This window comes from Lagopus muta, chromosome 1 (genome assembly GCF_023343835.1).
Source record: "Lagopus muta isolate bLagMut1 chromosome 1, bLagMut1 primary, whole genome shotgun sequence".
NCBI classification, from domain to species: Eukaryota; Metazoa; Chordata; class Aves; order Galliformes; family Phasianidae; genus Lagopus; species Lagopus muta.
In genome coordinates, this window is record NC_064433.1 from 192560542 (window position 1) to 192630699 (window position 70158).

At 56.3% G+C, this 70158-nt stretch overlaps 3 protein-coding genes across 3 annotated transcripts in view; 1 reads left to right on the forward strand and 2 right to left on the reverse strand.

Annotated features, from left to right (window-relative positions):
• Positions 1-1541: 1541 nt before the first annotated feature.
• Positions 1542-33151, forward strand: ARRB1 (arrestin beta 1; the record flags this gene model as incomplete). The annotated part of the gene is made up of 16 exons (XM_048959356.1): positions 1542-1630; positions 18084-18114; positions 18199-18259; positions 19748-19792; positions 21976-22172; positions 24720-24779; positions 24925-24992; positions 26606-26741; positions 27216-27300; positions 27405-27477; positions 27583-27720; positions 27809-27892; positions 30334-30357; positions 30717-30787; positions 30924-30975; positions 32606-33151. Coding segments are annotated over 16 exons (1326 nt in total), but the record flags the coding sequence as incomplete, so codon positions are not given.
• A 6099-nt stretch (positions 33152-39250) lies between these two features.
• WDR73 (WD repeat domain 73) lies at positions 39251-54446 on the reverse strand. The gene is given in 9 exon segments (XM_048933625.1): positions 39251-39555; positions 39557-39582; positions 42256-42615; positions 44610-44774; positions 47193-47260; positions 51265-51353; positions 53406-53494; positions 54096-54163; positions 54238-54446. Coding segments are annotated over 9 exon segments (1155 nt in total). The 5' UTR covers positions 54339-54446; the 3' UTR covers positions 39251-39366.
• A 5507-nt stretch (positions 54447-59953) lies between these two features.
• LOC125702962 (disintegrin and metalloproteinase domain-containing protein 20-like) overlaps positions 59954-70158 on the reverse strand; it is a 21627-nt gene continuing 11422 nt past the window's right edge. Inside the window, exons 11-18 of the mRNA XM_048966909.1 lie at positions 70095-70158; positions 69704-69896; positions 66852-66957; positions 64947-65130; positions 63836-63913; positions 62575-62686; positions 61017-61119; positions 59954-60407 (exon numbers count right to left, since the gene is read on the reverse strand). The exon at positions 70095-70158 is cut by the window's right edge and continues 26 nt beyond it. Coding sequence (XP_048822866.1) covers positions 60128-60407; positions 61017-61119; positions 62575-62686; positions 63836-63913; positions 64947-65130; positions 66852-66957; positions 69704-69896; positions 70095-70158 — 1120 coding nt within the window. The 3' untranslated portion in view covers positions 59954-60127. The remainder of the gene's footprint in view (positions 60408-61016; positions 61120-62574; positions 62687-63835; positions 63914-64946; positions 65131-66851; positions 66958-69703; positions 69897-70094) is intronic.

Genomic DNA, 70158 nt, shown 5'->3' on the forward strand with positions numbered 1-70158 from the left:
GGTAACAAGGGGTCCCCAATGCTATGGGGTGGCACCAAGGGGTTCTCAATGTCATGAGGTGCAACCAAGGGGTCTCCAATGCCATGGGGTGGCAACAAGGGGTCCCCAACGTCATCGAGTGGCACCAAAGGGTCTCAAATGCCATGGGGTGGCACCAGGGGGTTTCAACGCCTTGGGGTGGCACCAAGGGGTCCCCAGTGCCATGAGGTGGCACCAGGGGGTTCTTGCAAACCCCTTGCAAACACAGACAGGGCGATGCATGAGCAGACACGCAAAGGAGCTGCATGCATATGCGCTGTGTGCAGACAGGCATGCAAAGGAGCTGCATGCACACACTCACTATATGCACACGCACACACAAAGGAGCTGCATGCACCCACACTGACCTGCAAAAGAGCTGCACGCATGCATTCACTACGTGCAAACACACATGCAAAGGAGCTGCATGTATTTGCACTCACAGCATGCACACAGACCTGCAAAAGAACCGCATGCACGTGCACACAATATGCACACAAGCATGCAAAAGAGCTGCATGCATGCACTCACTACATGCACACAGACATGCAAAGGAGCTGCATGCACGCACACTGACCTGCAAAACAGCTGCATGCACGCTCACTACATGCACACACATACGCAAAGGAGCTGCATGTATTTGCACTCACAGGCATACACACACACCTGCAAAAGAGCTGCATGCACTCACTACATGCGCACACACACAGGAGCTGCATGCACGCACACAGACCTGCAAAAGAGCTGCATGCATGCACTCACTAAATGCACACACACGTGCAAAGGAGCTGCATGCACGCACACTGACCTGCAAAAAAGCTGCATGCACTCACTACATGCACACACACACACAAGGGAGCTGCATGCACGCACACAGACCTGCAAAAGAGCTGCATGCACGCTCACTGACCTGCAAAAGAGCTGCATGCACACTCACTACATGCACACACACCCAGGAGCTGCACGCACGCACACTGACCTGCAAAAGAGCTGCATGCACACTCACTACATGCACACACACAGGAGCTGCATGCACGCTCACTGACCTGCAAAAGAGCTGCATGCACGCTCACTAAACGCGCGCGCACACACACACACACACACACACACACACACACACACACACACACACACACACACACACACACACACACACACACACACACACACACAAGCGCATGCGCACCGAGCGGAGCCGCGCGCATGCGCAGTGCCGCTCTTTCCCCCCTTTCCCGCTCTCTCCGCTAGGCGGCGTCGTTCCCGCCTTTTCCCGCCCCTCCCCCCCCCCCCCCCATTTTTTTCTCCTCACACAACCGCAGCGCCGCTGCTCGGGGCCGCCCCTCCACCCCCCCCCAACCCCCCTCCCCATAGGAGCGGCATCGGCGGCCGCAGGAGGAGGAGGAAGAGGAGGGGGGAGCTGGGCGCGTTTGTCTGTAGCGAGGGGTTGGGTGGGGATCGGCCAGAGCATTTTCTTTTCTTTTTTTCTTTTTTTTTTTTTGGGGGGGGGGGGGCGGGTGGGGGGGGGGTGGGGGGGGGGAGCGGGCGGCGACCCGGCCCGAATTTCACCTCAGCGCTGCTCGGATCTGCGGGGCCATGGAGACAAAGGCACGCGGTGAGCGGGGAGCGGGAAATGGGGGGGGGAGGGGGGGGGGGAATGTGGCCCTATGGGGGGTCCGTGAGGCCGTGTTAGGGGTTGCCACGGCCCCCTGTTGAGGTCTCTGTGGCCCTGTTAGGCGTTTCTATGGTCCTGTTTGGGGTCCCTGTGCTCCTTATGGGGTCCCTGTGTTCCTACTGGGGGGTTGCCATGTCCCTATGAGGGGCAGCCGCGTCCCCACTGGGGTCCCCGTGTCCCTATGTGGGTCCCCGTGTTCCTATTAGGGGTTGCCATGTCCCCTCTGGGGTCCCTGTGCTCCTATTGGGGTTCCCGTGTCCATATGGGGGGTCCCCGTGTTCCTATTGGGGGTTGCCATGTCCCCCATTGGCGTCCCTGTGCCCCTATGGAGGCTCCCATTGCCCCTATTAGGGCTTCCTGTGACCCTATATGGGTCCGCCTGTCCCTATGAGGGGTTGCCATGTCCCTGTGTGGGTTCCTGTGATCCTATAGGGGTCCTCGTGTCCCTATGGGGGGCTGCTGTGTCCCCACTGGGATCCCTGTGGCCCTATTAGGCGTTCCAATGGTCCTGTTTGGGGTCCCTGTGCTCCTTACGGGGTCCCTGTGTTCCTATTGGGGGGCTGCTATGTCTCTATGTGTGTCCCCGTGTCCCTATGAGGGGTTGCCATGTCCCTGTGTGGGTTCCTGTGTTCCTACTGGGGGGTTGCCATGTCCCTATGAGGGGCAGCCGCGTCCCCACTGGGGTCCCCGTGTCCCTGTGTGGGTCCCCGTGTTCCTATTGGGGGTTGCCATGTCCCCTGTTGGGGTCCCTGTGCCCCCATTAGGGCTTCCTGTGTTCCTATATGGGTCTCCATGTCCCTATGAGGGGTTGCCATGTCCCTGTGTGGGTCCCTGTGTTCCTCTTGGGGTCTCCATGTCCCTATGAGGGGCTGCCGTGTCCCCACTGGGATCCCTGTGGCCCTTTTTGGCGTTCCAATGGCCCTGTTTGGGGTCCCTGTGCTCCTTATGGGGTCCCTGTGCTCCTATTGGGGGTTGCCATGTCCCCTATTGGAGTCCCTGTGTCCCTATGTCAGTGCCTGTGCCCCTATTAGTGGTTCCTGTGTCCCTGTGTGGGTCCCCATGTCCCTATTAGGGGTTGCCATGTCCCTATGTTGGTCCCCGTGTTCCTATTGGGGTTGCCATGTCCCCCGTTGGCGTCCCTGTGCCCCTATGGAGGGTCCCAGTGCCCCTATTAGGGCTTCCTGTGATCCTATATGGGTCCCCGTGTCCCTATGAGGGGCTGCCGTGTCCCCACTGGGATCCCTGTGGCCCTATTAGGCGTTCCTGTGGTCCTGTTTGGGGTCCCTGTGCTCCTTATGAGGTCCCTGTGTCCCTATGAGGGGTTGCCATGTCCCTGTGTGGGTCCCTGTGTTCCTATGGAGGGTCCCAGTGCCCCTATTAGGGGTTCCTGTGACCCTATATGGGTCCCCGTGTCCCTATGAGGGGTTGCCATGTCCCTGTGTGGGTTCCTGTGATCCTATATGAGTCCCCGTGTCCCTATGGGGGGCTGCTGTGTCCCCACTGGGATCCCTGTGGCCCTGTTAGGCGTTCCTGTGGTCCTGTTTGGGGTCCCTGTGCTCCTTACGGGGTCCCTGTGTTCCTATTGGGGGGCTGCTATGTCTCTATGTGTGTCCCCGTGTCCCTATGAGGGGTTGCCATGTCCCTGTGTGGGTTCCTGTGTTCCTATTGGGGGGTTGCCATGTCCCTATGAGGGGCAGCCGCGTCCCCACTGGGGTCCCCGTGTCCCTGTGTGGGTCCCCGTGTTCCTATTGGGGGTTGCCATGTCCCCTGTTGGGGTCCCTGTGCCCCCATTAGGGCTTCCTGTGTTCCTATATGGGTCTCCATGTCCCTATGAGGGGTTGCCATGTCCCTGTGTGGGTCCCTGTGTTCCTCTTGGGGTCTCCATGTCCCTATGAGGGGCTGCTGTGTCCCCTCTGGGGTCCCTGTGCTCCTATTGGGATCCCCGTGTCCATATGGGGGGTCCCTGTGTTCCTGTTGGGGGTTGCCATGTCCCTGTGAGGGGCAGCTGTGTCCCCACAGGGGTCCCCGTGTTCCTATTGGGGTTGCTATGTCCCTATGTTGGTCCCTGTGTTCCTATTGGGGTTGCCATGTCCCCCGTTGGCGTCCCTATGCCCCTATGGAGGCTCCCATTGCCCCTATTAGGGGTTCCTGTGATCCTATATGGGTCCCTGTGTCCCTATGAGGAGTTTCCATGTCCCTGTGTGGGTCCCTTTGTTCCTATAGGGGTCTCCATGTCCCTATGAGGGGCTGCCGTGCACCCACTGGGATCTCTGTGGCCCTATTAGGCGTTCCTGTGGCCCTGTTTGGGGTCCCTGTGCTCCTTATGGGGTCCCTGTGCTCCTATTGGGGGTTGCCATGTCCCCTATTGGAGTCCCTGTGTCCCTATGTCGGTGCCTGTGCCCCTATTAGTGGTTCCTGTGTCCCTATGTGGGTCCCCGTGTCCCTATGAGGGGTTGCCATGTCCCTGTGTGGGTCCCTGTGTTCCTATTGGGATCTCCATGTCCCTATTAGGGGCTGCCATGTCCCCTCTGGGGTCCCTGTGCTCCTATTGGGGTTCCCGTGTCCATATGGGGGGTCCCTGTGTTCCTATTGGGGGTAGCCATGTCCCCTATGTCAGTCTCTTTGCCCCTATGTTGGTCCCTGTGCCCCTATTAGGGCTTCCTGTGATCCTATATGGGTCCCCGTGTCCCTATGAGGAGTTTCCATGTCCCTGTGTGGGTCCCTGTGTTCCTATAGGGGTCTCCATGTCCCCACTGGGATCCCTGTGGCCCTATTAGGCGTTCCTGTGGCCCTGTTTGGGGTCCCTGTGTTCCTTATGGGGTCCCTGTGTTCCTATTGGTGGGTTGCCATGTCCCTATGTGGGTCCCAGTGTCCCTATGGGGGCTCCCTGTTCCCCTATGTGGGTCCCTGTGTGGGTCCCTATGCCCCTACTGGGGGTTGCCATGTCCCCCTGTGCTCCTATTGGGGGTTGCCATGTCCCTATGAGCGGCATTCATGTCCCCACTGGGTCCCCCTGTCCCTATGTGTGTCCCTGTGTTCCTCTTGGGGGTTGCCATGTTCCCTATTGGGGTCCCTGTGCCCCTATGTCGGTCCCTGTGCCCCTATGTCGGTCCCTGTGTCCCTATGGAGGGTCCCAGTGCCCCTATTAGGGGTTCTTGTGTCCCTGTGTGGGTCCTAGTGTCCCTATGGGGGCTCCCCGTGTCCCTGTGTGGATCCCTGTGTGGGTCCCTATGCCCCTACTGGGGGCTGCCATGTCCCCTCTGGGGTCCCTGTGCTCCTATTGGGGTCCCCCTGTCCTTATGGGGTCCCTGTGTTCCTACTGGGGGTTGCCATGTCCCTTTGAGGGGCAGCCGTGTCCCCTCTGGGGTCTCCGTTTCCCTATGTGTGTCCCAGTGTTCCTATTACGGGTTGCCATGTCCCCCATTGGGGTCCCTGTGCCCCTATGTTGGTCCCTGTGTCCCTATGAATGGTCCCTGTGCCCCTATTAGGGTTTCCTGTGTCCCTATATGGGTCCCCGTGTCCCTATGAGGGGTTGCCATGTCCCTGTGTGGGTCCCTTTGTTCCTATTGGGGTCTCCATGTCCCTATGAGGGGCTGCCGTGTCCCCACTGGGATCCCTGTGGCCCTATTGGGGGTCCCCATGTCCTTATGGAGGGTCCCTGTGTCCCTATCGGGGTTCCTGTGTCCCTATGGGGAATCCTCTTGCCCCTATAAGGGGGCTCCCCGTGTCCGTGTGTGGGTCCCCCTGTCCCTATGAGGGGTTGCCATGTCCCTGTGTGGGTCCCTGCGTTCCTATTGGGGTCTCCATGTCCCTATGAGGGGCTGCCGTGTCCCCACTGGGATCCCTGTGCCCCTATTGGGGGTCCCTGTGTCCTTATGGGGGTCTGTGTCCCTGTAAGGGGTTGCCATGTCACTGTGTGGGTCCCTATGCCCCTATTGGGGGTCCCTGTGTCCTTATGGGGTTCCCCGTGGCCCTATTAGGGGTTCCTGTGTCCCTGTGTGGATCCCTATGCCCCAATTAGGGGTCCCCGTGTCCCTGTGAGGGGTTGCCATGTCCCCACTGGGGTCCCTGTGCCCCTATAAGAGGTGTCCATGGCCCTATGTTGGTCCCCGTGCCCGTTAGGGGTCCCCATGGCCCTATATGGGTCCCCATGCCCCTATTGGGGGTCCCCGTGTCTTTATGGAGGCCCCTGTGTCCCTATTAGGGGTCCCCATGTCCTATAGGGGGGGGGGGGTCTCTGTGGCCCTATTGGGGTCCCTGTGTCCTGATGGGGGTCCCTGTGGCCCTATGTGGGTCCCTGTGAGGAGCTACCATGTCCCTGTGTGGGTCCCTTTGCCCCTATTGGGGTTGCCATGACCCTTTTGGGGTCTTCAGGTCCCTGTTAGGGTCCCCGTGTCCCTATGAGGGGTTGCCATGTCCTTATGTGGGTCCCTGTGTTCCTATTGGGGGTCACCATGACCCTTTTGGGGTTCTCATACCCCTATTGAGTGTCCCTGTGTCCTTATGGGGGGTCCCCGTGCCCCTACTTGGGATTCCTGTGTCCCTGTGTTGGTCCCCATTTCTCTATGAGGGGCTGCTGTGTCCCTGCATTCCTACTGGGAGTTGCCATGGCCATTTTGGGGTCCCTGTGCCCCTGTTGGAGGTCCCTGTGTCCCTATTAGTCGTCCCCATGTCCCTGTGAGGGGTTGCCATGTCCCTATGTGGGTCCCTGTGTTACTATTGGGGTTGCCATGGCCCTTTTGGGGTCCTCATGTCCTTGTTGGGTGTCAGTGTGCCCCTATTGGAGCTCCCTGTGTCCCTATGAGGGGCTGCCATGTCCCCACTGGGGTCCCTGCATTCCTGCTGGGGGTTGCCATGGCCATTTTGGGGTCCCTGTGCCCCTGTTGGAGGTCCCTGTGTCCCTATTAGTCGTCCCCATGTCCCTGTGAGGGGTTGCCATGTCCCTATGTGGGTCCCTGTGTCCCTATTAGTCGTCCCCGTGTCCCTGTGAGGGGTTGCCATGTCCCTATGTGGGTCCCTGTGTTCCTATTGGGGGTTGCCATGGCCCTTTTGGGATCCTCGTGTCCTTGTTGGGGGTCAGCATGCCCCTGTTGGGGGTCCCTATGTCCCTATGAGGGGCTGCCATGTCCCCACTGGGGTCCCTGCATTCCTATTGGGGGTTGCCATGGCCATTTTGGGGTCCCTATGCCCCTGTTGGAGGTCCCTGTGTCCCTATTAGTCGTCCCCATGTCCCTGTGAGGGGTTGCCATGTCCCTATGTGGGTCCCTGCATCCCTATTGGGGGTTGCCATGGCCCTTTTGGGGTCCTCATGTCCTTGTTGGGGGTCAGCATGCCCCTGTTGGGGGTCCCTGTGTCCCTATGAGGGGTCGCCATGTCCCCAGTGGGGTCACTGTGTTCCCATTGGAACCCTGTGGCCCTCTTAGGGGTCTCTATGCTCTTATTGGGGGTTCTCATGTCCCTCTATGGGGTTGCTGTGTCCCCATTGCAGTCCCTGTGTATCTATTGGGGTCCTCATGTCCCCATTATGGGTTCCATGTCCCTATGGGTTCCCCATGTCCCTGTGAGGGGCTGCTGTGTTGCCACTGGGGTCCCCCATGTCTCTATAGGGGGTTGCCATGGCCCTTTTTGGGTCCTCCCATCCCTATCTGGGTCTTGGGGGGGTCCCAATGTCCATATAGGGGTCCCCGTGTCCCTATGGGGGATTGCCATGTCCCTATTAGGGTCCCTGTCTTCCTATTGGGGGTTGCCATGGCCCTTTTGGGGTCCTTATGTCCCTATGGGGGTCAGTAGGCCCCTATTAGGGATCCCCATGTCCCTATTTTGGTCCCTATGCTCCTATGGGGGTCTCCATGTCCCTATTTTGGTTCCTGTGCCCCTATGGGTTTCCTTGTGTCCCTATTAGGGGTTGCCATGTCCCCACTGGGGTCCCTGTGTTCCTGCTGGGTGTCCTCATGTCCCTTTGTGGGTCCCTGTGCTCCTGTTAAGGGTTCCTGCGTCCCTATGGGGTCCCCGTGGCCCTATGAGGGGTTGCCATGTCCCTATTAGGGGTCCTTGTAGCCCATGTGTCCCTATGAGGGGTTGCCATGTCCCTATTGGGGCCCCTATGTCCCTGTTAGGGGTTGCCATGTTCCTTTTGGGGTCCCCACGTCCCTGTTGTGATCCCCTATTAGGAATTCCTGGGTCCCTATGTGGGTGCCTTTGCCCCTATTAGGGGTTGTCATGTCCCCACTGGGGTCCTTGTTTTCCTCTTGGGGATCTTCATGTCCCTTTTGGGGTTCCTTTGCTCCTTCTAGGGCTCCTCATGTTCCTGTTAGGAGTCCCATGTCCCTATAAGGGGTTGCCATGTGTTCCTATTGGGGCTTGCCATGGTCCTTTTGGGATCCTTGTCCCACTGGGGCTCCCTGTGTCCCTATGAGGGGTTGCCATGTCCCCGTTGGGCTTCCTGTGTTCCTATTAGGGGCTGCATGTTCCCATTGGGGTCCCTATGTCCCTACTGCTGGCTGCTGTGTCCCTATAGGGAATTGCCATGGCCTTGGTGGGTGTCCCCGTGGCCTTATGGGGGTCGTTATGTCCCTATAGGGGGTCCCAATCTCCCTATTGGAGGTCATCATGTTCCTATTGGGGTCCCTGCATATGTATTGGGGTCTCCTGTGTCCCTATGGAGGGTTGTCATGACCCTGGTGGGCATCCCTGGGTCTTTATGGTGGACCCTATGCCCCTATTGGGGTCCCCTTGTCCCTGTTGAGGTCCCTGTATGCGTATTGGGGTCCCCATGTCCCTTTTGGAGGTCCCCACGTCCCTTTTGGGGGTTGCCATGTCCCTATTGGGGTCCCTGAATCCCCACATTGCTTTTAGGAGTCCCTGTGTCCCTTTTAGGGGTCCCTTTTAGGGGTCCCCATGTCCCTGTTGGGGTCCCTGTATAAGTCCTGGGGTCTCCTGCGTCCTTATTGAGATCTGTGTCCCTACTGGGCCCAGTTCAAGTTCCTGTGTCCCCACTAGGATCCCTGTGACCCTATTAGGGGTTGCCATATCCCCGTTGGGGTCCCTGTATGCAGACTGGGGTCCCCATATCCCCGTTGGGATCCCTGTGCCCCTATTAAGGATCACCATGTCCTTATTGGGATCTCTGTATGCTTATCGGGACCTCCTACGGCCCTTCTGGGGGTCCCCATATCCCCATTGGGGTCTCCGTGTCCCCATTCAAGTTCCCGTGTCCCTATTGGGGTCCCTGTGTCTTTACTGGGGTTTGCCATGTCCCTCTTGGGGTCTTTGTGTCCCTCTTGGAGCTTCCCATGTCCCTGTTCAGGTTCCCATGTCTTGGGGTCTCCTGTGTCCCTATTGGGGTCTCCTGTGTCCCTATTGGGGTCTCCTATGTCCCTATTGGGGTCTCCTGTGTCCCTATTGGGGCATGCCATGTCCCTGGTGGGCATCCCCTATGTCTGTTGAGTGTCCCTATGTCCCTGCTGGGGTCTTCGTGTCCTTATTGGGGTTTCCTACATCTCTGTTGGGGTCCCCATGTCCCTGTTGGGGCCTTCGTGTCCCTACTGGGATCTCCTATGTCTCTATTGGGGTCCCTGTGTCTCTATTGGGGTCTTCGTGTCCCTGTTGGAGGTCCCCCATGTCCCTCTTGGGGTCTCCCATGGTCCCATTGAGGGTCCTCATCCCCATTGGGGTCCCTGTGTCCCAATTCATTTTCCCCACGGGGGTCTTCTCGTCCCTATTGGGGTCTCCATGGCCCTATTGGGATTCTCACATCCCCAGTGGGTCCCTATTGGGGTCTTTGTCCTTATGGAAGGTCCCCCGTGTCCCCATTGGGGTCTCCTGTGTCCCAATTAGGGTCCCCATGTCCCTTCCCTGGGACAATGAGGGCAGGATTCGGGGGGGGGAAGGGGAAGGATTGGGATGGAGGTGTGGGGATGGGATGGGGTTGGGGTGGGGTGCTGTGGGGTGGGATGCAATGGGGTGGATTGCAGTGGGATGGGATTTGTTGGGGTGGGATGCAGTGGGGTGGGATTGCAGTGGGTTGGGATTTGTTGTGGGATCCAATGGGATGGATTGTAGTGGAGTGGGATGCAGTGGGGTGGGATTGCAGTGGGGTGGATTGCAATGGGATGGGACTTGTTATGGGATCCAATGGGATGGATTGTAGTGCGTTTGGATGCAGTGGGGTGGGATGCAGTGGGATGGGATGCAGTGGGGTGGGATTGCAGTGGGGTGGGATTGCAGTGGGGTGGATTGCAGTGGGGTGAGATTGCAGTGGGGTGAGATTGCAGTGGGGTGGGATACAGTGGAGTGGGATGCAGTGGGGTGGGATGCAGTGGGGTGGGATTGCAATGGGTTTGGATGCAGTGGGATGGGATTTGTTGGGGTGAGATGCAGTGGGGTGGATTGCAATGGGGTGGGATTGCAATGGGATGGGATGAAGTGGGGTGAATTGCAGTGAGGTGGGATTTGTTGGGATGGGATGCAATGGGGTGGGTTACAATGGGGTGGGATGCAATGGGATGGGATGCAGTGGGGTGGATTGCAGTGGGATGGAATCTGTTGGTGTAGGATGGGATGCAGTGGGGTGGATTGCAATGGGATGGGATTTGTTGTGGGATCCAATGGGATGGATTGCAGTGGGGTGGGATGCAGTGGGGTGGATTACAATGGGGTGGATTACAATGGGATGGAATGCAGTGGGGTGGATTGCAATGGGATGGGATTTGTTGTGGGATCCAATGGGATGGATTGTAGTGCGTTTGGATGCAGTGGGGTGGGATTGTAGTGAGGTGGGATGCAATGGGATTGGATGCAGTGAGGTGAATTGCAGTGAGGTGGGATTTGTTGGGATGGGATGCAGTGGGGTGGATTGCAGTTTGGTGGATTGCAGAGGGGTGAGATTACAATGGGATGGGATGCAGTGGGGTGGGATTGCAATGGGTTTGGATGCAGTGGGATGGGATTTGTTGGGGTGGGGTGCAATGGGGTGGATTGCAATGGGGTGGGATGCAGTGGGGTGGGATTTGTTGGGGTGAGATGCAGTGGGGTGGATTGCAGTGGGGTGGGACGTGTTGTGGGGTGAGATTGCAATGGGTTTGGACGCAGTGGGATGGGATGTAGTAGGGTGGGATGCAATGGGATGGGATGCAGTGGGGTGGGATCGAGCCTGTGGGTTTGGGGCAATGGGGTGAGCCCCCAGCCTGCTGCGGTCTTCCAAAATGCTTCGTGTGGTCCCCAAAACCACGGCAGAGAGGTGGGTTATAGGGGGAGCTGGGCTATAGGGCAGGGAGGTGGGTTATAGGAGGAGGTGGGTTATAGGGGGAGGGGGGTTATGGGGGGAGGTGGGCTATAGGGGGAAGTTGGGTTATAGGGGGAGGTGGGTTATGGGGGGAGGTGGGTTATAGGGGGGCAGTGGCCCTGGCCGCCACCCCGCAGGGAGACGTCGCCTTCCTGGACTTTGTTTGCAGAACAAACTGCAGAACTCCGGATCTCACAGCCCGGATCTGTCAGCAGCACCATAGCAAAGGGGAGGCGGCCAGGGGATGGGGGACATGGGGACACCGTGAGGACAGGGACAGGGGGTGGGGATATGGGGACAGGGGGATGTGGGGGTGGGGGACGTCGTGGGGGATGTGAGGATAGTGATGGGACATGGGGATACACTGGGGACATGGAGACACATTGGGGACAGGGACATGGGGATAGGGGGACAGGGGGACACATTGGGGACATGGGGACACATTGAGGACAGGGGGATATGGGGACAGGGACATGGGGGCACATTGGGGACAGGGACTTGGGGACAGGGGGACATGAGAATACATTGGGGACAGGGACATGGGGACACATTGGGGACAGGGACAGAGGGATAGGGGGACAGGGAGATGGGGAGAAGGGGACATGGGGGCAGGGACATGGGGACACATGGGGGACAGGGGGACATGGGGGCACAGTGGGGACATGGGGATATGGGGACACTGGGTACAGGAGGATATGGGGGCAGGGACATGGGGACAGGGGGACATGAGAATACATTGGGGATGGTGGGACACATTGGGGACAGGGGGACATGGGGACACATTGGGGACATGGAGATATGGGGACAGGGGGACATGGGGACACATTGGGGACAGGGACATTGGGGTGGATTGGGGACAGGGACATCGGGATGCGGAGAGTCATGGGGACACATTAAGGATGGGGGATAGGGATATAGGGCCACATCGGGGATGGGGACGGGGGGACAGGGAGATATGGGGACAGGGGGATATGGGGACACATTGGGACATGGGGACACATTGGGGACAGGGAGATAGGGGGACAGGGGGACATGGGGGCACAGTGGGGACAGGGAGATATGGGGACAGGGACGTGGGGAGAGGGGGACATGAGAATACATTGGGGATATGGGGGCACATTGAGGACAGAGGGACATGGGGACACACTGGGGACAGGGGGACATGGGGACACAGTGGGGACAGGGGGACACATTGGGGACAGGGACAGGGGTACAGGGAGATATGGGGACAGGGGGATATGGGGACAGGGACATGGGGGCACATTGGGGACAGGGACTTGGGGACAGGAGGACATGAGAATACATTGGGGACGGGGACATGGGGACACATTGGGAACAGGGAGATAGGGGGACAGGGGGACATGGGGGCACAGTGGGGACAGGGGGACACATTGGGGACATGGGGACATGGGGGCACATTGGGGATGGTGGGACACATTGGGGACAGGGGGACATGGGGGCACATTGGGGACATGGGGACACATTGGGGACAGGGACATTGGGGTGGATTGGGGACAGGGACATTGGGATGGGGAGAGTCATGGGGACACATTAGGGATGGGGGATAGAGATATAGGGCCACATCGGGGATGGGGACGGGGGGACAGGGAGATATGGGGACAGGGCCATGGGGACACATTGGGGACAGGAAGCTGGGGACAGGGGTAGGAATGTGGGGACAGGGACGTGGGGCAGAGACACAGGGACGTATTGAGGACTTGGGGGGGGGGCAGGGATACGGGGACGCAGCGGGGACGCGTTGGGGACAGGAGCTGTAAAGGCGATGGTGATGTTTTTAGGGCCGGACACTTTGCGGCCCCATAGGGGAAATGTGTGGGGCCGCGGCTGCTTCCTGCAGCTGTCAGCACCAGGAAGGGCGCGGGGGGGGGGGCGGGGAGGGTCGGAGCTTCCTCTGCTCTCAATGTGCGTTGAGAGGGGGGGGGGGGGAGAGGGGGGGGGTGTGGGGCGGCCCCATAAAGGACGTCCCCCGCTGCACTGGGGTCAGGGCTGTGGGGTGGCCCCGTGTGCCCCGGTTGTGTTGTACTGCACCCATAGTGTGAGGTCCTGAACCCATAGGGTGGTGCTGTGGGGTTCTGCACTCACAGTGTGGGGTTCTTGGGGTTCCTGCACCCACAGGGGTGAGGCTGAGGGGTTCCACCCATAGGATGGGGTTCTGCACCACGTGGGGCGGCCCCATAAAGGACGTGCCCCGCTGCAATGGGGTCAGGGCTGTGGGGTGGCCCCATGTGCCCCGGCTGTGCTGTGTGGGGTGGGGCTGTGGGGTTCTGCACTCATAGTGTGGGGTTTTTAAGGTTCCTGCACCCATAGGGTGGGGCTTTGGGGTTCTGTTCCCATAGTGTGGGGTTCTTGGGGTTCCTGCCCCCATAGCATGGGGTTCTGCACCCATAGATTGGGGCTGTGGGGTTCTGCACTCATAGTGTGGGGTTCTTGGGGTTCCTGCACCCATAGGGGTGGGGTTGAGGGGTTCCACCCATAGCATGGGGTCCTGCACCCATAGGTTGGAGCTGTGGGGTTCTGTACCCATAGGGTGGGGCTTTGGGGTTCTGTTCCCATAGTGTGGGGTTCTTGGGGTTCCTGCACCCATAGCATGGGGTTCTGCGCCCATAGGGGGGGGCTGTGGGGTTCTGCACTAATAGAGTGGGGCTGTGGGGTTCTGTACCCATAGCATGGAGTTCTTGGGGTTCATGCACCCATAGGGGTGGGGCTGTGGGGTTCCGCCCATAGTATGGGTTCCTGCACCCATAGGTTGGGGCTGTGGTGTTCTGTACCCATAGAGTGGGGTTCTTTGGGTTCCTGCACCCATAGGGTGGTGCTGTGGGGTTCTGCACTCAAAGTGTGGGGTTTTGGGGGTTCCTGCCCCCATAGCATGGGGTTCTGCACCCATAGGGTGGAGCTGTGGGGTACTGCTCTCATAGTATGGGATTCTTTGGGTTCCTGCACCCATAGCATGGGGGTCTGCACCCATAGGGTGGGGCTGTGGGGTTCTGCACTCACAGTGTGGGGTTCTTGGGGTTCCTGCCCCCATAGCATGGGGTTCTGTACCTATAGGGTGGGGCTGTGGGGTTCTGCACCCATACTGTGGGATTCTGTACCCATAGGATGGGGTTGTGGGGTTCCACCCGTAGTATGGGGTCCTGCACCCATAGGGTGGGGCCTGTGGGGCTCCTGCACCCATAGCTTGGGGTTCTGCATTCATAGTATGGGGTTCTGCACCAACAGAGTGGGGCTGTGGGGTTCTGCATCCATAGTATGGGGTTTTTTGGGGCTTCCTGCACCCATAGCATGGGGTTCTGTACCCATAGTGTGAGGTCCTGAACCCATAGGGTGGAGCTGTGGGGTTCTGAAGACATAGTGTGGGGTTCTTGGGGTTCCTGCACCCACAGGGGTGAGGCTGAGGGGTTCCACCCATAGGATGGGGTTCTGCACCCATAGGGTGAGGCTTTGGGGTTCTGTTCCCATAGTATGGGGTTCTTGGGGTTCCTGCCCCCATAGCATGGGGTTCTGTACCCATAGGTGGGGGGCTGTGGGGTTCTGCACCCATAGTGTGAGGTCCTGAACCCATAGGGTGGAGCTGTGGGGTTCTGCACTCACAGTGTGGGGTTCTTGGGGTTCCTGCACCCATAGGGTGGGGCTTTGCGGTTCTGCACCCATACTGTGGGGCTCTGTACCCATAGAGTGGGGTTCTGTACCCATAGCATGGGGTTCTTGGGGTTCCTGCACCCATGGGAGTGGGGTTGTGGGGTTCCACCCACAGTATGGGATCCTGCACCCATAGGGTGGGGCTGTGGGGTTCTGCTCTCATAGCATGGGGTTCTTGGGGTTCCTGCACCCATAGCATGAGGGTCTGTACCCATTGGGTGGTGCTGTGGGGTTCTGAAGACATAGTGTGGGGTTCTTGGGGTTCCTGCACCCATAAAATGGGGGGTCTGCACCCATAGAGTGGGGCTGTGGGGTTCTGCACCCATAGCATGGGGTTCTTGTTGTTCCTGCACCCATAGGGTGGGGCTTTGGGGTACTGCACCCATAGTGTGGGGTTCTTGGGGTTCCTTCACCCGTAGGATGGGGTTCTGCACCCATAGCATGGGGTTCTGTACCTATAGGGTGGGGCTGTGGGGTTCTGCACCCATACTGTGGGATTCTGTACCCATAGGGGGGGGGCTGTGGGGTTCTGTACCCATAGCATGGAGTTCTTGGGGTTCCTGAACCCATAGGGGAGGGGTTGAGGGGTTCTACCCATAGTGTGGGGTCCTGCACCCATAGGATGGGGCTGTGGGGTTCTGCACTCATAGTGTGGGGTTTTGGGGGTTCCTGCCCCCATAGCATGGGGTTCTGCACCCATAGGGTGGAGCTGTGGGGTTCTGCTCTCATAGTATGGGATTCTTTGGGTTCCTGCACCCATAGCATGGGGGTCTGCACCCATAGGGTGGCTCTGTGGGGTTCTGCTCTCATAGTGTGGGGTCCTTGGGGTTCCTGCACCCATAGCATAGGATTCTGTACTTATAGGGTAGGGCTGTGGGGTTCTGCACCCATACTGTAGGGTTCTGCACCCATAGGATGGGGCTGTGAGGTTCTGCGCCCACAGCATGGGGTTCTTGGGGTTCCTGCACCCATAGGGGTGGGGTTGTGGGGTTCCACCCATAGCATGGGGCTCTGCACCCATAGGGTGGCTCTGTGGGGTTCTGCACCCATAGGTTGGGGCTGTGGGGTTCCTGCCCCCCCTCCCAACCCAGCCCTATTCCTTGGCAGCCCCGCAGCGCTCTCTTCCTGCCCGGCCCCATTGCATCACACAGCTTCATTAGCGTTAGTTCATTAGTGTCGGTTGGTAACGAGCTCCACGGTCCCCCGTTGGTGTCAGCAGCACAGCACCATCGGTCCCACAGGAACTTCCAAACCCCACTGCTGTGGCACGGGGACATGGGGACGGGGGGTATGGGGACATGGGGACATGGGGACATGGGGATGGGGGGCAGGGGGATATGGGTGTACAGGGATATGGGGACATGGGGACATGGGGACATGGGGATGGGGGGGGTATAGGGATATGGGGATATGGGGATATGGGGATATGGGGATATGGGGACATGGGGATATAGGGATATGGGGATAGAGGGACATGGGGATAGAGGGACATGGGGATATGGGGGTATGGGGGTATAGGGATATAGGGATATGGGGACATGGGGATGTGGGGATGTGGGGATATGGGGATATGGGGATGTGGGGATGTGGGGATGGGGATATGGGAATATGGGGACATGGGGGTATAGGATATGGGGACATGGGGATATAGGGACATGGGGACATGAGATATAGGACTGTGGGGATATGGGGACATGGGGATATAGGGTTATAGGGACATGGGGATGCTGGTGTAAGGGGACATGGGGACACAGGGACATTGAGATATAGGGACATAGGTATGCAGGGACACAGGGACCCCATTCCCAAAGCACCCAGGGAGGTGTGGGTCCAGCAGAACCCCATATCCCCATATCCCCATGTCCCCATGTCCCCATGTCCCCATGTCCCCATATCCCCATACCCCCATGTCCCCATATCCCCATATCCCCATGTCCCCATATCCCCATATCCCCATATCCCCATATCCCCATATCCCCATGTCCCCATATCCCCATGTCCCCATGTCCCCATATCCCCATGTCCCCATGTCCCCATATCCCCATATCCCCATGTCCCCATATCCCCATGTCCCCATGTCCCTTGGAGGCAGAGGAGAGCCTGCAGGGTGCTGAGGGTGCTGGAAGCTTTGCACCATGCACAGCTCCTTGCACAGCACTTTGCACAGCTCCTTGCACAGCAGGGCCTTTGCACGGCACCTTGCACAGCTGCAAGCCTCTGCATGTCACTCAGCACCTTGCAGAGCACCTCACACATCTTGCACAGCAGAGCTTTTGCACGACAGCCCGCACTTTGCATGGCACCTTGCACAGCCCTCAGCACTTTGCAGAGCACCGTGCACAGCTCTGGCATCTCACACAATCTCTTGCACAGCGGAGCCTTTGCACAAGAGCTTGCACCTTGCACAGCACCTTGCACGGCGCCTTGCACAGCTTTGCACGGCTTTGCAGAACACCTTGCACAACCCTGACACCTCACCCGACATCTTGCACAGCCGGGCCTTCGTGTTGCATCTTGCACCTTGCACAGGACCTCGCATTGCTCCGTGCACAGCACCCAGCGCTTTGCAGAGCACCTTGCACAACCCTGGCACCTTGCACAACCTCTTGCATAGCGGGGCCTTTGCACAGTGCCAGCACCTTGCACAACCAGGCATTTGCATGGCACCTTGCACAACTCCTTGCACAGCCAGACCTTTGCACAGCGCCTTGCACAGCTGCTTGCACATCCAGGTCTTTGCACAGCACCAACTCTTTGCACAGCAGGGCATTTGCACAGCCTCTTGCACAGCCTGACCTTTGCACAGCCTCATGCACAGCCAGGCCTTTGCAGAGCCTGACCTTTGTGCAGCTCCTTGCACAGCCTGACCTTTGCACAGCCTCTTGCACAGCCAGGCCTTTGCACAGCACCAGCACCTTGCACAGCAGGGCCTTTGCACAGCACCAGCTTTTTGCACAGCAGGACCTTTCCACAGCCCCTTGTACAGCACCTTGCACAGCTCCTTGCACAGCCTCACCTTTGCACAGCACCTTGCACAGCAGGGCCTTTGCACAGCACCAGCTCCTTGCACAGATCCTTGCACAGCTCCTTGCACAGCCTGACCTTTGCACAGCTCCTTGCACAGCTCTTTGAACAGCTCCTTGCACAGCCAGGCCTTTGCACAGCACCAGCTCCTTGCACAGCTCCTTGCACAGCTCCCTGCACAGCTCCCTGCACAGCTCCTTGCACAGCTCCTTGCACAGCAGGGCCTTTGCACAGCACCAGCTCCCTGCACAGCTCCTTGCACAGCTCCCTGCACAGCTCCTTGCACAGCTCCCTGCACAGCTCCTTGCACAGCTCCTTGCACAGCAGGGCCTTTGCCTGGCACCGCTCAGCCCTGCAGGGAAGCTGAGGCACAGGCCGCCCCCTTGCACCCCATAACCTGCTGTCCCCTTTTGCTTTTCGTTGCAGGGTGTTCAAGAAAGCGAGTCCCAACGGGAAGGTGAGCGGTGGGGAGGGCCGGGGGGGGGCTCTGCTGGGTTGGGGACACACACGGTGTCCCATTGACCCCACGCTGTCCCCGTAGCTCACGGTGTACCTGGGCAAGAGGGACTTTGTGGACCACATCGACGTGGTGGATCCCGTGGGTGAGTGGGGACAGAGGGGACACTGAGGGGGATGGGCGTCGTTTTGGGTGGCTGTACCCTTTGCGGGGGGGGGGGAAAGGTGGCCCAGCACAGTGCTGTGTCCCCAACCCCATGTGGTGTCCCCAACCCTCGTGTCCTGTCCCCAATCCCAGTGCTGTGTCCCCAACCCCATACTGTGTCCCCAACCCTCATGTCCTCTCCCCAACCCTATGCTGTGCCCCAACCCTCATGTCATGTCCCCAGTCCCAGTGCTGTGTCCCCAACCCCATACTGTGTCCCCAACCCCATGCTGTGTCCCCAACCCTGTATTGTGTCCCCAACCCTCATGTCCCGTCCCCAACCCCACACTGTGTCCCCAACCCCATGTTGTGTCCCCAACCCTCATGTCCTGTCCCCAATCCCAGTGCTGTGTCCCCAACCCCATATTGTGTCCCCAACCCTCATGTCCTGTCCCCAATCCCAGTGCCATGTCCCCAACCCCATACTGTGTCCCCAACCCTTATGTCCTGTCCCCAACCCTATGCTGTGCCCCAACCCTCATGTCATGTCCCCAGTCCCAGTGCTGTGTCCCCAACCCCATATTGTGTCCCCAACCCTCGTGTCCTGTCCCCAACCCCAGTGTTACATCCCCAACCCGATGTCCTGTCCCCAGTCCCTGTACCATGTCCCCAACCTTCATGCCCTGTCCCCAACCCCATATTGCGTCCCCAACTCCTGTGCTGTGTCCCCAGCCCCTGTGCCATGTCCCCAACCTATGCCTTGTCCCCAACCCTGTGTTGTGTTCCCAACCTTGGTGCCATGTCCCCAGCCCTCATGTCTTGTCCCCAACCCCAGTGTCACGTGCCCAGCTCCTGTGCTGTGTCCCCAACCCCGTATTGTGTCCCCAGCCCTGTGTTGTGTCTCCAACCTCTGTGCTATGTCCCCAAACCCAGTGGCATGTCCCCAACCTCTGGGCTGTGTCCCCAACCCTCATATCCTGTCCCCAACCCTTTGCCACGTCCCCAGTCCCTGTGCTGTGTCCCCAACCTTGGAGCCCTGTCCCCAACTCCTGTGCTTTGTCCCCAGCCCCATATTGTGTCCCCAACTCCAGTGCCACGTCCCCAGCCCCATGCTGTGTCCTCAACCCCCATGCAATGTCCCCAGCCCCTGTGGCTTGTCCCCAACCTCTGTACCATGCCCCCAGCCCTCATGTCGTGTCCCCAACTCCTGTGCTGCGTCCCCAACCCCAGTGCCACATCCCCCAACCCCCACATTGTGTCCCCAACTCTGGTGCCACGTTCCCAACACCAGTGGCATGTCCCCAATCCTATGCCTTGTCCTCAACCCTTTGCCGTGTCCCCAACTCTGTGCTGCGTCCTCAACTCCCATGCAATGTCCCCAGCCCCTGTGGCTTGTCCCCAACCTCTGTGCCATGTCCCCAACCTCTGTGCCATGTCCCCAACCCTGGTGCCACGTCCCCAACCTTCTGGCTCTGCTCTTCCCTTACAGACGGAGTGGTGCTGGTTGATCCTGAGTACCTGAAGGAGAGGAAAGGTAACGGCCCCATCACGATGTCCCCGAGGTTGGGGACATGGAGGTGGCACCCGGGGCTTTGCTGGGTCCTTGGCTGAGGGTTTCTGGGTGCCCAAGCTTGTGTCCCCATCCCACTGCCACGTGGGGCAGTGCCACCTGTCCCCAACTGTCACAGCACATCCTGGGTGCCACCACCTCTTCCCGGTGCCCCCTCTGCTGCTCCTGGTGGGGTTGGGACGCGTCGTGATGCCACCACACCACGGAGCCACCGTGCCACAATGTCACCGTGCCCCTGTGTCGCCGTGCCGTGGTACCGCAGTGTCACGGTGCCGTGCCAAAGTGACACTGTGCCACGACAGGTGCCTTGTCACTGTGCCACTGTGTTCTTGTGTCACAGTGCCACTGTGCCACCGTGCCATGGTGCCTCAGTGCTGTGATGCCACTGTACCATTGTGCCACGGTGCTGTCATATCATGTTGCCACACTGCTGTAATGCCACCGTGTCGTGGTGCCACCATACCACGGGGCCACAGTGCCACGATGCCACCATCTTGTGATGCCACTGTGCCGTGATGCCATGATCCCATGGTGCCACCATACCACTGGGCCACTGTGCCGTGGTGCCACCGTGCCGTTGTGCCATGGTCCCTTGGTAGCATGGTGCCACCCTACCACTGTGGCCACGATGCCACCATGTCATGATGCCACCATATCACATCACCACCATGTCGTGGTGCCACCATACCATGTCACCACAGTGCCACGATGCCACCATGTCATGATGCCACCATACCATGTCACCACAGTGCCATGATGCCACCATACCACATCACCAAAGTACCATGATGCCACCATCTCATGTTACCACCGTGTCATGGTGCCATCATGCCATGGTGCCACAGTGCCATGAAGCCACCATACCACGATGCCACTATCTCATGACGCCAGCATATCACGATGCCACCATGTCATGATGCCACCATACCACGTCACCACAGTGCCATGATGCCACCATATCATGTCACCAGAGTGCCACGATGCCACCATGTCATGACGCCACCATACCACGTCACCACCATGTCATGATGCCACCAGATGTCACGATGTCACCTTGCCATGTCACCACTGTGTCATGGTGCCATCATGCCATGGTGCCACAGTGCCATGAAGCCACCATACCACGTCACCACAGTGCCAAGATACCACCATGTCATGTCATACCACCATACCATGTCACCACAGTGCCATGATGCCACCATACCACATCACCACCATGTCATGATGCCACCATACCTTGTCACCACAGTGCCACGATGCCACCATATCACGTCACCACCGTGTCATGGTGCCATCATGCCATGGTGCCACAGTGCCATGAAGCCACCATACCACGATGCCACCATCTCATGACACCACCATACCACGTCACCACCATGTCATGATGCCACCATGTCACAATGTCACCATGTCATGCCACCACTGTGTCATGGTGCCACAGTGCCATGAAGCCACCATGTCATCTCACCACTGTGTCATGGTGCCATCATGCTGTGGTGCTACAGTGCCATGACGCCACCATACCATGTCACCACAGTGCCACGATGTCACCATGCCGTGATGCCACCATACCACATCACCACTGTGTCATGGTGCCATCATGCCATGGTGCTGCAGTGCCATAATGCCACCATACCAAGTCACCACCATGTCATGATGCCACCATACCTTGTCACCACAGTGCCACGATGCCACCATGTCATGTCACCACCGTGTCATGGTGCCATCATGCCATGGTGCCACAGTGCCATGATGCCACCATGTCACAGTGCCACCACACCATGTCACCACAGTGTCATGGTGCCACCATGTCATGTCACCACCGTGTCATGGTGCCATCATGCCGTGGTGCCACAGTGCTATGATGCCACCATACCACAATGCCACCATGTCATGTCACCACCATATCACGTCACCACCATGTCATGATGCCACCATCCCATGTCACCACAGTGCCACGATGCCACCATGTCACCATGCCACCATACCACGTCACCACAGCGCCATGATGCCAGTACTCCACAGTGCCCCCATGCCATCGTACCACCATGCTGATACCCCAACACCACGATAGCACCACACCTCCATGTCACCACACCACATTGTCACCGTGCCACGTTGTCACCTCGCCCCTTCTATGCCTGCAGTGTTCGTGACGCTGACGTGCGCCTTCCGTTACGGCCGCGAGGACCTGGACGTGCTGGGCCTGACGTTCCGCAAGGACCTGTTTGTGGCCAACGCTCAGGCCTTCCCCCCCGTGCCCGAGGACAGGAAGCCCCTCACCCGCCTGCAGGAGCGCCTCATCAAGAAGCTGGGCGAGCACGCCTACCCCTTCACCTTCGAGGTGGGGAGCGTGGGGGGCTGGCGCTGCTGTGGGGCGCTGCAGCATCGCGTTGGGGCGCAGCGTCAGTCGGGGTGCAGCAGTTCTGTGGGTGCAGCATCGCCTTGGGTGCAGTGTTGTTGTTGGGGTTCAGCTGTGCCTTGGGTGCTGCATCACTTTGGTTCTGCACCACAGGGGGGATCGGCATCTCTGGGTGCAGCGTCACTTTGAGTTTAGCACTGCTTTGGGGTGCTGCATCACTTGGGGTGCAGATCCACATGGGGGTGCAGCATCACTTTGGTTGCAGTTCCATTTTGGGGTGAAGCACTGCTTTGGGGTGCAGCATCACTGTGGGGTTCAGCATCACATTGGGGTTCAGCTCCTCTCAGAGGTTCAGCATCACTTTGAGTTCAGCACTGCTTTGGGGTGCAGCATCACGGTGGGGTTCATACCAATCACCTTCAGTTTAGCAGCATCACTAGGGGTGCAGTACCATAGGGGGGTTCAGCATCTCCTAGGGTGCAGCATCACCTTGGGGTTCAGCATCACTTTGGTTGCAGTTCCATTGTGGGGTGCAGCATGGCTTTGGGTTGCAGCATCATTGTGGGGTTCAGCATCACATTGGGGTTCAGCTCCTCTCAGAGGTTCTGCATCACTGTGGGGTTCAGCACTGCTTTGGGGCTCAGCATCACCTTGGGTGCAGCATCACTTTTGGGGTGCAGCACCATGTGAGGGTGTCAGCATGACTTTGAGTTCAGCACTGCTTTGGGGTGCAGCATCACGGTGGGGTTCATACCAATCACCTTGGGGTTCAGCATCATTTTGGTTGCAGTTCCATTGTGGGGTGCAGCATTGCTTTGGGGTGCAGCATCGCATTGGGGCTCAGCATCACATTGGGGTCCAGCATCACACTGGGGTTCAGCTCCTCTCAGAGGTTCAGCATCGCTTTGAGTTCAGCATGGCTTTGGGGCGCTGCAGCACTGCGTTGGGGCGCAGCGTCAGTCGGGGTGCAGCATCGCTGCGGGGTCAGCAGTTCTGTGGGTGCAGCGTCGCCTTGGCTGCAGCGTTGTTGTTGGGGTTCAGCTGTGCCTTGGGTGCTGCATCACTTTGGTTCTGCACCATGGGGGGAATCGGCATCTCTGGGTGCAGCGTCACGGTGGGGTTCAGTTCCAGTCGCTTTGGGGTGCAGCATCACCTTGAGTTCAGCACTGCTTTGGGGTGCAGCATCACATTGGGGCTCAGCATCACATTGGGGTTCAGCTCCTCTCAGAGGTTCAGCATCACTTTGAGTTCAGCACTGCTTTGGGGCTCAGCATCACTTGGGGAGCAGAACCATGTGGGGGTTCAGCATCACTTTGGTTGCAGTTCCATTTTGGGGTGCAGCACTGCTTTGGGATGCAGCATCATTGTGGGGTTCATACCAATCACTTTGGGGCTCAGCATCACCATCAGTTTATCAGCATCACCTGGGGTTCAATACCTTATGGGGGTTCAGCATCTCTGAGGGTTCAGCATCACCAGCATCACCTTGGGGTTCAGCATCACTTTGGTTGCAGTTCCATTTTGGGGTGCAGCATTGCTTTGGGTTGCAGCATCACTGTGGGGTTCAGCATCACATTGGGGTTCAACTCCTCTCAGAGGTTCTGCATCACTGTGGGGTTCAGCACTGCTTTGGGGCTCAGCATCACCTTGGGTGCAGCATCGCTTTGGGGTGTTTGGGGCACAGCATCACTTTGGGTACAGTCCCACGTGGGGGGTTCATCTCTTTTGGGTTCAGCACCACATTGGGGTTCAGCAGCCCCCCTTGGCTCTGTCCTTTTTGGGTTCTAGGGACGCAGCATCGCCCCTGGCACTGCAGGTTGCACAGGGCTTTTGGGGATCCCCTCCATCTCTTGGGGCAGGGGATGCTGGAGGTGTGGGGTGGAGCTGCGCTGCTGCGGGATCAGTGAATCCAGTGGGGAAACTGAGGCACGAGATGCTCTGTAGCCTTGGGCAGAACCCTGCTGTGCCTGTGCCACCGTGGGGGCAGCCCCTCCTTCCTCTCCACGCTTTAATTGCTGTGATAATTGGCTGCATTTGTCCCAGCACGATCTGGGAGCTGTGGAGGAGCTGGAGGAAATTTCCATCGCTGTGCAGAAGTGCTGCAAAGGGGGGGGGGGGGGGCGTTGGGCAGAAATTGAGGGGCAAAGCCCCCCCCCCCAGTGAGGGGCACCCCATGGCACCCGGTGACATTTTCAAGCTGTGAGCTGCCCACTAAACCCCACGGGCTCAGCAGGATCTTAGCAGGCCAAACAGCCTTAATTCTTCCAAATCCCCCGGATTAAAGCCAAAAAACCCCCTAAAACCCCCCCATTAAAGCCAAAAAAAACCCTAAAACCCCCCCCCCCCCCAAAAAGTGCATTAGTGCAGTGCAGCACCCCCTGGGGCCCACGGTGCTGAGCCATGGCCTAAAAGGAGCAGGCAGCATCCGATGGGTCCCCATCCCGGGGGTCTGTCACTTCCCCTGGGGAGGGGCTTTGGGGTTGGGGTTGGGGTTGGGGTTGCCACTCCTGACCCTATTTTGTGCTGCAGATCCCCCCCAACCTGCCCTGCTCCGTCACGCTGCAACCCGGCCCCGAAGACACAGGGAAGGTAAGGAGCGGCGCCGCGTCCTCGTGTCGCCCCGCTGTGTCCCTCCTGGTGAGGAGATGGGGAACCCGATGGGTCCCTTGTGGGGTTTTTGGGGGGTGGAGGCGTTGATCTGCCCCCCTCTTCCACGTCCCTCACCACTGTCCAGGCCTGCGGTGTGGACTATGAGGTCAAAGCTTTCTGCGCGGAGAACCTGGAGGAGAAAATCCATAAGAGGTAAAGGGAGAGGTGGCCTGGGATGGGGAGAGAGTGGAGGTGTCCTGTGGGGCGGGAAAGGGGTGGGGGTGTCTTTTGGGGTGGGGAAGGGATGGAGATGTTCTCAGGGATGGGACAGGGTCCCATTTAGTGTGGGACTGGGATGGAGATGTTCTTCAGGATGGGATGGGGTTGGGATGGAGATTTCCTTTGGGGTGGGATTGGGATGTAGATGTTCTCAGGGATGGGATGGGATGGGGTTGGTGATGTGCTGTAGGGTAAGGTTGGGATAGAGATTTCCTTTGGGATAGGACTGGGATGTAGATGTTCTCAGGGATGGGACGGGGTTGGTGATGTGCTGTAGGATGGGGTTGGGATTGAGGTGTCATTTAGTGTGGGACTGGGATGGAGATGTTCTTCAGGATGGGATGGGGTTGGTGATGCGCTGTAGGGTAAGGTTGGGATAGAGATTTCCTTTAGGGTAGGGTTGGGATGGAGGTGTTCTCTGGGATGGGACGGGGTTGGTGATGCACTGTAGGATGGGGTTGGAATTGAGGTGTCCTTTGGGGTGGGATTGGGATGGAGATGTTCTCTGGGATGGGACGGGGTTGGTGATGTGCTGTTGGATGGGGTTGGGATGGAGATTTCCTTTGGGGTGGGACTGGGATGGAGATGTCCTCCAGATTTGGAATGGAATGGGAACGTCCTCCCGGATGGGACAGGGCTGGAGATGTCCTTTGGAGCGGGGCTGGGATGGTGGGATCCTCCCGGATGGTTGGTGATGTCCTTTAGGGTGGAACAGAGCTGGAGGTGTCTCTTAGGATGGGAATGGAGCAGAGGTGTCCTATGGGATGGGACAGGATAACGGTGTTCTTTAGGGTGGGATTGAGATGGTGAAGTCCTCCAGGATGGGAGAGGGAAGCAAATGTTCTCCAGAGTGGGAAGAGGTGGAGATATTCTTCAGGACAGGAAAAAGGGAAGGGAAGGGAAGGGAAGGGGGAAGGGGAAAGGGGAAAGGGGAAAGGGGAAAGGGAAGGAGATGCTGTCCAGGATGGGAAAAGACTGATATGTTCTTGAGGGTGGGACTGAGATGGAGGCATCCTGTGCGATGGGGAGGGATGAAGGTTTTGTTTTAGGATGGAGGTGGGATGGAGACGTCCTCCAGAATGGGACTGAGATGGAGAACTGCTCTCAGAGGGGACAGGGTTGGTGATGTCCTTTAGGATAGGGTTGGGATGGAGGTGTTCTCTGGGATGGGATGGGGTTGGTGATGCACTGTAGGATGGGGCTGGGATTGAGGTGTCCTTTGGGGTGGGACTGGGATGGAGATGTTCTCAGGGATGGGATGGGGTTGGTGATGTCCTTTAGGGTAGGGTTGGGATGGAGATGGCCTTTTGGGTGAACTGGGATGGAGATATCCTCCAAGTTGGGGAGGGATGGAGATGTTCTTTAGAGTGAGGTAGGGATGGAAATGTCTCTTGGGGTGGAACGGGACCAGCCCTTCCCTGGGGCCTCACCAAGCTGAGACGAAGAGAAAAGAAGCGTTTGACTGAAAACACGTCGAAAAAGAGGGCAGAGCTGTGGGGCAGAGCTGTGGGGCAGAGCTGCAGGCAGTCCCCTCGTTGTCCCCACAGGAACTCTGTTCGCTTGGTCATCCGCAAAGTGCAGTACGCCCCGGAGCGCCCCGGCCCCCAGCCCATGGCTGAGACCACCAGGCAATTCCTCATGTCAGACAAACCGCTGCACCTGGAGGCGTCTTTGGACAAGGAGGTGGGGATGGGGGCTGAGCTGAGCTGGGGAGGAAACTCTGCAGACAAGGACCTGGGGGTCCTGATGGCCAACGGTTGGCCTGTAGGGTGACCGTGAGGCAGCAGTGCGTCCTGGTGGCCAGGAAGGCCTAGGATGTCCTGGTTGGCCAATGGTTGGCCGTGAGGCAGCAGTGCATCCTGGTGGCCAGGAAGGCCTAGGATGTCCTGGTTGGCCAATGGTTGGCTGTGAGGCAGCACTGCATCCTGGTGGCCAGAAGGCCTAGGATGTCCTGGTTGGCCAATGGTTGGCCATGAGGCAGCACTGCATCCTGGTGGCCAGAAGGCCTAGGATGTCCTGGTTGGCCAATGGTTGACTGGTGATTGAAGGAACCTTGAAGCCTCCTTGAAGGAACCTGGTTTAGGGATGGGGGTTGGCCTGGATGACCTCCAGAGGTCCCTTCCAACTCCTGCAGCTCCGCACGCCTCCTCCCCACAGATCTACTACCACGGGGAGCCCATCAGCGTCAACGTCCACGTCACCAACAACACCAACAAGACGGTGAAGAAGATCAAAATCTCAGGTGAGGATGGGGACCACCCTCCCCCTCCCCAACCAATCCCTGTCCCCTTGGGGTCCCCTCCCTGACCCCCCCCAACCTCCCCCAACTCCCCATCTTTCCCCCAGTGCGCCAATACGCCGACATCTGCCTCTTCAACACGGCCCAGTACAAGTGTCCCGTGGCAGTGGAGGACGCCGAGTGAGTGACCAGCTTTGGGGTCCCTAACTGGACCCTAACCCTACCCCTGCCACCCCCATGGGGTGCTTGGGGTCCCCACTGGATGACACCCACTCTTGTCCCCAGTGACATGGTGGCTCCGAGCTCAACGTTCTGCAAAGTCTACACCCTGACCCCTTTCCTTGCCAACAACCGGGAGAAACGTGGGCTGGCCCTGGATGGCAAGCTGAAGCATGAGGACACCAACCTGGCCTCCAGCACGCTGTGAGCCACCCCTTGTGTCCCCTTCCCACCCTACTGTCAGCCCTGGGTGACGACTGTTGGGGTCCACGCTCATCCCTGTCCTGTGCAGGCTGAGGGATGGAGCCAACAAGGAGATCCTGGGCATCATCGTGTCCTACAAGGTGAAGGTGAAGCTGGTGGTGTCGCGAGGAGGGTGAGTGGGGGGGCAGCTCTCGGCGGGGGGGGGGCTGCAGCCCCTTTTTGCTTTGCATTGAGCTTGGGATCAGCCTTGGTTTGTCCCCGTGGGATGGGACATTCCTTTGGGATTCCAGCAGCACCGGAGACGGGATGGGGATGGGATTGAGGTGGGATGGGGATGGGATTGAGATGGGATGGGGTTGGGGTGGGATGGGGATGGGATTGGGGTGGGATGGGGATGGGATTGAGATGGGATGGGGTGGAATTGGGGTGGGATGGGGTGGAATTGGGGTGGGGATGGGATTGGGGTGGGATGGGGATGGGATTGAGATGGGATGGGGTGGAATTGGGATGGGGATGGGATTGGGGTGGGATGGGGTGGAATTGGGATGGGATGGAATTGGGATGGGATGGCATCGGGATGGGAGGGGATGAAATTGGGATGGGGATGGCATTGGGATGGGATGGGGTGGAATTGGGATGGGGATGGGATTGGGATGGGATGGTTTGGATGGGATGGGGATGGGGATGGGATTGGAATGGGGATGGAGTTGGGATGGGGATGGAATTGGGATGGGATGGGGTGGTATTGGGAGGGGGATCGCATTGGGATGGCATGGGGTGGAATTGGGATGGGGATGGGATTGGGATGGGATGTGGATCGCATTGGGATGGAATGAGGTTGGCATTGGCATTGGGATGGGAATGGGGTTGGAATTGGTCTGGGCATGGCATTGGGATGGGATAGGGATGGCATTAGGGTGGGATGCGAATGGCATTGGGATGGAATGAGGTTGGCATTGGCATTGGGATGGGATAGGGATGCATTGGGATGGGGTTGGCATTGGGGTGGGGATGGGACTGGAATGAAGATGGTTTGGATGGGGATGGAGTTGGGATGGTGATGGTTTGGATGGGATGGGGATGGGATGGGGTGGAATGGGAATGGGGATGGCATTGGGATGGGATGGGGATGGGGATGGTGCTGGGGTGCAATGTGGATAGAACTGGGATGGAATGAGGTTGGCATTGGCATTGGGATGGGAATGGGGTTGGAATTGGGCTGGGCATGGCATTGGGATGGGATAGGGATGGGATTAGTGTGGGGATGTGAACGGCATTGGGATGGAATGGGGTCGGCATGGGGATGGCATTGGGATGGGATGGGGATGCATTGGGGTGGGGTTGGCATTGGGGTGGGGATGGGGTAGAGATGGTAATGGGGTTGGGATAGGGATGGGATTAGGGTGGGATGTGAACGGCATTGGGATGGAATGGGGTTGGCATGGGGATGGCGTGGGGATGGGGGTGGGGATGGCATTGGGATGGGATGGGGTTGGCATTGGCATTGGGATGGGATAGGGATGCATTGGGGTGGGGTTGGCATTGGGGTGGGGATGGCATTGGGATGGGATTGGGGTGGGATGCAAACAGCATTGGGATGGAATGGGGTCGGCATGGGGATGGCATTGGGATGGGGGTGGGGTTGGAATTGGGATGGGCATGGCATTGGGATGGGATAGGGATGGGATTAGGGTGGGATGCGGATGGCATTGGGATGGAATGGGGTTGGCATTGGCATTGGGATGGAAATGGGGTTGGGATGGGGTAGGAATGGGATTAGAGTGGGATGTGAATGGCATTGGGATGGAATGGGATGGAATTGGGATGGCATTGGGATGGGGGTGGGGATGGGATGGGGATGGAATTGGGATGGGGATGGCATTGGGATGGATGGGGATGGCGCTGGGGTGGGATGCGAATGGCATTGGGATAGAATGGGGTTGGCATTGGCATTGGGGTGGGATAGGGATGCATTGGGATGGGGTTGGCATTGGGGTGGGGATGGGATTGGAATGAAGATGGTTTGGATGGGGATGGAGTTGGGATGGTGATGGTTTGGATGGGATGGGGATGGCGCTGGGGTGGGATGTGGATAGAATTGGGATGGAATGAGGTTGGCATTGGCATTGGGATGGGAATGGGGTTGGAATTGGGCTGGGCATGGCATTGGGATGGGATAGGGATGGGATTAGGGTGGGATGTGAATGGCATTGGGATGGAATGGGGTGGAATTGGGATGGCATTGGGATGGGGGTGGGGATGGGATGGGGATGGAATTGGGATGGGGATGGCGCTGGGGTGGGATGTGGATGGCATTGGGATGGAATGGGGTCGGCATGGGGATGGCATTGGGATGGGATGGGGATGGCATTGGGATGGAATAAGAATGGCATTAGGGTAGGAATGATGGGATGGGGATGGCATTGGGATGGAATAAGAATGGCATTAGGGTAGGAATGGGGATGGGGCTGGGATTGGGAAGGAGTTGGGGTTGGGGACAGCTCTCCATGGTCCCTTGTCCCCATCTGCCCCATGTTTGCTGGGAGGGTGGGCGCATATGATTGAGTTCAGTGCCTCATTAATTCATTTCTCACCTCCTTCGACCTTCTGCAGCCTGCTGGGAGACCTTGCCTCCAGGTAACTCCTGCTGCCCTGTCCCCTCGGTCCCCTCTGCCCCCCCAACATTCAGATCTGCCCCCCCACTTCTGGGCACCGATTCTGGCTTTGCTGCAGGTGATGCTGGGGGTCCCACATTTACCCACATATGATGGGTGTTTTTTTTTTGGGGGGGGGGGGAGGGAGGCAGTGCATGGGGTGCACACAGTGCTCCACAACCCCTGCTGTCCCACACTGCAGCGTGCCCCACACCCCCCACCCCAGGGATTTCAGCCCCAGCTCCTTGTAAGCAGCTTTGCCACACTGATCCCCTTCCTGGTGCTCCTGGGCTGGGGGGTGGGGGGAGAGGGGGGGTCCCACCATGGCTCTTCTCCTTGCAGTGACGTGGCGGTGGAGCTGCCCTTCACCCTGATGCACCCCAAACCCCGAGAGGAGCCGGCGCACCGGGACGGTGAGCGTTCCCCCCATGGCTGCAATGGGGATCTCACAGCACGACCCCCCCCTTTCCTCCCCCCCCCCCCCCCATCTCTCATTTGCAATCCAGGGGATGGAAAAGCTAACCTGCTGCCTTCATTCCTTCTGTTCAGTTCCAGAGAACGAAGCTCCCATAGATACAAACCTGATAGAGCTTGACACAAAGTAAGAACCCCCCCCCCCCCCCCCAAATCTCCTCGTGGGGGTGCACCTCCATCCCACGCCGCTTGGCCTGGCTGCGTGCTGCCCCGACCCCCGCATGCTGACCCTAATGCACGCTGCTCCTTTCTCTGTCTCTTTCCCCCCACCCCAATTCCCACCCCCCTGCGTGGCTTTGGCGTGACAGGAGGAGCGCAGTAAGGAAGCACCCGTCCCCGTGTCGTGGTGCGTCCCCATCTGTCCCCATCTGTCCCCATCTGTCCCCATGCTGTCCCCATCTGTCCCTTGGGTGTCTGTGTTGCACCATTGGGGTGAAGCCCCCCAACTGGGCTACAATGGGAGACCCTGGGGGAGGGGGAGAAGAAGGGAGGGGAAAGGAGGAGATTTGGGGGAGCTTTGGTGCAGCAGTGTGGGTTGGGGGGAGGATTTGGGGCTGCAGGGGGTTGGGGGGGTTGGGGGGAGGTTTGGGGGTTTGTTATGGGACTGGAGTAGATTTTGGGGCTGCAGTTGGAGGTCTGGGGGAGGATTTGGGGCAGCTGTAGGAGACCTTGGTGCAGCAGTATGAGGTTATGGGGTGGCTTTGGGGCTGCAGTGGGAGGTTTGGGGGTTGTTATGGGACTGGAGTAGATATTGGAGCTGCAGGGGGAGGTTTGGGGGAGGATTTGGGGTGCAGTAGGAGACCTTGGTGCAGCAATATGAGGTTATGGGGTGGCTTTGGGGCTGCAGGGAGAGGTTTGGGGGATGTTATGGGGCTGCAATAAGAGGCCCTGGTGCAGCAGCACAAGGTTTTGGAGTGGCTTTGGGGCTGCAGTTGGAGGTTTGGAGCTGCTTTGGGACTGGGGTAGATTTGGGGGCTACAGGGGGAGGTTTGGGGGAGGATTTGGGGCAGCTATAGGAGATCCCAGTGCAGCAATACGAGATTATGGAGTGGCTTTGGGCTGCAGTTTGGTTTTGGGGGAGGAGAGGGCTGCTGTAGGAGATCCCAGTGCAGCAATGTGAGATTATGGGGTGGCTTTGGGGCTGCAGGGGGAGGTTTGGGGGAGGATTTGGGGCAGCTGTAGGTGATCCCCATGCAGCAATATGTGGTTATGGGGTGGCTTTGGTGCAGCAGTTTGGTTTGGGGGAGGATCTGGGGCTGCAAGTAGATCTCAGTGCCACAATATGAGGTTATGGGGTGGCTTTGGTGCAGCAGGGAGAGGTTTGGGGGCTGTTTTGGGACTAGAGTAGATTTTGGGGCTGCAGAGGAAGTTTTGGGAGAGGCTTTGGGGGCAGCTGTAGGAGATCCTGGTGCAGCAATATGAGGTTATGGGGTGGCTTTGGTGCCACACAAGGAGGATCAGGGAGGTTTGGCGTTGCTTCGGGGACCTTTGGATCTGCAGGGAGCTTTTCAGGGATCTCCTGGAGCTGGCACAGATTTGGGGGTGGCTTTGCTGCCTCCCCTGCTGCTTTGGGGCCTTTCCCACTCACAGCCCTCCCCCCGCTGGCCCCTTCTTACAGCCGTAACGCTTTGCCCCCCAGCGCTGCCAACAGAGCTTTAGGACCCCCCTGCCTCCCCCACCTCCCCCCCCCGAGCACCCAGGCCCCCACCAAACCTCTCCCTGCGTGTCCGTGTGCCTTTCTGTCCCCTCTCCCCCAGTGACGACGACATCGTGTTCGAGGACTTTGCCCGGCAGCGGCTCAAGGGGATGAAGGACGACAAGGAGGATGAGGAGGAAAGGACCAACTCCCCCCAGCTCAACGACAGATAAGCAGACCCTGAGCTGCCCACCCTGCTCGCATCCACGCGTTCAGAGGCTTCTTCTTCTCTTTGGGTTTTTGTATGATGATGATGATGATGATGATGATTCGCTTTGTTTTCTACCCCACGGATCCGCCGCCAGCAGCCATCAGACCCTGCGCCGCCTGCTCCCCCTTGTCCCCATTCGTCCCTTTTGGGGGTGGGCTGGGGGGACCCGAGGCTCAGCCTTCACCCCGTCAGCCTTCACCCCTCCGCCCCCTTTTTCCCTTCCCGAAGCTCCGGGCCCTTTCCTGGGAGCTGCTCTTTTATGCATTTTGTATTGTCTGCTCTCGATGCTGGGGAGGGGAGAAAGGGTGCAGCAGAATTTTGGGAAGGGGGGGGGTGGATTTTTTTTTAAGGCAGCCTGCTTGTGGGAAAGGGCCCCCATCCATCCATCCATCCATCCATCCATCCCTCCATCCATCCATCCATCCCTCCATCCTCCATCCATCCATCCATCCCTCCATCCATCCCTCCCTCCCTCCATCCATCCATCCATCCCTCCATCCATCCATCCCTCCATCCATCCATCCATCCATCCCTCCATCCATCCATCCATCCTTCCATCCCTCCATCCATCCATCCATCCATCCATCCATCCATCCATCCCTCCATCCATCCATCCATCCATCCATCCCTCCATCCATCCATCCCTCCCTCCCTCCATCCATCCCTCCCTCCCTCCCTCCTCCCTCCCTCCCTCCTCCATCCATCCCTCCATCCATCCATCCATCCATCCCTCCATCCATCCCTCCATCCATCCATCCATCCATCCATCCATCCATCCATCCCTCCCTCCATCCATCCATCCCTCCCTCCATCCCTCCCTCCCTCCATCCATCCCTCCCTCCCTCCCTCCTCCCTCCCTCCATCCATCCCTCCATCCCTCCATCCCTCCATCCCTCCATCCATCCCTCCATCCATCCATCCATCCATCCATCCATCCATCCATCCATCCCTCCATCCATCCCTCCATCCATCCATCCCTCCATCCATCCCTCCATCCATCCATCCATCCATCCCTCCATCCATCCCTCCATCCATCCATCCATCCATCCATCCATCCATCCATCCATCCATCCATCCATCCATCCCTCCATCCATCCCTCCATCCATCCATCCCTCCATCCATCCCTCCATCCATCCATCCATCAATCCCTCCATCATCCCTCCATCCATCCATCCATCCATCCCATCCATCCATCCATCCATCCATCCATCCATCCCTCCATCCATCCCTCCATCCATCCATCCCTCCATCCATCCCTCCATCCATCCATCCATCCATCCATCCATCCATCCCTCCATCCATCCATCCATCCCTCCATCCATCCATCCATCCATCCATCCATCCATCCATCCATCCATCCATCCATCCCCCCCTGCTGCTCACTGCCCCGCTGCATGAGGCTCCCCTCACCTCGGGATGCACCAACCTTGGACCCACAGATCCGCCTGGGGCTGGGATCCTCACCTTCATCCTGTCCAGACCCCAGATCCCAAAGCTCCCATTCCAAATACCAAACCTCCCCACCCCAAAAACCTCCTATTCCAAACCCCAAAGCTCCCGCCCCAAACCTCCCACCCCCAAATCCCAAAGCTCCCATCCAAATTCCAACCTACAAATCCCAAATCTCCCACCCCCAAATCCCAAACCTCCTCTGCCAAATCTCAAATCTCCGATCCCAAACCTCCCACCTTAAATCCCCACCTCCCACATCCCAAACCTCCCACCCCAAATCACAGAGCTGTAGGGGCTCAGAAGGGACCTAGAGCTGGATTCCAAATCCCAAAGCTCCCCCCCAGCCCTCTTTCCAGTCCCCCCCATCCCCCCATCTCTCTTTCCACGACCCCCATCCCCCCCAGCCCTCTTTCCAGTACCCCCACCTCCCCCCCCATCCCCCCCAACCCTCTTTCCAGTACCCCCCCCCCACCCCAGTCCTCTTTCCAGTCCCACCCCTCCCCCCAAATCTCTTTCCTTTACCCCCCCCTCCCCACCAACCCTCTTTCCATTACCCCCCCTCTCTCCCCCAGTCCTCTTTCCAGGACCCCCCTCCCAATCCTCTTTCCTGTACCCCCCATCCCCCCAACTCTCTTTCCATTACCCCCCCTCCCCCCCAATCCTCTTTCCATGACCCCCCTCCCCCCCAGCCCTCTTTCCAGTCCCCCCCCCCCTCCCCCCCAATCCTCTTTCCAGTCCCCCCCCCCTCCCCCCCAACTCTCTTTCCATTACCCCCCCTCCCCCCCAGCCCTCTTTCCATTACCCCCCCTCCCAACCCTCTTTCCATTACCCCCCCTCTCCCCCCACGTCTCTTTCCAGACCCCCCTCCCAATCCTCTTTCCTGTACCCTCCATCCCCCCAAATCTCTTTCCATGACCCCCATCCCCCCAGCCCTCTTTCCAGTCCCCCCCCCATCCTCCCCCAACCCTCTTTCCATGACCCCTCCCCCCCCCCCCATGGTTTATCATTGCTCTGCACCATTCCCACACCCCTGGATCCCCCCCCCCCCCCTCAGGTACCAGCACTGGGGACCCTACCCCATGTTTCACCCCCATTCCCCTTCCCTCCTGATCGGGCCTCCACCCACCCCACATCCCCCCCCTGTCGCAGGGACACCCGGCTCCCCCCCAGCCCCTCACTGGGGCCACTGCCACTATTTATTGTGTCGCCCTGAGAGCAGAGCCTGGGGGGGGGGGGGGGGGAGGGGGGGAACACAACCCTGTGCCCCAACCTAAAGGGGGGTTTGGGGGAGGTTCCTTGCTGCCCCCCTCCCCCATTTTGGGGTCAGGCCGGCGGGCGGCGCGGTACTTCTCTTTTGTAAAGTGCTTTCTTTGTACTGTCCATCCACACCTGCTTCTTCTTTGGTTCCCCCACACCATCTCCGTGACGTTTCTGTGTCCCGTCAAATAAATTATTCTAGTTTATTAATCTCTGAACGCAAACGCACACGGAACCAAACCCTCAGCGTGCCCATGCTTCTCCTGCCTCCCCCCCTTCCACCTCCCCCCCCCCTGGCCCAGTTTGGGAGGCCTTGTTGACATTGCTTTGCTCTCCAGCTCGCAGGGCTGCCGTGGCTCCGCGTCCCCAACCGCTGATTGCAGGAAAACAAATCCCAAATCGATCCTGCGGCACCAAAGGTTGCAGCCCGCAGCGCTGACCTTCCCTTGGGCACGCGGATGCTCCCGTGGGATCGGCCTCCAAAGCAGCAGGTCGGAAACAAAGTGCAAAGCAGGGCAGAGCTCAGTTCTGCCTGCTGCTCTGCTGCAGCCAAAGCCATTGAGGCTGGCTGTGTGGCTGGGATGGCAGCGCCTGCATCCCATCTTGGAGCAGATCATCCTGGATGAGATGTGTGTGGTCGGCCGGGGCATCGGGCCCAGCCAGCGCGGGTTCGGTGAAAGGCAGGTGGTGCTGCTCAACCTCACCTCCTTTCTGCCTTGATTTCAGCAAGGCTTTCGGTGCTGCCCCCCACGACATCCTTATGACAAAGCTGGGGAAGTGTGGGATGGATGAGTGGACAGGAAGGTGGGTTGAGAGCTGGGGGGTTGAGTGCAGGGGGTCGGCGTTGGTGGTGGTGCAGAGTCTGGTTGGAGGCCTGTGAGCAGCAGTGTCCCCATGGCTCTGTGCTGGGTCCTTGTTCAACATCATCAATGGCCTTGAGGAGGGGATGGTGGCCACCCTCAGCAAGTTGGTGATGATACCAAGTTGGGAGGATTGGCTGCAGGCCGTGCTGCCATTCAGCGAGAGCTGGCAGGATGAGAGCTGGGCAGCAAGAAACCAGATGGGGTTTAACAACAGCAAGTGTGGAGTCTTGCATCTGGGGAGGAATAATGGCATGCAGCGGTACAGGATGGGGGATGAGAGGGAGCTGGGTGTCCTGGTGGACGACAGGTTGCCATGAGCCAGCAGTGTGCCCAGGTGGGCAAGAGGGCCAGCGGCAGCCTGGGCTGCATGAGGAATGGCCAGCAGAGCAGGGAGGTGAGCATCCCCTGCACTCAGCTCTGCTGAGGCCGCACCTCGAGGGCTGGGTTCAGTTTGGGGCTCCTCACTGCAGGAAAGATGTTGAGGCCCTGCAGCGTGCAGAGAAGGGCAGCGAAATGGGGAGGGGTGTGGAGCACAGGGCTGATGAGGAGCTGAGGGAGCTGGGAGTGTGGAGGGTGAGAAGAGGAGCTCAGGGGAGACCTGACTGCACTCTGCAACTGCATGGAGGGAGGCCTGTGGGGAAGAGGGGTTTGGCCTGTGAGATCTCCTTAGCAGGGGGGATGGATGGAGGGATGGATGGATGGAGGGATGGATGGATGGATGGATGGATGGATGGATGGATGGATGGATGGATGGATGGATGGAGGGATGGATGGAGGATGGATGGATGGATGGAGGGATGGAGGGATGGATGGAGGGATGGAGGGATGGAGGGATGGAGGGATGGATGGAGGGATGGAGGGATGGAGGGATGGAGGGATGGATGGAGGGATGGATGGAGGATGGATGGAGGGATGGATGGAGGGATGGATGGAGGGATGGATGGAGGGATGGAGGGATGGAGGGATGGATGGATGGATGGATGGATGGATGGATGGATGGATGGATGGATGGATGGATGGATGGAGGGATGGATGGATGGAGGGATGGAGGGATGGAGGGATGGATGGATGGATGGATGGATGGAAGGATGGATGGAAGGATGGATGGATGGATGGATGGATGGAGGGATGCGGGCAGTCAGCCTCTTCTTTTGGCCTCTTCTCCCAGGCAACAAACAGGACACAGGGCAATGGCCACAAGTTGTAGCAGAGGAGGTTTAGGTTGGACATAAGGCAGAACTGTTTCTCTCAGTGCTCAGGCACTGCAATGGCTGCACAGGGAGGTGGGGGAGTCGCCATCCCTGGCAGCGTTCAGGAGGCGCCTGGATGAGGAGCTGTGTGATGATTTGGTGCTGGTGGTGGCAATGGTGAGGAGGAGACGGTTGGACCGGATGATCTTACAGGTCGTTTCCAACCTCGTGTGATTCTATGATTCTATCATTCTATCATTCTATGATCCTATTGTTCTATGATCCTATGATTCTATGATCCTATGATCCTATGATTCTATGATCCTATCTTCTCCCTGTGGAGGAGCAGCAGGGAACGGCGCAGCCAGCAGCAAACCGACCTCCTGAGCGCAGAACTGCACACATCATCAGCTCTGCAGCCTCTGCAGCAGCGTCCCTGCGTGGGGGGAGCAGAGCAGAGACACGTGGGGAGCAGCAGCCCCACTGCTGCCCTATGGCGAGGCTGCTCTCAGGGCAAGCCCTGCTTGTGTTGTGTGTAGCCCACAGGAGATCGTTCTGCCTGCACCCAGCTGTGAGCTCTGGGTGCTCTGGGTGCCGCCAGCCCCTCTCCGAGCTGGAATGATTGGGAGGGAGAGAAAGAAAGAACAAGAAGCCAACGCAAAAAGGGAAGCGCTGGGTGATGAAACCACGCTGTTACTTAATCACCGCTTCCCTGCAAAGAACAGCAGATTTGCTTCCTTCTGCACCGCCGGCCCAGCTGGGATGTGAAACGGGGTCACGCTTTGCCTCTGCTGCTTTTGTGCAGTGCGAAGGAGGGAGGCTGCAGCCATCGGCCCTCAGCCCCCCGTGCTGCTCCAGAACAGCCCTGCAGCCCTGGGAACGGCTCCCAAGCTGCCCGCCTGCCCCGTGTCCGAAACCAGAGCTCAACCCAGCGCATGGCAAGAGCAGAGAGATGGGAGCAAAGCTGGCTGCTCGCCCCGCTGCTCAGGTTTTGCTTGGGCTGCAGGAGAGACCAGCAGGCGCTGCGTTGCTGCTGAGGCCCCGGGCTGCAGCTCGCCCTCCTGCATCTGATCCCTGCTGGGAGCACGGCTCGGCCCCGCAGCCCAGCCGCCGTTGCCATGGCAGCACAGCTCTGTACGTCCCATTCCCAGCACGCAGCTGCCTGGCGGCCTTGGCCACAGCTTCACCCCGTGTCCCCACCTGTCCCCACGGCGCCTCTGAGCAAACAGAGCAGCAGGACGCAGACCAACAACAGCGGAACGCTCGAATCCCTTTGCACCGCAAGATCCAAGCTGCTGCTGCTGCTGCTCCTCCAGCCCCAGGAAATGGCATTGCGAGTTGAAGCTGCAGCCAGCAGCCCCACAGAATGCAGCCAGGCCTCCTCCCAGCTGGGTGCTGCTGCTCAGAGGGGAGAGGAGGGCGAAGCTGACAGCAGGAAGGGCTGCTCCTCTGCACGCTGCCTCCGCTGCAGCTTCCTGCTCCACACACACACATGGGATGGAACAGCAACACGGCCAGGAAGGCAGGAGGTTCAGGATGCCGCAGGACAGCCCGTTTCCTCGCATTGTACTTTGCTGCTTCGTTGTTTTTCGGGGTTGTTTAATTACTTTTTATTCCCCTCCAAGCCTCGCGAGGCCGACGGAACACAACAGAACAACGGCTGGGAGGGGGGGAACAGAGAACAGAGCAAAACAACGCGGTCACAACTCACATCCCAACGAGACACCGAGCGCAGAGCATCGCCAAGGAACTGGCCCAAGGAATCCCTGTTCCGTGCCACCACAGCTCCTGTCACCACCTGCAGGCCATGGGAGCGCGGGCAGGAAAACCCCAAAGCGGCAGCCGCCCTCAGCAACCCGGAGGCTGAACCCAATCCCAGATGTGCAAGGAGCCGTCGGTGGCCGCCGACAGCAGGGTTCTGGGTTTCTGGGGGTGCCAGGCGTGCGCCGTCACCGAGGGGCGCCCCCCAAACGCGTGGCCTCGGTGCACAAAGAGGGGCTGCGCTTCGGCCCCGCTGCCATCCCAGCTGCGCGTGTCCGTAGACGTGCACAGCGCCGTCGAAGCCTTGGGAAGGAGCACAGGGGTTACAGCCTCATCTCCACGCTCAGAACAGACCTCCGAGGCCCAACTGCCATCAGCGTTTCCCACTAAGCTGCAAAGCTGAGAAGGGACCGAGGGCAGCAAAAGAACCCTCTGCTGCTCCACGGCTGGAGCACAGGAAGCCACCCAGCCCAGCTCCTGGCTGCAGGGACGGCTTGGTTTGGGGTCAGGTTTACAGTGAGGGTTGGGGTCACTGTTAGGGTTAAGGTCTGAATTAGGCTTAGGGTCACAGTCAGGGTCACAGGGTTATGGTTAGGGCTTGGGGTCAGGGTTGGGGTCAGGTTTACAGTTGGGTTTGGGGTTGGGGTCACAGGGTTATGGTTGGGGCTTTGGGGTCAGGGTTGGGGTCACTGTTAGGGTTAAGGTTGGGATTAGGGTTAGGGTTAGGATTGGGGTGAGGGTCACAGGGTCACAGGGTTAAGGTTAGGGTTAGAGTTTTGGGGTCAGGTTTACAGTTGGGTTTGGGGTCACAGGGTTATGGTTAGGGCTTTGGGGTCAGGGTTGGGATCAGGTTTACAGTTAGGGTTGGATTCGGAGTTGGGGTCACAGTTAGGGTTAAGGTTGGGATCAGGTTTAGGGTTAGGATTGGGGTGAGGGTCAGAGTTAGGATCACAGGGTTATGGTTAGGGCTTGGGGTCAGGATTGGGGTCAGGTTTACAGTTGGGTTTGGGGTCACAGGGTTAAGGTTGGGATTAGGCTCAGGGTCAGAACCAGGGTCGCAGGGTTATGGTTAGAATTTAGGGGTCAGGGTTGGGGCCACAGGGTTGTGGTTAGGGTTAGAGTGGGATTGGGGTCAGGGTTGGGGTCACTGTTAGGGTTAAGGTTGGGATTAGGCTTCGGGTTAGGATTGGGGTGAGGGTCAGAGGTAGGATCACAGGGTTAAGGTTAGGGTTAGAGTTTTGGGGTCAGGTTTACAGTTGGGTTTGGGGTCACAGGGTTATGGTTGGGGCTTTGGGGTCAGGGTTGGGATCAGGTTTACAGTTAGGGTTGGATTCAGAGTTGGGGTCACAGTTAGGGTTAAGGTTGGGATCAGGTTTAGGGTTAGGATTGGGGTGAGGGTCAGAGATAGGATCACAGGGTTATGGTTAGGGCTTGGGGTCAGGATTGGGGTCAGGTTTACAGTTGGGTTTGGGGTCAGGGTTGGGGTCACAGGGTTGTGGTTAGGGTTAGAGTTGGGATTGGGGTCAGGGTTGGGGTCACAGTTAGGGTTAAGGTTGGGATTAGGGTTAGGGTTAGGGTCAGGGGGTTATGGTTAGGGCTTTGGGGTCAGGGTTGGGGTCACAGCGTTGTGGTTGGGGTCAGAGTTTTGGGGTCAGGGTTGGGAGCAGGTTTACAGTTAGGGTTAGGGTCAGGGTCATGGGGTTATGGTTAGGGCTGTGGGGTCAGAGTTGGGGTCACAGGGTTGTGATTGGGGTTAGAGTTTTGGGGTCAGGATTACAGTTGGGTTGGGGTCAGGGTCATGGGGTTATGGCTAGTGCTTTGGGGTCAGGGTTGGGGTGACAGGGTTGTGGTTGGGGTCAGAGCTTTGGGGTCAGGGTTGGGATCAGGCTTACAGTTAGGGTTAGGGTCAGGGTCACGGGGTTATGGTTAGGGCTTTGGGGTCAGGGTTGGGGTCACAGGGTTATGATTGGGGTTAGAGTTTTGGGGTCAGGTTTACAGTTAGGGTTGGGGTCAGGGTCGTGGGGTTATCGTTAGGGCTTTGGGGTCAGGGTTGGGATCAGGTTTGGGGTCACAGGGTTATGGTTGGGGTTAGAGTTTTGGGGTCAGAGTTGGGATCAGGCTTACAGTTAGGGTTAGGGTCAGGGTCACGGGGTTATGGTTAGGGCTTTGGGGTCAGGGTTGAGGTCACAGGGTTACGGTTGGGGTTAGAGCTTTGGGGTCAGGATTACAGTTGGGTTGGGGTCAGGGTCATGGGGTTGTAGTTAGTGCTTTGGGGTCAGGGTTGGGGTCACAGGGTTGTGGTTGGGGTCAGAGTTTTGGGATCAGGGTTGGGATCAGGTTTATAGTTAGGGTTGGGGTCAGGGTTGGGGTCACAGTGTTGTGATTGGGGTTAGAGCTTTGGGGTCAGGTTTACAGTTAGGGTTGGGGTCAGAGTCATGGGGTTATGGTTAGGGCTGTGGGGTCAGGGTTGGGATCAGGTTTACAGTTAGGGTTGGGGTCAGGTTTGGGGTCACAGGGTTATGATTGGGGTTAGAGTTTTGGGATCAGGGTTGGGATCAGGCTTACAGTTAGGGTTGGGGTCAGGGTCGTGGGGTTATCCTTAGGGCTTTGGGGTCAGGGTTGGGGTCAGGGTCTCAGCCCAGGACGAGAGCATGTGCCCGAGGCAGTCTGAAGCTGACCCCCATCAGCTGCACACTTTGCCCATTAACTGCTGGTGCTGCAGTGGCCCAGCTCCCCTCGTTTGCTGAGGCCTGTGGTCTCTGCTGGGGGGAAAGAAGCTGCGAGAGCCCCAGATGGGAGCCGGGCTTCAAGGCTGCTGTGACTCAGGCTGGGAAGCAGCCAGGAGGGCGATCAGCTCAGCTCCCTGCCGCAGCTGCGCACAGCCCCAAAGCGGGGCATCAAAAACAGAGCAAACCGCTGCCAAACACCACCGAAACAACATCCACAAAAAGCAATCTGTCCTCCCAGCTCACCAACCTGAAACAGCAAGGCAACCTTCCAGAGCGGGAGCCCAGGTGACGCACAGGAACTCAGCGCTGGAGCCGGATGGTGGAACTTTGCACTGAGCTGAAGCCAAACACGACGAGGTTTTCCTTACGTCCATCAGGACCAGCTGCCCTGTGCTTGAGAGGCAGGCAATGGGCCGGGAGCTCGGCTCAGAGCAGCCGACCGCCACGCGCCAGCAGCGCCCGCATTGCGCCGAGGGGATGAGCAGAGCCTGCAAGGGGCCGCGCTGCCGAATATCGGCCACGCACAGCCGCCCCGCCGCGCAGCACAGCACCAACGTGTTGGCATCCAGGAAGGCCAGGCTGCTGAGCTCCTCGCTGCTGCTGGAGGCTGGAAGAGATGAGCAGATCTCAGGGGGTTTCGCACGGCTCCTGCTGAGGTTCAGCGCGTTTCGAAGCCTCTCGGCTGCATAAACAGCAAAAGGAACCAAACGTCCCCTGATTCGGGACAACAGGAACCGCAGTGCGACTCTTCACAGATCACAGCATCACCCGGGTTGGAAGGGACCCCAAGGATCATGCAGTTCCAACCCCCCTGCCTGGCAGGGCCACCAAACATCCACATTGAGATCAGGTTGCCCAGGACCCCGTCCAACCTGGCCTTGAACCAAGGACGGGGCATCCACAACCTCCCTGGGACTATGGGCACCAAAACCATCAGCAGAGCTCCTGCAGGGCACAGATCCGGATGCAGCTCTCATTTCTAAGTGGAGCAAACTTCCTGGTACGCACCTCTATAAGGATGATGTTCCTCATTGATCTCCAACCGAGCAAACGTGATAAATGCCCCCTTACACCAGGAAGGTCCGCAATGCAGATCCTATGGTGACTTCAAAGCTAATTACATTTACCCCCAGTGCAGCTTTCCCCCATAGACAAACACAGAAGGGCCAGCTCCATCCAGCCTTGCTTGCCTCCCTGACCTCTGCAACACTGGAACAAAAGCTGATCGTCTCCCCTCCGTTTCAGTTTCACTGAATAATTGTAGGGGTTGGAAGGGAGCTCCAGAGCAATTGAAGGGCTTGGAGGATCCAGAGCTCATCGAGTCCAACCCCCATCTGAGGCAGATCTGAGGCAGAACCCTCAACCTCAGGGATGAGATGAGCAGAGGGCTGGAGCGGCTCTGCTGTGAGGGAAGGCGGAGGGAACTGGGATTGTTGAGCTTGGAGGAGAGAAGGCAGCAGGGAGACCTGATGGTGGCCTTCAGTGCTTGGAGGGAGCGGATGAACAGCTCTGCACTGCTCTGCGCTCCTGCAGGCAGCCTGAGGATCCACCCTGCAGGGACAGTGGCAGCTTCCCAGCACATCCCAGCTACGGACCCCAGCACGGACCCACACACACAGGGATGCTCTCGAGGACAAAGGCAGCTGCTCTGTGCTCACCTCGTCTTTGTTTGAAGCTGAGCACAGCACCTAAACAATTAAAATAACCTTCAGAACAGACTGCTTGTCTCCTTAAGCTCGTCTACTGCTTCCATCTCGTGACATCTTTCTCGGGAACCTTTTGGGGCTTTCCTTATCATGCTCATCTCCTTTTATTGATGGATCGTGATTCCATTCTCTTCTCATTTGAAACCTGGATTTCTCCCCATTTTTATCCTTCAATCACAGCATCGCAAGGTTGGAAACAAGCTGCAGGATCATCCAGTCCAACATCCTCCCATTCCTATTCCTAACCCACATCTCGCAGCTCCTCATCCAGGCGCCTCCTGAATGCTGCCAGGATGGCGACTCCCCCACCTCCCTGTGCAGCCACTGCAGCTCCTGACCACTGAGAAACAGTTCTGCCTCATGTCCAACCTAAACCTCCTCTGCTACAACTGCTATAAACATTCACTGACAGGCCTTTATAAGACAAAGTGTATCGTAAGCTGAACGAGACCCAGGGAAACCTCACTGTGGCCTTCCAGTACTTGAAAGAAGCAGATAAATGGGAGGGGGAACGGCTGTGTGTGAGGGTGGGTGGTGACAGAACAAGGGGAATGGTTTTAAAGTGAGACAGGGGAGGTTTGGGTTGGATGTGAGGAGGAAGTTTTGGAGGCAGAGGGTGGTGAGGCAGTGGCACAGGTTGCCCAAGGAGGCTGTGGATGCCCCATCCATCCCTGCAGGCATTGGAGGCCAGGCTGGATGTGGCTCTGGGCAGCCTGGGCTGCTGGTTGGCGACCTGCACACAGCAGGGCTTGGAGCTGGATGAGCTTTGAGCTCCTTTGCAACCCAGGCCGTTCTGTCACTCCATGACCATGGAGGGCAGCACAACCAACCCCTGCCACTCGCGTGCCCCCCTTCACGCAGCCCCAGCCCCACAGCCTGACGGCACGCTGCACACCTGCTCTGTACACCTCCTTCTGCGACTCCACCTCTGTGATCCGGGTGCTGCTGAGCCTTGAGCCATGAAGGACCCACGGGGATCTGGCTGAAATGGTGGCGATTTTGGCCCAGCTCTCATCAGTGCCATTTTCGGTCGAGATGGCGCTTATAGATTGAAGCACATCTGGGGGGAAGAGAGAGAAGCAGCTGAAAAAGGCGTCGGGTAGAGAGCAACCTGCAGCACGACGGCACCACGCAAAGACAACAGTGTCCCAATGTGTCTCTATGGGTCTCAATGTGTTTCTATGGGTCCCAATGTGCCTCTATGGGTCCCAATGTGTCTCTATGGGTCCCAATGTGCCTCTATGGGTCCCAATGTGTCTCTATGGCTCTCAATGTGTCTCTATGGGTCTCAATGTGTCTCTATGGGTCCCAATGTGCCTCTATGGGTCCCAACGTGTCTCTATGGGTCCCAATGTCTCTCTATGGATCCCAATGTGTCTCTATGGGTCCCAATGTCTCTCTATGGATCCCAATGTCTCTCTATGGATCCCAACGTGTCTCTATGGATCTCAACGTGTCTCTATGGGTCCCAATGTGTCTCTATGGGTCCCAATGTCTCTCTATGGATCCCAACGTGTCTCCATGGGTCCCAAAGTCTCTCTATGGGTCCCAAAGTCTCTCTATGGGTCCCAATGTGTCTCTATGGGTCCCAAAGTCTCTCTATGGGTCCCAAAGTCTCTCTATGGGTCCCAACGTGTCTCTATGTGTCCCAACGTGTCTCTATGGGTCCCAATGTCTCTCTATGGATCCCAATGTGTCTCTATGGGTCCCAATGTCTCTCTATGGATCCCAATGTCTCTCTATGGATCCCAACGTGTCTCTATGGATCTCAACGTGTCTCTATGGGTCCCAATGTGTCTCTATGGGTCCCAATGTCTCTCTATGGATCCCAACGTGTCTCCATGGGTCCCAAAGTCTCTCTATGGGTCCCAAAGTCTCTCTATGGGTCCCAATGTGTCTCTATGGGTCCCAAAGTCTCTCTATGGGTCCCAAAGTCTCTCTATGGGTCCCAACGTGTCTCTATGTGTCCCAACGTGTCTCTATGGGTCCCAAAGTCTCTCTATGGGTCCCAATGTGTCTCTATGGGTCCCAACGTGTCTCCGTGGGTCCCAATGTCTCTCTATGGGTCCCAACGTGTCTCTATGGGTCCCAATGTGTCTCTATGGGTCCCAACATGTCTCTGTGGGTCTCAATGTGTCTCTATGGGTCCCAATGTGTCTCTATGGGTCTCTATGGGTCCCAACGTGTCTCTACGGGTCCCAATGTGTCTCTATGGATCTCAACATGTCTCTATGGGTCCCAATGTGTCTCTATGGGTCCCAACGTGTCTCCATGGGTCCCAATGTCTCTCTATGGGTCCCAATGTGTCTCTATGGGTCCCAATGTGTCTCTATGGGTCCCAACGTGTCTCTATGGGTCCCCATGTGTCTCTATGGGTCCCAACATGTCTCTATGGGTCCCAATGGGTCCCAACGTGTCTCTATGGGTCCCAATGTGTCTCTATGGGTCCCAATGTCTCTCTATGGATCCCAATGTGTCTCTATGGGTCCCAATGTGTCTCCATGGGTCCCAATGTCTCTCTATGGATCCCAATGTGTCTCTATGGGTCCCAATGTCTCTCTATGGATCCCCATGTCTCTCTATGGGTCCCAACGTGTCTCCATGGGTCCCAATGTCTCTCTATGGGTCCCAATGTGTCTCTATGGGTCCCAACATGTCTCTATGGGTCCCAATGTGTCTCTATGGGTCCCAATGTCTCTCTATGGGTCCCAATGTGTCTCTATGGGTCCCAACATGTCTCTATGGGTCCCAACATGTCTCTATGGGTCCCAATGGGTCCCAATGTGTCTCTATGGGTCCCAATGTGTCTCCATGTGTCCCAATGTCTCTCTATGGGTCCCAACGTGTCTCTGTGGGTCTCAATGTGTCTCTATGGGTCCCAACGTGTCTCTACGGGTCCCAATGGGTCCCAATGTGTCTCTATGGATCTCAACATGTCTCTATGGGTCCCAACGTGTCTCTATGGGTCCCAATGTGTCTCTATGGGTCCCAATGTCTCTCTATGGATCCCAATGTGTCTCTATGGGTCCCAACGTGTCTCCATGGGTCCCAATGTGTCTCTATGGGTCCCAATGTCTCTCTATGGATCCCAATGTGTCTCTATGGGTCCCAACGTGTCTCTATGGGTCCCAATGTGTCTCTATGGGTCTCAATGTCTCTCTATGGGTCTCAATGTGTCTCTATGGGTCTCAATGTGTCTCTATGGGTCCCTACGTGTCTCTATGGGTCCCAATGTGTGGTGCAGTCTCCTGCTCTGCAGATGTTCCAGAGCTGCCTGGATGCCGAGCTGTGCGACCTGCTGTAGGAACGGCTGGGGCAGGGGGTTGCACTGCATGAGCTCTGCAGCTCCATCCAACCCCTGCCGTTCTGGGATGCTGTGAATCTAGCAAAACCCCACGCAAAGCTGCAGGTCGGATATTGGGAACGATTCCCTCCCATCAGGATTGCCTGCTGGCGGGGCAAAATCTCATTCCCTTACCAGAATCTTCTGCTGCCATCTGCCAAACCTGCAGGGAGCTGTCGGGCGGGCCGCTCGTCACCAGCAGGCTGAGGAAACAAACAGAAGCCATAGAGCTCAGCAGCAGCAGGGAGCAGCGCCAGGCCCTGAGCTGAGGTTTGCAGTGGTGTCCCCAGGGCTCGGTACCGGAGCCCATCCTGTTTAATATCTTTATTGATGACCTATGAGGGCATTGAGGGCAGCCTGAGTGAGTGTGCAGTGACACCGAGCTGGGAGCTGGGGTGGATCTGCGTGAGGGCAGGGAGGCCCTGCAGAGGGATTCAGACAGGCTGAACTGCTGGGCTGAGATGAACGGGATGAGGAGCAACAAGGCCGAGTGCTGCGCTGGGGCACAGCAACCCCATGCAGCGCTGCAGGCTGGGGGATGAGTGGCTGTGAGTGTGAAGAGGAAAGGGAGCTGGGGGTGTTGGTTGGTGCTGGGCTGAACAGGAGCCAGCAGTGTGCCCAGGTGGCCAAGAGGGCCAACGGCATCCTGGGCTGCATGAGGAATGGCCAGCAGAGCAGGGAGGTGAGCATCCCCTGCACTCAGCTCTGCTGAGGCCGCACCTCGAGGGCTGGGTTCAGTTTGGGGCTCCTCACTGCAGGAAAGATGTTGAGGCCCTGCAGCGTGCAGAGAAGGGCAGCGAAATGGGGAGGGGTGTGGAGCACAGGGCTGCTGAGGAGCTGAGGGAGCTGGGAGTGTGGAGGGTGAGAAGAGGAGCTCAGGGGAGACCTGACTGCACTCTGCAACTGCATGGAGGGAGGCTGTGGGGAAGAGAGATTTGGCCTGTGAGATCTCCTTAGCAGGGGGGGATGGATGGATGGAGGGAGGGATGGATGGATGGATGGATGGATGGATGGATGGAGGGATGGATGGAGGGATGGATGGAGGGATGGATGGAGGGATGGATGGATGGATGGAGGGATGGATGGATGGATGGATGGATGGAGGGATGGAAGGATGGATGGATGGATGGAGGGATGGATGGATGGATGGATGGATGGATGGATGGATGGATGGAGGGATGGATGGATGGATGGAAGGAGGGATGGAAGGATGGAGGGATGGAGGGATGGATGGAGGGATGGATGGAGGGATGGATGGATGGATGGAGGGATGGATGGATGGATGGATGGATGGATGGATGGATGGATGGATGGAGGGATGGAAGGATGGATGGATGGAGGGATGGATGGACGGACGGACGGATGGATGGAGGGATGGATGGAGGGATGGATGGATGGATGGATGGAGGGATGGATGGATGGATGGATGGATGGATGGATGGATGGATGGATGGATGGATGGATGGATGGATGGATGGATGGAGGGATGGAAGGATGGATGGATGGAGGGATGGATGGACGGACGGACGGATGGATGGAGGGATGGATGGAGGGATGGATGGATGGATGGATGGAGGGATGGATGGATGGATGGATGGATGGATGGATGGAGGGATGGATGGATGGATGGAGGGATGGATGGAAGGATGGATGGATGGATGGAGGGATGGAGGGATGGATGGATGGAGGGATGCGGGCAGTCAGCCTCTTCTTTTGGCCTCTTCTCCCAGGCAACAAACAGGACACAGGGCAATGGCCACAAGTTGTAGCAGAGGAGGTTTAGGTTGGACATGAGGCAGAACTGTTTCTCTCAGTGCTCAGGCACTGCAATGGCTGCACAGGGAGGTGGGGGAGTCGCCGTCCCTGGCAGCGTTCAGGAGGCGCCTGGATGAGGAGCTGCGAGATGATTTGGTGCTGGTGGTGGCAATGGTGAGGAGGAGACGGTTGGACCGGATGATCTTACAGGTCGTTTCCAACCTTGTGTGATTCTATTGAGCACGGCTGTGTGCTGCCCCACTCCCATCCAGCAGCTCCTGCACAGGGTGAGGGAGGTTTGCAGCCACGAGGGAAGTGATCCATGCAACCCAAGCATTTCATTTGCACGTCTTCCACAAGTGCCAGACGAGGGATGGTGCACAGAGCCCCCGAGAGACCTTGTGTAGGAGGCGAGAGCTGAATCAGCCAGAAGGAATTGTGTTTGCTCTGCCTGCAATCATCAGCAGAGAGCCTGCTGAACCTGCAGCAGCCACATAAATCCCGCTTCTGGGCAGCTCCATAAAGCTCCAAACGCAGAAGGAAAGGATGCAACAACGTGCCAGGAGCTGCACAGCCAGCAGAAAGGGTGGTGAGAAGGGCTTTTAATTGAGCCAATGTGGGGAGACTCTTCTGCAGGAGCCACTGGGGTGGTGGTGGCGAGGATGGAGGCCGTGTGGCTTTTGGGGAGATGAGCAAGAGATGGAGAGGCCGATCCTATGGACCCTGCAGCTTCAGCAGCCTCAAGCCCACGTGGTGGGGGAGATGAAGGTGGGCTCTGCGCCACGTGGAGGTGGAGGATGGAAAGGTTGTTGGTCCTCCTGAAGATGTGACAAACAGATCTGGTGCCCTTCAAGAGGACGAGGAGCTGGGCATGGCTTCATGGGCTTTGTGAAGCACCTGAGCTGAAGGAGCCTGCAGACCCCTGTCCACACATCCCACCATTAGCCCTGCTCCTCTCCCACGTGAGCATCAATGATAGCAAGGGCAATTTGGACCCTAGCTAATTGGATTTCAGAGCTGTGGGATGGTGGTTAAGGGGTCTGCAGGTCCAGGTCGCTTCCTCCTCAACCCTACAAGCCTGACGTAGAGGAGGAGAGGAGAAGGCAGATTTTACAAGTGAGGAATGGGCCGCTTCCATGGCTTCTGTACCCACAGGACCCCATTTGAGGGCTGACAACCGAGAGATGGCTTTCATCTCACTAAACAGGAAGGAAACGGGAAGCAGCAGAGCTGTGGGTGCAGCCATGGGGCTCAGCTCTCACTGCCACTGCAGAGCCGTGGAGGAACCACTGACGGGGCTGAACCAGCAACACGAATGGCCATGTGATCCTGAAGGAAATCAGAGAGGAAGGGGGGGTGGTGGAGCTGCCCTTTATGCAAGAGGACCCCTGGAACAAACAGAGCTCAGCCTGGGGATGGACAATACGTGGGCTGGGAGCTGGTGTGAAAGAATTAAAGGACAGATGAAGGAGGGGGTGTTTGCTACAGGCTGCCTGAGGAGGAAGTTGATAAGGTCCTTTACTGACAGGGGGAAGCAGGCTTGTGGGCACGGGGGGGACAACAACCACCCTGACATCTGCTGGAGGAACAGCACAGCGAGGCACAAAGGAGCCAGGAAGCTCCTGGCAAGCACTGATGGAAACCTCCTGACTCAGGTGGTGGAGGAGCCAGAGGGGAAAGGTGTGTGGCTGAACCTTGTACCGACAAACAAGGAGGGACTGCTTGGAGAGGTGGAGGCTGGCAGCAGCCCTGCAGGCAGCGAGCACGGGACTGCAAAGCTCTGTATCCTTTATGGATCCAAGATGAAGGAGGGAAGATTGAGGTTGGATGTTAGGGGGAAGTTCTTTACTAGGAGAGTGGTTAGGCCCTGGAACGGGCTGCCCAGGGAGGTTGTGGATGCCCCGTCCTTGGTTCAAGGCCAGGTTGGACGGGGTCCTGGGCAACCTGATCTCAATGTGGATGTTTGGTGGCCCTGCCAGGCAGGGGGGTTGGAACTGCATGATCCTTGGGGTCCCTTCCAACCCGGGTGATTCTGTGTGATTCTGTATCCTGCCAGAGGGAGAAAGCAGGGCAGTGAGGTCACAACCCTGAACTCGTTAAACTGAATCTCTTCCAGGACCTTCTTGGAAGAACCGAACGGGAACAGGTCCTGGAAGGAAAAGTGAGCCAGGAGAGCTGGTTAATAGGCAAAGATCACCGCCTGCAGCCTCGGGGATGACGCACGATGCACTGTGACAGCTCTAAGCACAGCAGCAGCACCCCAACCCAGTGCACCCCAACCCACTGCTGCACTCTGAACATCAAGATGTGGTTCAGGGAAGGCCAGCGATCCCTGCCCAAGACTCCCAGAGCTCTCAGCTCCCACCAGCTGCGTTGGGAAGCAGGCGAGTAGCAAGAGGACGAGCCCCTCCACCACCCCCAAGAGCCCCCAGGAGGACTCTGTTGGCCATACCTGGTGCCTGGCACGTGTTTCAGGTTGTACACAGGGCGGTTTGAGAACCCTCCGCATTCCACCTTGAAATCTCTCTGGGGACACAGACCCTGGAAATCAAAGGCAAAGTCAGTTCTTCCCATTGAACGGCACAAGAAGCCTCTGCCTGCCCACTCGTGCTGATTTCAACCATAGGATTGAATGATCCTGCTCCACTCCAGGGGAAAACCTATGGATCAGACTCCTGCCAAAAGCTCTGTTGAGGTTTGTTGCTGCCTGTACCAACCTGGCAAAGCACCACTTCTGACTCCAGCTCACACATCACCCACTGCAGGGGTGACGCTCAGCACTGCGGTTCCCCAGTGGAACCACATCTCAGCCAGCCCCTTCTTCTCCCCTTAGGGGGAGGAGACCGGTGTGGATGAGCCAGGAATTACTGTCAAGACTCAGGAAGAAAAAGAGTCTATGTCCTGTGGAAGAAGGGACAGGCTGCTAGGGGAGATGACAAGGAAGGTGCAAAGGAATGCAGGGAGGAAGTCCGGAAGGCTTTGGGAGGGAGATAGAGATGCGGGGGTCCTGGAAGGGGAGGGGGGGAGGGGGGGGGGTGGTTCTGGGGGATCCCCAGTGCCCTGGGGGGGGCTTTGGTGGGAGAGAAATAGAGCAGAGGAGGTGCTGGGGGGGCTCGGTGTCCTGGGGGGCTTGGTGTCCTGGGGGGGCTCGGTGGCTAAGTTGACCATCTTCAACTTAGATTGGCCACTGCAGTAAAGCAGAATAAGAAATCCTTTTACAAATGTATCAATGGCATGAGACAACCCAAAGATAATCTCTGTCTTTTAATTGATGTGGCGGGGAATGTGACCACAGATGACAAGGAGAAGGCTGAGGTCCTCAACGCCTTCTTTACATCTGCCCTTAATGGTCAGACCAGCTATCTTGAGGCACTTTGTGCCCTGATCTGGATATCGGGGCTGACATGCAGCGTATCTCCCCGGAGATCAAGGTGGAGACAGTTAGAGAGCTCCTCCTCCATCTGGACAGTCACAAGGCCATGGGAGCGGATGGGCTTCATCCTAGGGTGCTGAGGGAGTTGGTGGGGGTGATGCTGAGCCGCTCTCGGCTCTACCAGCGCTCCTGGTTGACTGGAGAGGTTCCAGAGGATTGGAGGCTTGCTGATGTCACTCCCATCTACAAGAAGTCGGTACTGAGGCCCATCCTGTTTAATGTCTTCATTGACGACTTAGATGAAGGCATTGAGTGCACCCTGAGTAAGTTTGCAGATGGCACCAAGTTGGGAGGTGGTGTCGATCTGCCTGAGGGCAGGGAGGCCCTGCAGAGGGATCTGATAAGCTGGATCGCTGGGCTGAGGTGAATGGGATGAGGTTCAACAAGGCCAAGTGTCGGGTTCTGCACTTTGGCCATAACAACTCCATGCAGCGTTACAGGCTTGGGGATGAGTGGTTGGATGACTGTGAAGAGGAAAGGGAGCTGGGGGTGTTGGTTGATGCTCGGCTGAACAGGAGCCCACAGTGTGCCCAGGTGGCCAATGGCATCCTGGCCTGCATTAGGAATGGCCGGCAGAAGCAGGGAGGTGAGCATCCCCCTGTACTCAGCACTGGTGAGGCCGCACCTCGAGTGCTGTGTGCAGTTTTGGGCCTCTCACTACAAGAAAGACATTGAGGCCCTGGAACGTGTGCAGAGAAGGGCAACGAAATGGTGAGGGGTCTGGAGCACAGGGCTGATGAGGAGAGGCTGAAGGAGCTGGGAATGTTCAGCCTGGAGAAGAGGAGCTCAGGGGAGACCTCATTGCACTCTACAACTGCCTGAAGGGAGGCTGTGGTGTAAAAGGGTCTGGCCTCTTCTCCCAGGCAAACAGTAGGACCCAAGGAAATGGCCAGAAGTTGTACCAGAGGAGGTTTAGGTTGGATATTAGGAGAAACTTTTTCTCTCAGAGGGTGGTCAGGCACTGCAATGGCTGCCCAGGGAGGTGGTGGAGTCACCGTCCCTGGTGGTGTTCAAGAGGCGCCTGGATGAGGAGCTACAAGAGATGGTTTAGTGCTTGTGGCACTGATAGGAATGGGAGGGGGGTTGGACTGGATGATCTTGCAGGTCGTTTCCAACCTTGTGATTCTGTGATTCTGCATCTGCCTGGCTGCAGCACCCACCTGATTCTCCTTTGCTTGCAGTGTTGGTGGTGGCAGCAGTTGCAGGATCTCATTCCTTCCAGAGCATTCGTACCCGGCCACGCAGACACCTGGTGGTGACCCAGAGATGCGGTGAGAGATTCCCCCCCCCCTCCCTAAAAGGCGCCCATGAGCTGCAGTGCTGCCCACCTTGAATCCTGGCCCACGCAGATCCCCAGCCCTGGCCGAAACTCAGTGTGTCCCCTATGGCCTATGGCCACCCTCCCTTTCCACCCATAGGCCCCAGCCCGTTCTCATAGTGCCTCTCCATCCCACTGAGCCCCAAATCAGCCCCATGGTGCCCTTCCTCCCCCATAGGCCCCAGCCCAGCCCCATGGTGCTTTTCCTCCACACTGAGCCCCAACCCAGCCCCATGGCACTTCTCCTCCCCCATAAGTCCCAGCCCAGCCCCATGGCATCTCTCCTCCTTCACAGGCCCAACCCAGCCCCATGGCACCGCTCCTCCCCCATAAGTCCCAGCCCATCCCCATGGTGCCTTTCCTCCCCCCTGAGCCCCAACCCAGCCCCATGGCACATCTCCATCCCACTGAAACCCAGCCCAGCCCCATGGCACCTCTCCCCCCCCCCCCCGGGGCCCCAACCCATCCCCTCCCCCACCTCCAAAGCCCCCATCTTTCGCCCTCCCTCCTCCCCACCCATCTCCCCACTCACGTTTCCCCAGGGCCCATTCGATAACTCGGGTGGGAGCCTGGAGCTCGAAGGCGTGCAGAGCCTCGTACCTGCAGGGACAGAGCGGCGGCGGTGAGAAATCGGAGGGGGAAAGCCGAAGGGCCGAGGCCGGGGACTCGCTCACATGTGCAGGGATTGCAGCAACCATTCTTCTTCTTTTTCTTCTTCTTCTTCTTCTTCTTCCTCCATCTCCTCCTCCTCTCCACGTTTCCTCGCCGCCTCCATGGCAACCGTTGCCCGGCGCGCAGCAGTGACGTCACGTGGGCGGCGCACGTCAGTGACGTCACGTGGGCGGCGCACGTCAGTGACGTCTCAGCGGGGCGGCGCGCGGGCGGCTGGGCCTTTTTGGCGCCAGGTTTTTACTGAGGGAAGATTTGCGCGGCGGCTGTTTGTGAATCGGGCCCGAATTCCCGCGTTTTTCAACCCTGTCATAAAACAGATCCGCTGCTCCCACATCTGCGCGGCCTCTTCTCACCACAAGGCCCGAATTCCCACAACTGCGGATCATCGCTGTTGTAAACAAGGCCCGAATTCCCGCATTCTGGCATTGCCTCCTCATAAACACACCGCGATCCCTGCGCATCTTCTGCTCGGAAACATCACCCAAATTGCCACATCAATATCCACGGTTCTGTATCTCGTCGTCATGGGGCCCCAATTCCCCATCTGTGTGTCCTCTCTTCACAAATAAGACCCAAATACCCACATTTTCATACCCTCTCCTCACAAAAAGACCCCAATTCCCCGTTTGTGTGTCCTCTCTTCATAAATAAGACCCCAATTCCCCATCTGTGTGTCTTCTTCCTAAACAAGACCAAATTCCCACCTAAATATCCACATTTGTGTGTCCTCTCTTCATAAATAAGACCCAAATTCCCTCATTTGTGTGTCTTCTTCCTAAATAAGACCCAAATACCCACAGTTTCTTACCCACTCCTCACAAAAAGACCCAAATTTCCACATTTGTGTGTCCTCTCTTCATAAATAAGACCCCAATTCCTCATCTGTGTGTCTTCTTCCTAAATAAGACCCAAATTGCCACCTAAACACCCACATTTCTGTGTCCTCTCTTCCTAAACAAGACCAAATTCCCACCTAAATATCCCCATTTGTGTGTCCTCTCTTCATATCTAAGACCCCAATTCCCCCATTTCTGTGTCTTCTTCCTAAATAAGACCCAAATACCCCCATTTTCATACCCTCTCCTCTCAAAAGGACCCAAATTTCCACATCTGTGTATCCTCTCTTCCTAAACAAGACCAAATTCCCACCTAAATATCCCCATCTGTGTGTCCTCTCTTCATTTCTAAGACCCCAATTCCCCATCTGTGGGTCCTCTCTTCCTAAATAAGACCCAAATACCCACATTTTCATACCCTCTCCTCACAAAAGGACCCAAATTTCCACATTTGTGTGTCCTCTCTTCATAAATAAGACCCCAATTCCTCATCTGTGTGTCTTCTTCCTAAATAAGACCCAAATTGCCACCTAAACACCCACATTTCTGTGTCCTCTCTTCCTAAACAAGACCAAATTCCCACCTAAATATCCCCATTTGTGTGTCCTCTCTTCATATCTAAGACCCCAATTCCCCCATTTCTGTGTCTTCTTCCTAAATAAGACCCAAATACCCCCATTTTCATACCCTCTCCTCTCAAAAGGACCCAAATTTCCACATCTGTGTATCCTCTCTTCCTAAACAAGACCAAATTCCCACCTAAATATCCCCATCTGTGTGTCCTCTCTTCATTTCTAAGACCCCAATTCCCCATCTGTGTGTCCTCTCTTCCTAAATAAGACCCAAATACCCACATTTTCATACCCTCTCCTCACAAAAGGACCCAAATTTCCACATTTGTGCATCCTCTCTTCATAAATAAGACCCCAATTCCCCCATCTGTGCATCTTCTTCACAAATAAGACCCAAATTGCCACCTAAACACCCACATCTGTGTGTCCTCTCTTCCCAAACAAGACCAAATTCCCACCTAAATATCCCCATTTGTGTGTCCTCTCTTCCTAAATATGACCCCAATTCCCCATCTGTGTGTCCTCTCTTCATTTCTAAGACCCCAATTCCCCCATTTCTGTGTCTTCTTCCTAAATAAGACCCAAATACCCCCATTTTCATACCCTCTCCTCTCAAAAGAACCCAAATTTCCACATCTGTGTGTCCTCTCTTCCTAAACAAGACCAAATTCCCACCTAAATATCCACATCTGCGTGTCTTCATAAATAAGACCCAAATTCCCCCATTTTGTGTCCTCTCTTCCTAAACAAGACCAGATTCCCACATTTCTGTGTCTTTTTCCTAAATAAGACCCAAATACCCCCATTTTCATACCTTCTCCTCACAAAAAGACCCAAATTTCCACATCTGTGTGACCTCTCTTCATGAATAAGACCCCAATTCCCACATTTTTGTATCCTTTCCTCATAAAGAGGCCCAAATTCCCACATTTCTGTACTCCCTTCACAAAAAAACCCACCAAATTCCCCCATTTGTGGATCATCTCATTGCATATAAAACCCAGATTCCCCCATTTGTGTTCCCTACCTTCATAAATAAGACCAAATTCCCACCTAAATTCCTACGTTTGCATGCAATCTCTTCATGAATAAGACTCTCATACCCACATTTTTCTTCCCTCTTCTCATAAAAAGACCCAAATTCCCACGTTTTTGTGTCTTCTCTTCATATCTAAGACCCCAATTCCCCCATTTGTGTGTCCTCTCTTCATGAATAAGACCCAAATTCCTCATCTGTGTGTCTTCTTCCTAAATAAGACCCAAATTGCCACCTAAACACTCACATTTTTGTGTCCTCTCTTCATAAACAAGACCCAGATTCCCACATTTCTGTCTTCTTCCTAAATAAGACCCAAATACCCACATTTTCATACCCTCTCCTCTCAAAAGGACCCAAATTTCCACATTTGTGTGTCCTCTCTTCATGAATAAGACCCCAATTCCCCATCTGTGTGTCTTCTTGCTAAATAAGACCCAAATTGCCACCTAAACACCCACATCTGTGTGTCCTCTCTTCATAAACAAGACCAAATTTCCACCTAAATATCCACATTTGTGTGTCCTCTTTTCATGAATAAGACCCCAATACCCCATTTGTGCCCTCTCTTCACAAGTAAGACCCTAATTCCCCCATTTCTGTATCCTCTCTTCATGAATAAGACCCAAATTCCCCATTTGTGCATCTTCTTCCTAAATAAGACCCAAATTGCCACCTAAACACCCACGTTTTTGTGTCCTCTCTTCCTAAACAAGACCCAGATTCCCCCATTTCTGTGTCTTCTTCCTAAATAAGACCCAAATACCCACATTTTCATACCCTCTCCTCACAAAAGGACCCAAATTCCCCCATTTTGTGTCCTCTCTTCGTAAATAAGACCCAAATTCCCCCATTTGTGTGTCTTCTTCCGAAATAAGACCCAAATTGCCACCTAAACACCCACATTTCTGTGTCCTCTCTTCCCAAACAAGACCAAATTTCCACCTAAATATCCCCATTTGTGTGTCCTCTCTTCACGAATAAGACCCAAATACCCCCATTTTCATACCCTCTCCTCACAAAAGGACCCAAATTTCCACATTTGTGTGTCCTCTCTTCCTAAACAAGACCAAATTCCCACCTAAATATCCACATCTGTGTGTCCTCTCTTCATATCTAAGACCCCAATTCCCCCATTTGTGTGTCCTCTCTTCATAAATAAGACCCAAATTCCCCCATTTGTGTGTCTTCTTCCTAAATAAGACCCAAATTGCCACCTAAACACCCACATTTTTGTGTCCTCTCTTCCTAATAAGACCCCAATCCCCCATTTCTGTGTCCTCTCTTCATGAATAAGACCCAAATTCTCCCCTATTTCCACGCCAACCCAACCTCCATCCTTTACCCCATTCCAGGGCTCTGAGCGATGGCAGGCCGTGTGTTGGGACCGTGCTGCAGGTCAGTGTGAGCAGAGCCATGGGGAGCCCACAAGAGGATATTTACCACCGTCAGGAACAGGAGGTAAAACTGTTTATTGCAGTCAATCTAACGCTGTTATTTAAAACAGGACGAAAGCGAAATGGACGGACAGGCCTGGGAAGCAGGGCTCCTGCAGAGACAACCCTTGGGTTCCTGCATCCTGCACAGCTCAGGAGGGCTTCTAGGCATCTTCTGGGCTCTCCTGCAATACAGAAAGTGGTGTCACTGCTGGTTATGGCACCCTGTGTGACATGGCATTGCTGGGGATGCTCGGTCTCCAAGGATGAGCTGCACCAGAGCCCCTCCTGTCTTTGCTTCTGCTCGCTGGGGTTTTCCTCCAACCCTGCTGTCTCGAGGCTTCCCTGCTGCTCTCCTCTTTTTGATGGCTCTTTGTCCTGGTGGACGACAGGTTGCCATGAGCCAGCAGTGTGCCCTTGTGGCCAAGAGGGCCAATGGCATCCTGGGGTGCATTGCACAGAGCGTGGCCAGCAGGTCAAAGGAGGTGATCCTCCCCCTCTGCTCTGCCCTGCTGAGGCCTCACCTGGAGCACTGCGTCCAGTTCTGGGCTCCCCAGTACAAAACAGACAGGGAGCTCTTGGGATGAGTCCAGCAGAGGGCCACCAAGATGGTGAGGGGCCTGGAGCATCTCTGCTATGGGGAAAGGCTGAGTGAACTGGGTCTGTTCAGCATGGAGAAAAGAAGGCTGAGAAGGGAGCTGATCCAGGTCTGTCAGTATCTGAGGTGTGGGGGCAGAATGGCGAGGATGGACTCTGTTCAGTGGGGAGTGGAGACAGGAGGAGGGGAAACAGCCGGAAACTGAGCATAGGAAGTTGTGCAGCAATGTGCGAAAGAACGGCTGTGCAGTGAGGGGAGGAGCGATGGGACAGGCTGCAGGGAGGGGGGGAAGTCTGTGGGTCCCAATGTGTCTCTATGGGTCTCAATGTATCTCTATGGGTCCCAATGGGTCCCAATGTGTCTCTATGGGTCCCAACGTGTCTCTATGGGTCCCAATGGGTCCCAACGTGTCTCTATGGGTCCCAGTGTGTCTCTATGTGTCTCAGTGTGCCTCTATGGGTCTCAACGTGTCTCTATGGGTCCCAACGTGTCTCTATGGGTCCCAACGTGTCTCTATGTGTCTCAATGTCTCTCTATGGGTCCCAACGTGTCTCTATGGGTCCCAATGTGTCTCTATGGTCCCACTGTTCACTGCAGCAGGCTGCCCATGGAGGTGGTGCAGTCTCCTGCTCTGCAGATGTTCCAGAGCTGCCTGGATGCTGAGCTGTGCGACTGCTGTAGGAACGGCTGGGGCAGGGGGTTGGACCCCATGAGCTCTGCAGCTCCATCCAACCCCTGCAGTTCTGGGATGCTGTGATTCTGTGATGTGGCTCTGGGCAGCCTGGGCTGCTGGTTGGCGACCTGCACACAGCAGGGGTTGGAGCTGGATGAGCATTGAGCTCCTGTGCAGCCCAGGCCGTTGTGTCATTCTATGTTATGATACGATTCTCTGTCTGCACCTCTAAGTTCACTTCTCTGTGAGCTGCAGAGGATTCTTCAGAAGTTATGTGTCAAGCTGACACCGTCACTGCTCTTCTTTTTGTTCTGTTTTCCAGCTCCATGCCTGTTTTCTTTTGTAACCAGAAGAGAGAGGATATCTTTCTTTATATCTTTCTTCCGGCCAGCTTATCCATGGGAAAGCTGATCTGTTGCAACTGCAGCAGCTCTGGTGGAGTTGAGTGAGCTGCATTCCTGCAGCATGGCAGGAAAACCCCATGGCCTGAGATGGGAGCTGACCGCAATGCATGGCAGCCCCTGCTGGCCTCTGCCATGTCTGACTTTCATCGTTGTTGGGTTTTTTTTTTGGGGGGGGGGGAGAAACCTTGTCTTTCTTCAAACATAGGCAGCATTCTCATTTCTGACAAGAAGAAATGCTTTGTTTGGGCTTTGTGCAGCTGCGCTCTCACGCTCACGTCGGCTCTCGGCGCAGTCAGCCCGAATGCACTTCTATTTATAGGAACCTGGTATTTTTACGTTAAACTCTTTTGGCACCAACCAGAACAGTTTTCTGCAGGGATACTGACAGGTATTTGTATCCTTTGGGTGCGTCCTCACCTCTCAGCTCGCACCGGCAGAACCGGAGGAGCAAGAATGGCTGGGAAAGAACATAGATGGGAGGAAAGCAGCCAGGAGCTGCTGTTTCCCAACCCCCCTCTTCGAGAGCGTTAGTTTTAATGGAGATGGGAGCAGTGCTTACCCGTTCTGGAGGAGGAGGAGTGGGGTTGTTCCTTCTGTCCCATCTTTGACGTCGCCACCTATGAAATCAAGTGCTCAGTGACCATTGCGGAGGGGTTTTGTGCAGGGTGAGATGCTGCTGTTTGAGGCCGAAAGCAAAGCAGTGAGAGGAGAAGGGAGCGCTTGTCTTCCGCGCGCTATGCAGAAATCTTTCTTTTCTCAACTCTTTTCTTCGTGGAAGGAAGTGAAAATGGAAGGAAGAGGGAAAGCAACTAAGGGAAAAAAGGAAAAGCTGATTGGAAGAAGTAAAAGTTTGTAAAAAAATACCCTGAAGTCAGACGGCAGCTTTCATTTCAGAATTTCTATGGAAAAAAATGAAATGCCAGAATGGATTAAAAGCAATGAAGCTCTAGCAGCCATTTCCAGGTAAGAAGCAGCAGTGAGAGAACTCTTCCCAGCTCGGGACATGGTTGGTTTCATTCCTCCCCAAGGAAAGAAACCGTGGAATCACAGAATCACTGAGGTTGGAGAACACCCCTCAGGTCCCCATGTCCAACCTCAGCCCATCGTGCCCAGTGCACCACAGCCCTCAGTGCCACATCCCTGCAGTGCTGTGGTGACAGCGACCCCCAACCCTGGGCACCCTGAGAGCCTGGGGTAGGGACTGCTGGTTGCTGGAGCGCTCCTACCTTCGGATATAGCCGGCAATGTCAGCCCTCTTGTACAGCAGAACGCCCAAAATCAGGCTGAGAAGAAGCAGCGTTCCAGCGGCTTTTACCGCAGCTCCGTACGCTTGGAAAGGAAAACAAAGAGCATCACACTCTGCGCACACAAAGCGTGCTGGCAGGGAATGGCAGCTTGTCGGGTGTTCCCCAGTGCACAAAGGATCAGGGGCTCATGTGCACGCCCTAGGAAACCTCCCTGATAACCCAAGTGGGAGCTACCAGTGTTCTCTTCTCTCTCAGAAGCAAGCAGAAGCCGTGAGGTGTTCATCAAAGAGCGTAAAGTGATGCTAAACAGGCCTGGGGACAATGAGCTTTTGGGACTGCGTTGCAAGGAGGTTGAGGACATCGCACACAAGCAAGGCAGCTTCCCGGGACGCACAGAGAAGGGCACGCAGGTGAAGAAGCACCCAAATATAGCCAGAAAGGGTGAGTGGTTTGAGCTGAACGTTGCTGATGGTTGAGGCTTCAGCGTGCGGATAAAGAAAGGTGGGAGGTTGTTTGTAGGGAAGGTGGGAAAGGGTTTCCTCCTTCCAGCACGCCTGAAGAGCCAACACGGAGACATCAGCTGCAGCCTAAGCATCAGCATCAGCATCAGCCACTCTCCGTGGATTGAGGAGCACAGCACGGCCCCTTGGCTCCCTTCATCTCCATGCACAGGAGGTGAGATATCACAGCGATGTTGGAGCAGCTGATGGGAGGCACTGAGCGCCAACTGCTCCAAAGAGCTCGATTTCTGCAGGGCCACCGGGCTCCCTGCTGCTTCCTTTGCCTGGCCAAGCAATCAGCAGAAAGAGCTCAGAGCTCTTCATCAGGACGGATGGGCACAGAGGGCCTGGGAAGGGCTTGAAAGCCAACCGTGGTCAGGAGCTGGAGCGCAGCTCTGCTGAGTGACTGCGGTTTTGTTCATCAGCAAGTCGTTACGCCTAATAGATGGGAAGGCAGAAGAGCATCCCTCAGGGGTACGTGCCCGGAAAATATTTATTTATGCCCTGTCATCCCAGGATTGGAGCTGTGCTGGAGATGTCTGTTAAGAGGAGAGGAAAATTCTCCTAAGAGGGTTCTGATGAGCTCAACAGACGCTCCTGATCAGCTGTCTTAATGAACTGCGTGCTGGCTGCTTGGCCCTGGTGCTTAATGGAATCGATTCGCAGTTCCTGTGGGTGCCCTGGGAGTGGCCAGAGAGGGCAGGCAGGGCAAGCACCACTGCCCTGATAAAAGGGAGGCGAGATGAGAGGAAAAAAAGAGATTAACATAGAATAAGATTAGAATAGAATTAAAATAGGGGAGTAGAATAGGGCAGAGTTGAGCAGATTATAGAAAGTGGAAGCGGCCCACGAAGCTCAAGTTCAATCAAATCCAAACCTGATGTGGCTAAATAGCACAGGGAAAAGAGTTGCCTGAACCAAGGCTGGAATGATGTGAAAGCTCAGGTGGAAGGGTAGCAATCTTGCTCAAGAGAAAACCGTGCTGAGAGGCGGTGTGATGTGCAGAGTGGCTGCCCCACAGCCTGCACTGTGCTCACCATAGTAAGAAGGAGGCGGTCCGCTGTCAACGCTGCCTCCAAACCCTTTTGCCCTGCAGTCGGGAGGCGCCCATCCCAAATCACAGTGACAGTTGTTCTTGTTGTTGCAGACCTGAAAGAAAATGAATGTTTTACGGCATGAAAAATGCAGCAGTCATTGGGTGGCCCCTGGGGATTGGCCTCCAGCACTTCGTCTCAGGACCCAGCAGAATCCACACCCTGAGGCTAATCTGTCACTCTCCTTTGGCAGCCACCGTGGAAATGTTTAACCTCTGTTGTGTGCAGGTGGCAGACGGGTGCCCCGGACACAGCTGTCACAAGCTGTGTGTTTGCTCTGTGGTGACGTGAAGGCAGCAGGAGCTCCCCATCCACCCCTGCACCCTCTTGCTGTGATGATGGTCCCGCAGAGAGAGGCTGCAAACACAGCAGGAGGAGCTGACAGCACGCAGAGGGTGAGAGATGGTTGCGTTTGCCTTTCTCCAGCTTAGCAGGAGTGCTTTCTGCGTGTCTCTGTTTTCATCTCGACATCAGAAAGCACTTCTGCAGCCTTTGCTGCTTGCAGATCTGCCCTCCTTTTGCGGATGCTGTAACTGTTTCTGCCACGACGACGCAGCGTTTCACAAATGTGTCCCAAATGGATTTGTCACCTTCGTGTGATTCAAAATGAAGATAAAGACAGACAGAGGTGATGGCAAAACTCTCCTTTAACATCCATGCTGACACCCAGACAGATCTGCTCCTCTGCAGGGAGATCTGTCTGGAAGGAGGGACAGGTACGGGTGGCATCATAAATAAACCCCTGTGTGAAGAGATTCTGCCAGTGCTACTGCCTGAAACGTGGGTTTTATGTGAGACTACATCGAAACGTTGTACAAAATCTGCCATTTCTGAGGCATTTGCAAGGAGAGCAGTGCTACAGAATCAAGCATGGATTTTTCAGAAGCTCTCTCCAACTCTGGCTGATTTAGATTCAGCAGCACTGACAGCTGCACTGAAGGATGAAACATTACAACGCAGAAGTCACTTTTTTGCATTGTTTGTGGGAACGAAGAAGAAAAATGGCAGAGGAAGGCAGTGAACACTGAGGTAGAGGGCTGCAAGCTGTCAGAGCAGGATCCGGGGGGAAGTCATGTGTGGGAACCAAAATAATGTTTGTGCCGCTGAGCCAGGAGCCATTCTGAACCTCTGCATTGCTTTGAAAGGCAAATTGACATTTCGCACACTCTCCCCTTCAAAGGACAGCTCGAGGTTTTCTACCTACCCCTCTGCCGTGGCATTTTCTCGCTGTGCAAACGCTGCTGAGGAAAGCTGCGCTGACACACGTCCTGTTGATGCAGATCTGCAGGAAGAGGCAGCTTGCTGTTAGTGCCGAGGCACAACGGCAGGTGTTGGAACAGGGCACCGACTGGTGAAGGAGGATGAAATTACAGAGCCTGTTCCTTTGTTCAGGGCTTTCCATCCCCTCTCTCTAAAGAAGCAACAAGGGGAAGGAATAGGAGCAAAAAAGGAAGGTGTTGTGTTTCAGGTCTGAGCCAAACCCAAGGGGAGGCTGAAGAGACCCAACTGAGCATCGCAGCGTGCGCAGAAACCAGTTCTGCTTCAGGAGTCGTTCGTTTGCTGCAAAAACCCAATGGCCTGTATGAAGCCCCCTGTATGAAGCCCCCCTTGTGCCCGCTCTGCTCACACCCCTCCTTCAGTACCTGCCCAAGGCCAGGGAGGATGGATGGGTTGTGGATGGACCCCTCACAACCACCCTGATCTTCATAGGTGTGCGCTCAGTGAATAACGTGGAGCCTCCTCGTACCTTCAGGAGGCACACAGCTGTCTCCTCTGGGCAGGAGGAGATTTATTTTCAGCTTTTGGCCTTGCAAATTAATTGGTTTTGCGATGACTGCGGCGAGAGGCATGGGACCCATCTCTTCTGAAAGGGGAAGTCTACCAAGGGCTCCTTCCCTTGCCACTCAGCACGCGTGTTCTTCTCAGAACGGTTCTCTGCCATCTGGTAGCAAGAAATGCTCCTTCAGTACGTCACCGCCTTGACAGGACTTTGGCATTCTGAGTGCCTCGCAGGGAAGAAATGAGTCCTATTCTTGGAAGAACATTCACAATGCTTTTGTGTGCACAGCAAAGAAAGGTTGACTTTGATTGGTTGCTTCCAAAGGAGCGGAGAGTCTTTTACTTCCCTTTTCTAATGGAAAGACAGCTGTGTGCTGCCAACAACAAAAGCTACCACGACACACTGCTGTTTTCCAGCTGCTAAGGGAGGACTTAAACAGACGGGGGCTGACATCAGAGGTCACGAATGTTTTCTTTAGGAAGAAAACCCTTCCCTTTAACCCCCGTCGTGCTCTATTCTAGCTGTCTGTGGGTACCTTGTTTGTGCCACACGACGTGCCGTCCTTCACCGAGCCGTCGTCAGGCGTGTCGAAAGGCAGGTGGAACTCGAGCCCCCAGCAGAGCTGGTTGTTCAGGAAGGTCTGGACCACGGTCTCGCCGTCTTGCCGGACTGGCACTCTTTTGATGTTAGTGCACTGCACTCTCCCGCACAGGATGTTCCTGAGATGGACAGACAGACAGACAGACAGACAGGCTGCTGCAAGGTCTGCAGGGACGTCAGAGGGAGCAGTGATCCGTGCTGGTGTTGACACGGACCCTCCTGCCGGCTGGTGCTGGTGCCTTGGGCCAGGCAGGCTCAGCCCTTGGGGAGCTTTCAAGAAGTCACAGAGATGCTTCCCACTTGTTTTGAGCCTTGCTTTTCGTACCTTTCACCTGTTTTTTTTTATAAAGCATGAGAAATACTGATATTTCTGCTGGGAGGATTTAGGTATCGTTCCTCCGAAGCTCATCTCTGTGGCCAGAGGTGGCCAGAGTGAAGCTCGAGTTCTGCTTGTGCAGTGCTCAGCATGAAAAGTAGGCTGAATGATGAATTTTCATTCTGGTGCCTGCTCCAATGACAGCAGTGTCCCAGTTGGTGGTGAAACACCAAAGTGCAAGCGTGAAGGAAGGCAAGGTAGGCAAAGAATCACCGAATGCCTTGAGTTGGAAGGACCTTGAAATCATCTGCTTCCAACCCCCTGCTGTGGGCAGAGGAGCCACCTCTGGGCACGGGGAAGATCCCCAATGTAGGCAGATCTCCTTGGTCTCAAACCATTGTCCTGATCAAATCCCACAGGACAGGGATGGGAAGGAAAGCTTGGGGAGTGATGTGCTGAAAGGCGGAGGACAGCGCTGTGTCCTCTCCAGGGGTGTCCCTCAAGGTGTGCTTTCAGGACATACCGACTGACCACAGCTGCAAATGGTGGCAATGCTGAAAGGAAATAGCACTAAAGGTGGAAAAAAAAACAAAAACAGGGGGTTTGGAGAAGAGCTTATCAAACGGAAAAGGAAAACGCGGTGCAGCCAGTTGACCCCTTGGAAAAGGGAAGCTGGGAACCTTTTGTGCCCAAATCCCAGCGACAAATGAGGCTGAATCTCTCTCAGGAAAGGGTCTGAGTGCCTCTGGTGGTGATGCCACCAGCACTTTGGCCACAACAACCCCACGCAGCGTTACAGGCTTGGGGATGAGTGGCTGGATGAGTGAAGAAGAGAAGGAGCTGGGAGTGTTGGTTGATGCTGGGCTGAACATGAGCCCACAGTGTGCTCAGGTGGGCAAGAGGGCCAGCGGCATCCTGGGCTGCATGAGGAATGGCCAGCAGAGCAGGGAGGTGAGCATCCCCTGCACTCAGCTCTGCTGAGGCCGCACCTCGAGGGCTGGGTTCAGTTTGGGGCTCCTCACTGCAGGAAAGATGTTGAGGCCCTGCAGCGTGCAGAGAAGGGCAGCGAAATGGGGAGGGGTGTGGAGCACAGGGCTGATGAGGAGCTGAGGGAGCTGGGATTGTGGAGGGTGAGAAGAGGAGCTCAGGGGAGACCTGACTGCACTCTGCAACTGATGGAGGGAGGCTGTGGTGTCAAAGGGCCTGGCCTCTTCTCCCAGGCAAATAGCAGGAGCTGAGGAAACGGCCATAAGTTGTAGCAGAGGAGGTTTAGGTTGGACATGAGGCAGAACTGTTTCTCTCAGTGCTCAGGCACTGCAATGGCTGCACAGGGAGGTGGGGGAGTCGCCGTCCCTGGCAGCGTTCAGGAGGCACCTGGATGAGGAGCTGCGAGATGATTTGGTGCTGGTGGTGGCAATGGTGATGAGGAGACGGTTGGACTGGATGATCTTACAGGTCATTTCCAACCTTGTGATTCTATGGTTCTATGATCCTATGCCCACGCTCCGTTACTGCACTGCTCACCCCTCCAGGCACTTGGTGTAGTGCGTGCCGTTCCAGCCGCAGTTCCCACTGCGGTCCCCTCGCGCGTTCACGTCCCTGAAGCAGCTCAGTGGGGCACGGCGGGCGGCTGCGGAGTGGGAGAAAGGAGGAGATTGCTGTGGTGAGGCAACTCCCGATGGTTTCTGTGGGTGTTCTGATGGCCCAATGTGTTTTATGGATTCTATTTGTGTGTGTGTCTTGTTTTCCTCTGTTTGGCTGTAATGAAGTGGCTATGGGGAGAGATTTGCTGCAAGGGAACAGTCAGTGGTCAGAGAACAGACCACGCTCATTTGTCTGGAATAATGTGGAGTGGAAGATTGGGATAAAGACTGGAAATCTCTCCAAAGCCTATTTCTTTCTTTCTTTCTTCTTCTTTCTTTCTTTCTTTCTTTCTTTCTTTCTTTCTTTCTTTCTTTCTTTCTTTCTTTCTTTCCTTTCTTTCTTTCTTTCTTTCTTTCTTTCTTTCTTTCTTTCTTTCTTTCTTTCTTTCTTTCTTTCTTTCTTTCTTTCTTTCTTTCTTCTTCTTTCTTTCTTTCTTTCTTTCTTTCTTTCTTTCTTTCTTTCTTTCTTTCTTTCTTTCTTTCTTTCTTTCTTTCTTTCTTTCTTTCTTTCTTTCTTTCTTTCTTTCTTTCTTTCTTTCTTTCTTTCTTTCTTTCTTTCTTTCTTTCTTTCTTTCTTTCTTTCTTTATTCTTTTTCTTTCTTTTCTTTTTCTTTTTCTTTTTCTTTTTCTTTTTCTTTTCTTTTTCTTTTTCTTTTTCTTTTTCTTTTTCTTTTTCTTTTTCTTTTTCTTTTCTTTTTCTTTTTCTTTTTCTTTTTTTTTCTTTTCTTTTTCTTTTTCTTTTTCTAAAACAAATGTGCCAGTGTATCTTAGATTTACCCTGAAACCAGAATCCCTACCGTTATGCTCTGTATGAACAGGAAGGATTCTGGTCAGACGTCAGAAACAACTCCCAGAGTTGGGTTAGCAAGACAGAACCACTTCCAACCCGGGGAGCCCCCAGTTTTTCATCCTCATATTCGCCAATCATTGCCTACAGCGTGGCCAACGCTGCTGCCTTTGTGGGCAAGGTTTGCGGCTCTGCAGACTCCAAACTTTGTGTAGATGTGGCAGAGCACGGAGGAATGTGGTTTTGTTTGCAGAAGGCTTTGCGTGTGCTCATAGCGAAACCTGCAGCTCGGTCCTGGTGGTCACTGCTGCTGTCGGTGAGGAGGAAGTGCGGAGCCCATGTGCTGTGCCACGGCCCTGGGACGTGACCTGGGGAAGTCTGCTACTTCCTACAGAACTGAGAGAGCCTCAAAGAGGTGTGGGCATGCGTTGCACTTCAAGTTAGAACTGGGGGAAATGTAGATGCGCAAATTGGGAGCGCTGCTGCTTTCAGCTGCGTAAGAAGGGTTTCGATGGCTGTTTTCATCGTGTGTTTATTTCTGTTTCTTCATTACTAGAAGTGCCATTCCCTTGTCCCACTGAGTGCGAGATGCAGCTAAACAGCACTGCAGCAGCCTAATGCCTGAGGGAACCACGTTTCTGCTGCCCTGACTATTGTAAACAGATATTTTATACTGCCTTTAAATGTGTGTTGTTTCACCTGTGTAGTGGTGTAGCTACTGTTATAAAACCCCGGGGCATTTCAAAAGTATTCTGTAATAATTCCCTCTTGTCTCCTCTCCCCCAGGTGCTCAGCCCCAGGGCGCTCAGCCTGTCCCCACCAGGAGCTGCTCCAGGCCCCCACCATCTCTGCACCCTCACTGGGCTCTCCCCAGCAGTTCCCTTTCTACCTGGAGCTGGGGAGCCCAGCACTGGGTGCAGTACTCCAGGTGTGCCCCCCCCAGGGCAGAGCAGAGGGAAGGAGCAACTCCCCGTCCTGCTGCCCGCACTCTGTGCATCCCAGCTGGCCTTCTTGGCCTCCAGGGCGCACTGATAGTGTGTACTCAGCACTGGTGAGGCCGCACCTCGAGTGCTGTGTCCAGTTTTGGGCCCCTCACTGCAAGAAAGACATGGAGGGCCTGGAACGTGTTCAAAGGAGGGCAATGAAATGGTGAGGGGTCTGGAACACAGGGCTGATGAGGAGAGGCTGAAGGAGCTGGGAATGTTCAGCCTGGAGAAGAGAAGCTCAGGGCAGAGCTCACTGCTCTCTATGGCTGCCTGAAGGGAGGTTGTGGTGAGCTGGGGGTCGGCCTCTGCTCTCGTGCCATCAGTGATGGGAGCAGAGGGAATGGCTTCAAGCTACGGCAGGGGAGATTCAGGCTGGACATGAGGAAGAATGACGTGTCAGAAAGGTCAGGCACTGCAATGGATGCCCAGGGAGGTGGGAGAGTCATCGACCCTGGGGGTGTTCAAGGAAAGACTGGGTGCTGTGTTGAGGGACGTGGTTTAGTGGGAGCTGTTGGGAATGGGGGAACGGTTGGACTGGGGGAGCTTTGAGGTCTGTTCCAACCTTGGTGATTCTATGATTCTATGATTCTATGACTCTATGATTCTATGATTCTATGATTCTGATTCTATGATTCTATAGTCTGTGATCAGCCTGCAGCCAACGGTTGACCAACCAGGACCCCATTGGCCTTCTTGGCCACCAGGGCACACTGCTGCCTCATGGTCAGCTGCTGGTCAACCATTGGCCAACCAGGACACCAACAGCTCTCTTGGCCATGGGGGCACATTGCTGGCTCATGATCACCCTGCTGGTCACCAGGACCTTCTCCACAGAGCTCCCTCCTTTCTAGCACGTCAGCCCAAGCCCATCCTGATGCCTAAATGCTGAAGCATTTCTAAGGCAATAGCTAATTCCACGTGGGATGATTTGCTGATTCCTTATGTCAGTTATTATCTTGCCTTTGCCAAACAGAGCCTTGCACTGCGCCTCGTGGCTGTGGCACTGCCCTTCGTAGCAGCGGTTGTTGTTGCCACATGGAGTTCCATCTTGCTTAAACACATCCACAGGGCAGCTGGCTGAGTTGCCATTGCAGTACTCTGGCAGATCACACTCGCTCTGGCGCGCTCTGCAGATTTTTCCTGCTGGCTGAAACTGTGAAAAGGAGGGAAGGGAAGGGAAGGGAAGGGAAGGGAAGGGAAGGGAAGGGAAGGGAAGGGAAGGGAAGGGAAGGGAAGGGAAGGGAAGGGAAGGGAAGGGAAGGGAAGGGAAGGGAAGGGAAGGGAGAGAAAGAAGCAAACATTGGTTCCCCTGCACTGTGAGTGCAGTGGCAGTGCTCGTGCCATGGCTCACCCGGCACTTGTGGCAGCATTCTCCTCTGTAGCAGGAAGCTCCTGGGGCGAGCCGGCAGTTGGAG